Source organism: Nothobranchius furzeri, chromosome 14 (assembly GCF_043380555.1).
Source record: "Nothobranchius furzeri strain GRZ-AD chromosome 14, NfurGRZ-RIMD1, whole genome shotgun sequence".
In the NCBI taxonomy this organism is placed as follows: Eukaryota; Metazoa; Chordata; class Actinopteri; order Cyprinodontiformes; family Nothobranchiidae; genus Nothobranchius; species Nothobranchius furzeri.
This window is the reverse complement of record NC_091754.1, coordinates 52843803-52915891: the sequence shown is the minus strand read 5'-3', so window position 1 is coordinate 52915891 and position 72089 is coordinate 52843803. Positions and strand designations below refer to the sequence as shown.

The following is a 72089-nucleotide window of genomic DNA, read 5'->3' as shown; positions in this document are numbered from 1 at the left end:
ATCGACACATTCGCAGTGGTCTCTAGGAATAAATTCCTTGTACGTTGTACACGGGGGGCACAAAACACCGGTGCACCATTTCCAGGGACTAGAAGTGAGCTACAACAACTTAGGCCTAATCCCAATACTCGCACCGTGCCCTACGCACTTTTTAGAGAAGGTGCGCAGTAGGCTTTGAGTGCATAGTACACAAGTGTGAATACAGGGAGCATTGTGTCAACTGTGATGCATACCGAAATCCGGTCGCTTTTTGTGCTAATTTACCCCCCCCAAAAAAAAAAACAACTAACAAATTTCAAACAATTTTTCGACTAAATTTTAAGTTATTTCTGTCCACAAAAAGAAATAATAATAATAAAAAAAAAATAAACTTGTCTAAAACATTCAGAGAATTAATAAATATCATTAATCATTTTAAAATGTCTCATTTGAAAATACATATTTTCGGAAAAGGCGCTTGAGCCATTGCTCCACCTTCTTCTTTCAATTCCCACACAGCATTGGATTGTGGGTAAAGCCTGATTCATGCTTCTCCATCTGCGTCAGTGCGGAGACACGCAACGTCCTTGCGGGCCTGCTGGAGAGCTCCGCAAGGATGGATGGAGTCGAGCTCTCTTTTCTAAACATCCGTCAGTCGAGATGAACAACGCAAGCTTGTGATTGGTCAGGACGCCACTGTCATCAACACCGCCGCCATTTCGCCCTCAAAAACATAAAGAGAGCCGAGGATAACTAGCGGCAGACACGGAGCAGCTTGAAGAATACCTCGCGAAAAAAACTCTAAAAACATGAACGTTTAATCCCCCCGTGACTGGAGGAGTGAAAAGATGTGCAGCAAGCGTTTTATTTGTGGACGGAAATGACAGGAAACATGGGTTTAGAGGTTGCAAGTGCACGAAGAGGTGGAGGAGAATGAGAGACAAATTTGTCTGTGTTAAAAAGTCTCTTATGTACAAAAAAAAAACACAATATAAGCACACTATCTTGGACCGATACATGACAGGATACCACAGAACAGCGCTACGCCCTCTGTTGTCCTGCTGGGGAATTGCTTTGCAACACTCTCCAGGAGACGGAGAAGTACGAGAGCAAAACGCTTCCATCAATCTGTGCGTGTCCGTCCCTTGCGGAGCTGACAGAGAAGCATGAATCAGGCTTAATACCTTTGCCCAAAATCTCCCTCGATGCAGACTTGGGAGAGGTGCAGATCGAGGGCACGGTGACCTTCCGCACTTAAAAATCGCGACACCCAACACACTAGCACCCCTGGGCAAGAACACGCAATTGAAAGGCGCAAGAGTGAAAGTGTGAGTATTGAGATTGGGTTGAGCTTTAGACGGCGGGTTATGGAGTCTTCTTTACTGAAATTTAGACATTTCGCCTTTGACTGGATAACAGCAATGTGACCCTACTGCTGACTTGCAGTGCTGATTTTTTTTATCTCCACAAATAACACAAGTTTGAAGGGATTCTGCCATTCTATTGGTCAGCTTCTACTAGCTCAGACGTTCTCTGCGGTTTCCTGGACAATAAACCAACAGCAGCTTTCCCAATTATGAGTCGAGATGGGCGAGTTCATGAACGCTAAGAGACAGTGGGATGTAGAAATGTCAGGCTTTGCGAATCCTACATTTTCACCGACTATTTTCTATTGGAAAATAATGCAGGAGATAGGTGTAGGAGACCATTTTCATGTTCCGGCATGAAAAACTCAGAGTGACCAATTATAATCCGAAGTAAGATTTAATGTTTTTTCAGTGTTCCACACCTTTAAGGTAGAGATATGACTGAATTACCATAAACAATGTATAAACTTTGCTTTTTGAGTTCCTGTCTTTTCAAGTCAATTTGTCTTCTGATTGGCGGATTCTCTGTAAGCAACCAGTGTTTGTTGCATTTCACTAACTTGATGAGAACCCCTTAGCAAAGTAAGTTTTTGATTTTATCTCTGGGTTTATGTGCACCCACATGCTTCCAATTATTTACCTTTCAATAACGACATTTAAGCAGCCAACGGATCACGTTTTCTACGCCAGGAAGACCACGATGAAGTGGCTCCTCTTCAAGAATCTATGAAACCCATCGTCCTTCAGTCTTTCTCCCTAACTTCCCTCGCTATCTATTAAAATTTACAATATAATCAATAAAAGATAATGACTTATGTGGGGATGCATTGTAATTCATGAACGAGTAACTGGTTAGCAGTTGATTCAATATGATAAAGGTCATTTGGTGGGAACAGGACAAATCGATGCTATTCATAAAGCACTTTCTGTACTTGTCTCAGATTTATCTCCCATTTAATCCTTCAATTGGTTATAATCTCACACCACCTCCATTTATAATGCAATACACACTATGCTATACCTGATAAAATGCTGCACACTATTAAGGAGTAATTTCCCATTACTGATTTCTATCATCAATCTGGAATGCTAAATACAAATTAAGTGCTGCCGTTTGACTTTTTAGAGCATCCCTTATGTTATTTTCTTCTTTTTTCATGCTATTTGTTGAAATTTAAGCCAGAATCTTAGCTGAAAAATCAAAGACTTCTGTGAGTTGTTTGAAATAAAACACTTGGGATTAATTGTTTTTTCAAGCCTGTGGGTGGTGGAGTAGCGGCTGTTCGTGCAAAGCAAAATGGTGGCCACGAAAAGAGAATGAAACCCGGAAAGTACCCCCATTAAAAGCAGACAACAAAACAGATAACAGAAAAACAATCCATTGTCAGCGAATGGAATCAGAGTTTAGGATTATGGATTTTCCTTTTCATGCCGTTTCTAGCCTCCATACCTGCAGCAACTGCTCGCCAGCTAAAGGATTCAACACAATGACTAAATACTTTTGATGTCCGGATGCAAAACAAAATGCCCAAAATCTGGGTCACCAGCTTTGTGTTTGTACCCATTTCAAACAACTTGATGGATGAAAATGGTGGGAGGGAGGTTCAGAGACCATGGCGTCATAGCAAGCTGCTCCTTTTGGCAGACTGCATCATAAGATCACCCCGAGGGTACGGCTCAGAAACAGACTACAGTTCAGTCGGGAAGTTGTGATGAGCTGAAAGACAAAGTCGCTCCTTGTGATGGTGCTTTGTTCATCATCGGGCTCCTGAGGACTCCGCACAGGGTGCAGACACTTTACGTGTCACTCCGGTTCTTTCAACTGGAGATTAAACTTTGGATGTTTTGAAATTGAAGTAAGAACCTTTATCAAGACTTTCCTCTATTGCCCTAATGAACATTGCCTGTTGATGTGCTGTGATAAGATGTAATATGAAATAAAGGACTAGCACTCTTCTCTTACAAACTTGTCAAAATTTCAACATCAAACCTGCCATACCATCTTATTTGATATAGCACATTTAAACACAGCATGTGAGCTGACCAAAGTGCCACACAGCCAATCATAAAAGGGTCACATGAAATAGTTAATAACAGTCAGTAAATAATGATTAAAAAACAACCTAAAAACTAATTAAAAAGGAAAATGGAGCATTAAAATAAATCCACTGTCCAAAAGCCAAATAATAGAAATAGGTCTTCAATCGTGACAGGTCTTCAATCGTGACTTGAAGACAGCAACGGGTGATGACGAATTGAGATGGGTAGAGCATTCCAGAGGACAGTGGCAGCAAACACAAAGGTCTGCTCCCCCCTTGCTTTATATTTCATAGCTGGACTGTGGAGTAGCAAGCGGTCTGCTGATCTCACCCTGAATGTCACGGGCAACCAATGGAGGTGCACCAGAACTGGGGTGATATAGCGATGTCTGTTGGTTCCTGTTGTTAGGAACTGCGCGGCAGCATAGTTTGCACTAACCACAGCCTGTTGAGGGCCGTAACCGGGGTTCTTAAAATAAGTGAATTTGCATAGGTCACGCGGGAGATGACAAATGCATGAATAACTGATTATTAAATGAGCTTCAGTCGTGTAAAATGGTGTGATTGAAAGAAGCACAATTTCACCACTACATTTATCCGACAGACCAATAAAAATCAAGTATCCAGTTTCACCCTAAGGCAGGCGACACACTGTTTCGGGTTGGAAACTGGTAGGTTTGGTACCGACAATGCGCTGGATAGGTCCCTAAGGTCAAAAAATATCTGTCTTTTGCTCATTGAGTTTTAGATAGCTTGAAGCTAACCACCCCTTCACATCAGCAAGGCAACCCCTCATTTGTACATCTGTGTTTGACCCATTCACCACCAGGCAGATCTGAAGGTCTACCTAAATAAAATGCTGAAGGATCTTTAGATGTACTACATTCCCTATATAAAGCCAGTTTCTAGGACATTTCTTGGAGGGGAAGGTGACAAGGAAAACACAAAAGCAATTTGATAAAACATTAGCTTATCACAACTGTTTCGGCAGTGAGAAAGCAGAAATTGTCAATGGAAGAAAGTTATGATGCACCTTTCTGTTGGTAGTGATGAAGGAAACATTTTCTAATCATCTTTACCTTCCGTTCTGCTTCTCCATTTGGCAACTCTTAAAATGTTACACATCGTGTTCTTGTTCTTCTGTGGATACGTTTAATGGCAGCCCCCGGCCTACAAAGTTGCATCACTGCCTCCTCCCGCTCCAGACGTTGACTAAACCTCGAAATGTTCAAAACCTGATTGTTTGGCAAAGTCTGCTGATGAGTTTCAACCAATCAGCATGAGGCAAACACCAGTCCCGTCTCTAACGGACCTTTTCCGACCACACAACCCAAGGCAAGTACTCCTTTGGCTCTTGAAAAGACCCGAAAACGAGTCATTGCGAGTCAGTTAGGTGAAATGGAGAAAAGCTCATGCTGTGACGATCCGGTAAAAATACCCGGAAGTTCCAATATAACGGATATAATACACAAATTTAAAATATACCTTTAAAATAGAGAAAGAATAAATTACATACTGACATCTACAAAAAGAAATGCAATATATAAACCATGACCATGTTATAATTCATCCCTAAAACCTGCACTTCAGGTTCATCCAACCACAGATAAGGCATAGCAGGAATCTGACCCATCACAGTAAAGATCTCCAACAGAACCAATCCAGCATTATTCTCTTTATACATTTAAATTAAGCATTCTAACCCAAATACAACATTTGCACTTGATTTAAAACCAGATGTAAACAAACATCTGCCACACACATAAAAGAAAACAGCCTCCAGCCAGCAGCAGACTTTAGGACCACAACCAGATATCCACAATAATGCACACTCAAAAATATCCTACCTTGGATGTTTCCTTTTACTTCTTATTCCTTGGTTGTAGTTTGTAGTTCCTAGTTCTCTTGGACCGTCAAAAGCAAATCCAGACTTTCAGCTCCACAAAGTTATGGTTTCAATTTCTCCTCTTCTTTGCTAAAATTATTGAAACAATTTGAGTAGTTTTTCCCCTCACATTTTCCTCAGTGGGCAGAGCTAAATTAATCGTCATGATAAGTTCACCTAATTGATCCCACCTGGGCTAAGTTTGATTGGCATCTACAACAGCCTTTAGGAAATGGGCCTACACAGTGATTGGATATAACTCTGTGAACTTCTGTCAGGCAGCTGAGAACACCAATCCAACCAGGGACAAAGCACGAAAATCACCCTGGGTGTTTCTCAATGTCAAACAGGCTCCTTGCTTACAAGGACACTGTCCTTCCTTGGTCAAAGAAAACGGTTAAATGGAACAGACTTGCATCACATGACCGCGGCTTCCACGGCGGTCACGTAACGTCAAGTGACATGGGAGATAATGTTATATTTTATATGTATAAGTTTCAATATAAATATATAACGAGACTTTTACTTTTTAAATTGTGTATATATTTGTTAAATTAAATATATAAGCGAGTTACTACCCGCTAGCCACCGAAGCTGCAACTACTAAGCAACTAACCAACAATAGATAACTTCTTTGGATCTAAAAAAAACATTTGAAATTAGTTGACTTACTTTTAAACTTGAAAATTGTCCCCGAAGTAGCTGCTGGCTTCTGATCCGCCGTCCTTTTGAAAATACAGTGGTGTATTGTGGGTATTTTTTGGCCAAGGCTAGGCTACAAGACACCTCCCGAGAGTCCTTGCTCAGCTAGCTAAACAGTTAACAAACGGAGAGCACATGCCTCGGTAGAACATATTGGAACCAATTGGAACACTTCTTGGCTCCTGATGACGTATCTCCTAGGCAACCGGGGCGGGGCTAAGACATCAAGGCAAGGTTCCTTGACATTGAGAAACACCCCCTAATCAGCTACAGTGGCCATCTTGAATGGTTCGGTCCCTTATGGGAGATTATTTTACATTTTATTAAAAAAAATAAAATTACCGTCTGATTCAGTGAGGAGTTTAACCAACACATCTGAACAGATCTTACGTGGATGTGCTTTTTCTGTAAAGGATAGCACCTCAATTGATTCGGTAGGCATTAAAAACCAAGAACTGCTGGTTTTACTTGAATTAAGAATGTATTAATTTATTTCCAGGCAAATTTAGCATCATTTTAATAAATCTTCTGATTACCCATGCACCTTTTGTATGGTTTAATGCTAATTTTTCTCCCTTTGTTGTAAATTTATCCAAGTCATTTTGGGTTCAAAATCTGGCTCTATGACATCACATGGGACATTAATTGACTACCACTCCCCTCCAAAAGACCTGTCGAATCTGTCAAATGGAAAAGCACGATCAACACCGTTGCCCAGAAGAGATCTTGTGTTGTGCTCTCAGATATGAATATTTATGACTCTGCAGCTTTGAGGATGCTTCAACAAATTTTATAAATAACAGCTGGGTGAGATGTTACAGATTTTTATGTTTTCCAGGAGATTCATCTTTGAAAACATTTCACTAACAACGCTAATCTATTATCTGCAGTTCAAATGAGACAATAGAGCATTTAGAAAGTACTACTGCAATGATCCACGATTATTTGCTTTTTTGGTCCTAAACAACAAATTGCCAAGTGTGTATATTTACATTTGGGGTTGCAAGAAATTTTTTTTTAAATCTGGCAATTTTGTTTGAGTTCAGGTCTGAGTTGTTTGCGAGTCGAGCTCTTCTGCGCCTGTGTCGAAATGTGTAAACATGACACTTAAAGTCCAACTTTCGTCACCGCTTCCCCATCCAACAACCAGCCTTGTGGTTCTTCCGCAGCGATGCTCCCACATAATTGTGCCACGTATGATTATAGTTATAGAGTGGACGGAGCTGCATTCGAAAAACGGACATTATCACAGGCCCGCTCATACAGAACAAGAGGCACTTAGTCCTAATGTAGCACTATTTTCATCAGTGGTGTGCAAATTTATGCAGCACAGTGAAGCACAACCTCCTCGTTTTGCTTTCCCAGGCTGGAGCTTGTGATTCTGCTACGACTTATCCAAAGTAATATTGGGTTCTCGAAAAAGATGCTGCATCAAATGAAGAACTGGGCTGATATCACGTGAAAACATGGAATGTGACAGAGGATCATGGGGCATTATTTTATTCTGCAGGCTTTGCTGCAGCCCTTGAAACAAAAAGTACAAAAAAAAAAGGACCACATCATCATTCAGAAGTTCGTGCATGGGTGTTTTTCCGACCCTGATGTGACTCTGGCTGCATAAGCACATCACAAATTCACCGGACTGCAAGATTCAGTCTAAGGTGAAGGAATTTTTGGGATATTTGTAAATTTATTTTTGTGTTAAAGTGTGTGTTGTTGAAAAAAAATCCCTTCATTATGGATTGTAGTTAGGTTCCAGCTCCCAATTTGAAAACTGAGGTTTTCTTCCATTAGAAGTCACAAGCTTGTGAAAAGCCGCCCTGTAAAATTTTCACATTTCTGATCAAGGTTCAAATGAGGCTATTTTAAAACAGTTTTAGACTAGATGGTCATTTACGAGAGTAAGCAAAAACGCCTGTTTCGTGAAAATCCAACTGGACAAGCCAATTTAGTAATTCACCAATGATCTGAACGAAATTGTAAATGTTCTATTTAATAAACTTTTAAAAATAAGTTCTCACATATGAAAGAAATAGTCTCACCAGAACATGACTTTTTTTTTTCAACTCTGAATTCATGGCCAATCAATGTCTCTTGAAGGTCACGCAAAAACTATTGGTCCGAAACTGTTTTTATCACCTAAGAAATATCGCCAAACTGCAAAGGTTGATGTCAAAACATGAACTTGAAATGGTTGTGCACACCTTTATCTCCTCCTGTAACACATTTTTCACGTGTTTAAACAAAAACGCACTTGACCGCCTTCAGTTGGTCCAGAACTCTGCAGCGAGGCTCCTAACTGGAGCAAACAGAAGAACACACATCACTCTTATTCTAATGCCTCTGCACTGGTTACCCGTTAACTTTAGAGTTCCTTTTAGAATCCTGACTATAACTTTCAATGCACTACATGGTCAAGCTCCTCCCTATATTATTGAACTGTTTAAGCCTTATGCTCCAACCCAAGCCCCCAGGTCCACACACCAGAACCTTCGAGAAGTTTCAAAGACCAGATATAAAAGTCAAGGTGATCGATTTTTCCAGAATGTTGCAACCTGACTGATCTTCCTTTATTCTAACATAGGAATGGCAGTCTGGACACTTTTAAAAAACAGCTAAAGACCCTTTTATTTAAAGCTCTTGTTTTCTTATTTTAAACTGGAATTTGTAATCTTTTTAAATTTGTCTTACTTTATTTTTTTATGTTAATATATTTCTGTTTTGATTTTATGTTTTGATCTATGTGAAGCACTTTGTGATTCTATGTCTGTAAAGAGTGCTATATAAATAAAATGTACTAAGTTATAAGTTCACTAAATAAAAATGTAATGCCATAAATTTATTGTCTAATAAAAGTTGTATTCTGTTGAGGCTGTATTTCTTCTATACTTACAGGTTACACCAATACCAAACATTGGTTCTGACTGGATGGTCAAATATTCTTTAATAATAATTGTTTTAATTTATTGGTCAAATTTCCCATTTAATGGCTTCATCAGTCGAACTGTTATTCCTAGCCAGCCGAAAATTGGCTTTAAGTTTTAAACCCATTTCTGTTGCCAAAAACATGGAATCAGATATTTGAATGAGTATTAAGAAAATTATAGATTTCCATTTATAAATCTGGATTTGCATAACCTTCTATAATTTTGCTGAGAATTTAGTTGTTTTTACGAAACTTAATAACCGGTCGAGTCCGGTCAGGATAAATTTGTTTCTGCAAATTGAGGTCAAAGAGCTAATTGCAACAAATATGTGATAAAGTGTTCACAACCTTTTTACATGCATATCGAAATATCTAAACTATGACTTTAAAACCACCCCAGTCGCCAAAATGACAGTGACTCATAGAAATGTTGGCATTTGCTTATCAGTCCTGTGAACAGAGGAAATTCTATAAAAACTTAGGTTTCACGATATTTCTTTACCCTTGGTTTGTTCCTGGCAAACAATCCACATTTCATTCTTTACCTTGTTGAGACTTTTTTAGTATTAAACGTAGGCACTATAGCTTGATGATGTGCGTCAGCCTGAAAGTGTACATATTTGTTTGAAGTCACCCCCTAAACACACTTATACGATTGGCTAATGCCTCATCTTTGGCAAGACTCATTTTATTTATAACTCTCACTGGATTGAGCTCCAGAAGATGAATCAGTTCTTCCCTGCTGCATTGTGTGCACTGCCTATTTGCTCAAAATAATGTGTGCATGCAAATATGTGAAGTTACTTTTCCAAGCGGATGGGATTTACTGCTTTTGAATGCCAGATTGTCATCAAACTGAGAGGCTATGAGTGTTCCTGTGGCAGAACTCTTAGATCTGACAGTTATTATACAATAGAATGAAAAGGTATTGACCCCCCTCTTAGGGACTTCTGTTTTGGCATCTCTTTGTAACACTTAAATGTTTAAAATCAGCAAACATAAACACAATGTCAGATAATCGTGTGCAAATTAATTGTTTTCCTAAACTGACTTGGTACTATAATGTGAAAAACGTAACTGGTTTTTCCGTCAGAGCCTTTCTTGGTGACAGCCCCAGTCCCACTACCACATTTGACAGTTGGTATGTTGTATTTTTTTGCTGTTTAAACAGAACAGTTCACACAAAATATTTACCCAAAAGTCTTTGGGATCATCAAGATGTTTAAAAAATCGCCTGTACGGTGCACATTTTCTAGGTCCTTGGGTCTCTATAAAAAACCTTTGGCTATCAAATAAAATGGCCTCAGATGTCTGGTTTCATAAAAATAAGCCATCAGATTTCTAAGTAGCATCTATCTCGATTTTACTGTAGGCCTTTCTTTTATCGAATGTTTTCTAGGTTCACAACTGCCCAAACCAAGTGCTTAACCCTTGGAAATAAACAGGTCTGTTTAAAGCTGCAGTTTTAAATCTGCAAAACAAGTTAGCTTTCACTTATTTGTACATTTGTTCTGTGTTTATCTGTATTATCCATTTTCTTTTTCCACAGTTTAGTAAAATATTGTTTTTTTTTTTTTTACCTGACATGTTTTCAGCTAGTATCTCTAGCCATCATCAGAGATCACCGGTGTTTATTATGGACATCGGAAAATTCCATGATACAAAAAATGTCAGTTATCAGAAAATTATACCACAGAGCAAATATAACAACAAAAGAAGAAGATCTCAAACTAGAGGACGAACACATACAAAGTGCAATAAAAACCTGCGGATACCCAACATTGGCAATACAAAAAAGAAATCTATAAACTATAGGAAAGAAAAATGAACCAACAAGACAAACCAGAAACACAAAAACCAGAACCAAAACCAGTAATAACCCTTCCATATATCAAAAGCATAACAGAAAAAATAAATACAACGATGAAAAAACACAATATAAACACAACAAAACCATGACAGTCAAAAAAAGGTTAGTACACCCAAAGGGCAAGATATCAGCAGATAAAAAATGTGGAATCATTTTAAAAAAAGCATGCAAACTCTGCAATAAAACACACATAGGAGAAACCGGACACCAACTCAACACACGAAAAATAGAACATCAAACAGAGTGCGATAGGGAAACAAGTCGAAGACACAGAAGAACAGCAAAACAAGAAGCAGAAAGTACAGTACAGAAATCAGCTGTGACAGACCACTGCACAAGGGAAAATCAGATAATGGACTGGGACGGTACACGGATAATAAACACAGAACAATGAAAATACAAAAAATGGATCAAGAAAGCGATAGAAATGAGGAGACGTGGACACAAACTCGTGAACAGAGATGATGGCGTAATCACATTGGACCACGCATCGGACAGTGCAATCAGCAAGGAGGACGTGGGCAGTAGAGGGCGACATTGTCCTCTGCTGCCTGCAGATAAAAGGATGTTACGCCACCAACACCGGCGATCTCTGATGATGGCTAGAGATACTAGCTGAAACATATCAGGTAAACAATTTTTTACTAAACTGTAAAAAAAAAAGGACAAGAAAAAGTTAGTTTTTTAACGCAAACACGGTCACGGAACACTCACCCCTCCTGTCAGCGATCATCCCTAGGCCACGTTCGCCTGATATCAGAATGCCCATTTCCACAGTAAACGAGAGAGCGCTAAACACATCTCACCATTTTCTAGGTCTAAATTTCATTTTTTTCCCGTGACTTCTAATTGTGTTTTTCTTTTTAGAATTCTGATAGTTTGTCCTAAAGTCAAAGTGTTAGCACCTTTTTATCACCACAATATAACTGCAACTTTAGAACATTATTGAGACATAAACATGTTTTAAGCTAGCTTGTTTTGCAGATTTGAAAATCTAGCTTTCAGTGAACAAAACGTCTTTTGGTTTTTGCATTTCTTAAGAAAAACTTGTAATGATTTTTGAGATCTTTTAGCCAACTTTAGCAAGTTCTACTGATTGACTTAAAGGTGGAATATAGAACATTTTAATAAAAAGTTATATTTTTAAACAATACCTCCATGGGGCGTAGAGGTATGCAGAATGATTTTACAGTTTTTACTTTAAAAGCCATATTTCAAAAAATAATCCAATTTTAATTTTGTCTGGCACGACACTGGGTTTATGTTTACATCTAACAGCCACTAGAGGACACTGTTGTGCTAAAAAGTCAGCTCCGCAAGGCGAGGCCCATGACTGTGTAAAATGGCGAATTCAACAAGTAAAGCAGCTAATTTTGAGCCCAGATGTTCTAACAGAAAATACTGTTGTAAAATATACTTATTTTTAGTAAAAATTAGTCCTTACTCTGTACGATTTGTCACTGCACATGGTGCTAGCTGGTCACTTAATGTATTAGCAGTGAACCAACCAGTGATGGCTGGGAAATGTTTACTGTTGTTGCAGCTACTACCTCTAAACTCTAGATGTCGCCGGAGTGTCCGTGTTCCATATTCAACCTTTAACGTAATATTAATGTTATTTTTTACATAGGTCTATGTTAGTTTTAACAGTGTTTCCCCCTCGTATTAAATTATCATTGTACTTACTCACTCAGGGTGTCTTCGTCTGATAATGAAAGTTGTTATCCTCTTTCCCAGCACTACAGGAAAATAATGAATTAAAGCGCAGAGATTTTGCCTCAAAAAGCTTGGGCGGAGAAGACCCTGAAGCTACCATTGTGTGATTAAGGACCAAGTTTGGGCCATTAGTGGGGGGGCAAATTATTCACCCCAGCATGAAGGGAACTGAAAAAAATGTTCTATACTTTAGTAACTGTGGAGGACAGAAAACATGGGGTAAGAAAATGTCTGTTTTTGTAGTTTCAAGGTACCTGGTGTGTTAATTAGTGGAGAAGGGGCACGGCACTGAGAAGCAGCAGGTTGAAATTAGTTTCCAAACTCACATCGTATTGCAACTCTTTATTTCCTGTTTCAGTTACAACTTCTGTTTTAGATTCTGTACAGCACTGAAGGCACACAAAACCCAAATATATAATATATACAAACTATACAGAATAAATAATTCACTCTTTTAAGTAGAAAAGCTACAGGGTGTGTGTGTGCTTACATGAACTCTACATGAACGATGTCGGTTTTCAGCCGTCTGATGCTTTTAAAGCAGAGAGGCGTCGTTCGGTTTCAGATGGTAGAAAACCGGAGCTTTTGGGGGGGGGCGGGGATCGTTGGGGTCGTGTTCCTGAATCCGAATTCTGACATAAAAATAACGGACACAAACTTAAACTAAACCATACAGTGGCTCATTCCTTCAAGCAAAAATAAGAACATTTCAGCAGGACTCTGTTGATTGTCATGCACCATCTTATGGCATCTCCGTAGTGCAATGTCGTATATATGCTGCACTCCAAGTGCTCGGCTTTCTGACTGAAACAAAAGAGAAGATACATCTTTCATGTGAATATAAGCAGCTTGTATAAAAATAAAATCCTCTGACTGCAGCTCTGCAATGTGTTGGATCAATCATCCGTCAGGAACCACACTCCCATGTACAGTTTGCTGACTCTACGGCACGACGAGCATCCTGGCTCCGGAGCCGAAGCCGCTCCCGGGGTTGACGGGGGGTGTAATCAGGTCAGGGCCGGAATCAGGATCGACTGATTAAGCACAATTCTGGGTCAAGCTCCGATTGGAATTCACTCAATTCTCTCCGAACATCTGCTTTATCCTGCGAGTGAGTCGGGAGAGGGTGGAGGGGAGGGGTGGATCAATTCGCTTGGTTGCCGTAACACCATGAAAATTTAATCACATGTAAAAAGCTGATTGAGTGGATTTCACAGTGGGTTTCGACCCGATCCTCCTCCACAGACGGCTTCCTTTGACCTGCGTTTGGCTAGAATGATGACACCTTTCACCGGCTACAAGAAAAGTAACATTCTGTGCTACGATTTAAAAGGTGTGCCCATGATAGATCTATTTATATATTTATACAATTCACACTGTGGAAAGTACAAGAGGGGCAACTCAACAAGGCACTTGAACATGATGAATGTCTTTCCTGCTTCAGTTAAATGCAGTTTGGTGTTCCAGAACCTCCAAGTAGTCCGGTTCAGTGTGGAGGTTCGCTTTCAGCTCAAAGTACTCATTCTTAGTTTGCTCTACCATGACCTTGCGAGGTCTTGTGTACATTATTGTCTCCATGAGCTTGAGCTCCTCCTGGTGCCCGGGGACCTGCATGTCCACGGCAGACTGGAGCTGGGGCAGGTTTTTCCTGAAGTACTCTGTAATTCCGAGCTGCTGCTGCAGGTCCTTTTCCCTCTCCAGAATGTTCCGGTACAGGGAGCTGGGCGTCCCAAGAGTGACAAACTCAGCGGAGCAGTCTTCAACTCTGAACTTTGAGCTTCCCGTGAGGGGGGAGGTGTTCTCCTTCTCCATCAGGCTTCGGCAGAGGTGATGCTTGGTGCTGGTGTCCTCCAGGCTGTAATCCAGGTTGGCGTTGTGCCCCTTGTGTTGGGCGCAGTAGGTGGGGTTGCGGCAGATCTGCACGATGGGGCTGTGGGACCTATCGTCGTAGAGGGTGGCGGAGCCGGTTCTCTGCGACACGGTGTGGTGAGTTGTCTTCTGCCCATACATGCTGTAATGGAGGTGGATGGGGGAACTGCTGTTGTTCTCCCGTGGCGGTTCCTCAGCTGCTTTCTTCTTTGCCCTGCGTCGCCGCCGGTGCACCACGAACACCACCAATCCGGCAGAGCAGAATATAATCATGAGCATGATGATGAGGAGGCTCAGTATGAGCACAGAGAGCGGGATCTTTTCAGTGATTAGGGGGAGAATACCACCCCCGCCGGGTTCTCGTGTGGGATCCGCACCAGCCGAAGGCACAGGATGGTAGGTCCCTAAACCGGGACAAAGCGTCTCATGATGAAGACTTCTCAACTCGAGCTGCATCACTTTCTTTGGAGTGTGACACAAAATGCGTCCCAACACTGTATCCTTCCTCAGCTTCTCCACCCATTGTTTGAGGCTGAGCAAATCACAGCTGCAGTCCCAGGGGTTGTCCTCTAAATAAATCTGCTCCAGTGAGTCAAGCTGATCCAGCACGTTGCTCACCGGCAGGTGCATGAGCAGGTTTTTTCCCAGGTTTAATTTGGAGAGGGGCACGTTGCGGAATATCTGAGCTGGGAGAGAGCTCAGCAGGTTGTTATTTAATGACAACAGCTTCAGGTTTGGCAGGGGGTTCAACGTGCCTGGGGAAATTTCTTTGATAATGTTATATTCCAGGTACAGGTATTCTAGGTTGTGAAGTCCCATGAACATGGTGGAGAACAGCTTCTCGATTCGGTTTCCATTCAGATATAGCTTTTTTAAACTGCTCAGGCTCAGGAACGTCTCGTTGTCGATGTAGTCAATTCTGTTGTTGGCCAAGTTGAGCAGCTCCAAGCTGTCGTACGTGACAAAGTCATATTTCAAGAGTTTCTGAATCATATTTCCTGTCATGACCAGTTTAGTGGGACTTTGTTGGAGTATTCCGATATCGGACACCTTCTGGATTCCCCGGTCCTGACAGTGCATCAGAAACCCCGCCACAGGGTGGTTGTGACAGGAACAGTGCTCCGTACAAGGACTGCTGGGGTGGTGAGATGGTGTTGACACCCCTGCGTCACTGTTGGTCAATTTGGGAATTTGAGTAACGACCATGTCCAGGGACTTGTAAGAATCCCCCAGGTTGATTTCTGTATGTGACGGACACAGAACGTCCCGCTTTACTTTGGCCAGAATGGTTCCTTTGAGGTGCTGCGGTGAGCTGCAGACCACATCCCCGATGACAGACTGCGCCCTCATGTTCTCCATCCAAATTTTCAAATGAAGGATTTCACAGTCACACGTCCAGTTGTTGTCCTCCAGGAGAAGCTCCATTATTCGTCCTATGTGCTCCAAAAACCCCACATATCGTAGGCTCTTGAGCTTGTTGCCTCTCAGGTCCAGGTGTGTGAGGGGCACGAAGCGGAAGATGTTGTCGGGTAAAAACTCGATGGAATTGTCGTTGAGGATCAGGACTTTGAGGCGGATCAGTTTGTTGAAGGCCCCAGGCTCGATGACCCGAATGAAATTGGTGTCAGCCTGGAGAAACTCTAAATTCACCAGGCCTTGGAAAGTGTCCTCTTTCAGTGTTACAAGAAAGTTACTATTTATGTGGAGCTTTTTCAATGAACCAAGGGTGCTAAAGACCCCCGGTTCCAGCTCTTGTATGCTATTACCCCCAATGTGCAGCGAAAGGGCGCCCTTAAGCCCCTCCATTTCCTCGGCACGCAGCTCAACCAAGTCGTTCTTGTAAAGGTTCAGATGAAAGGGGACACCTGACGGGATTTCGATTTGGGAGATTTTGCTGATGTTCCTCTGCTCACAGTTGAGATGAAGGATGCCATCTTTCGCCTCGCAGGAGCACAGGGAGTCACAGGACTCGCTGATAGAGGATGATGGCTTTAAGGGATAGATATCTTGGGATCGAGCTGCGGTGAGGAACAAGCCGAGGAAAATGATACAGGGCTGCATTTCAGTCTGAGATATCTGTGAAGACAAAGGGAAAAGAGGGAGGGGGGGAGAAGAGCAAAAAAGAACTTTGAGTATTTCAGAACACGTGAAAAACAAGGGATCACTTGGTGTCAGCGGTCCTTAGTTTAGTTTATTCAAAAGCATTGTAATGAACAATGCAACTGTTGATCTACCGATGATTTTGCAAATCCAGTGTTTGGGCTTTTAAAATAAAGTAATAGAGTAAAGTCATCCCGCACCAACCTAAAATTGAAAATAATGTCCAGTTACAGCTTATCCATGCTGTCGTGCATCACATTAGCTTTGGGTTCACTTCAGAATTTAAAAACATCTGTTAATATGTGTACAACTGTTGCTTTCAGGACCTCTAAATGAAAAAAAATCTGGTCTAAATGACATTTAGTCCTTTCAAGTCTCCTTTAAGTGCTCCCCTTGTGACCCTTTACTGCCGACCTTTAAAATCATTCTACTTTATACATCTGGAAAAAGGCCATTGAGGCATTTTGAATGTTCATTTCGTAAAAGTGCATAAAATCACAGATTATCCTGAATTTCTGTGATTTTCTCAGCTTGTTCATAGCTTATCCAAGGTTTGAAGAAGACTGATAAATGATGGCATTCAGTCACAACAAGCCAAGGATCGCCAGCCTAGAAATCTAGACAAGGAAAAAGAATTTGCTCCACAGGGTGGTCTACCACACACCATTGTAGCCTCAGAAGGGCTCATTTTAGGCTAGGCCGATGATAACATTCTATGTAGAGAGGTTGGCCAATTAGCGCCATTGTGAACAACAAAGATGGTGTCAGCTCCGTACCAGTGCTCGTTTATAATGGATTTGGCATCATCTTTGGAAAATTTAGACTTGAGCTTATCTTTGAGACATAAGACAGAGGTACTTCTAGGTCTTCGTAATGTACGGCGGATTGCCCCACTGCCTGATTCCACGTGCTATGAATAAGTCAGGTTGTTCGACGCTCTGATTTGATCCAAATGAATGCGGAAACCATTTGAAAGACAACCGTAGATAGCCTGTCTTGCCAGGCTAAAAGATTGCTGCAATTCTTAAACATTTTAAGATTTCAGAGTGAGAAGTCATATTGCTACTCAACTTTTGTTCCCAATAATAGACTACGCTGATAGTGTTTATCAAAATGCCATTGCTTCCTGTCTTCAACATCTTGACATTGTTTATAAGAGCATTTGCCGTTTTGTTTTATGTTGTCCATTTAATACACAACATTGTTTCATGCATCAAAGTTGGTCTTGGCTTCCTCTAAAAGCCAAAACGTGGGTTTCACTGGATTTGGTTTATTTTCAAATGTATCTTTTTTGATTTCCTGGGATATTTAAAGATCTATCTTGTTCCTTTAGAATGTCAGTATAGTATCAGATCGAATGATCAACTCACGTTTGTTGTACCTTTAAAAAAAAACAATCAGGAAGAACTGCTTTTTGTGTCAAAGCCCCAGTGGATTGTAATAGACTCCTTTTGGAGACACGATTGATTACTTCTTTTCGACAATTCAAAAATTCTCTCTATTCACATACTGCATCTTCTTGCATCTGTACTTGTTTTTGAGTTTCATTTGATGTCATATGATCATGTTATCAAAGCGAAGTGTTTTTTTTTATTTTTCGTTTAATTTATTAGGTCGTTTGTATTTGTTAGTTTCGGCTTATGCCACTAGTAATCTTGCTATCTCTTATTGTTTCGGTGTTTCAAAGGAGGACTCCCTTGAAAATGAGATGATGCATCTCAAGGGGTTTCATCTTCTAGAAATTTAAGTAAATACATAAATTAGGGCTGCAGCTATCGAATATTTTTGTAATCGAGTACTCTATCGAATCTTTTTTTCGATTAATCGAGTACTCTAATAAATTACCCTTTTGTGTTTGTAAACCTTTATATCATATATTGATGAGCCAAGATGGCGCCGAGTATGGCTGCCTCGTCGCGAGCTCCACCAAGTTCCAACATTACACGCTCCATACTGTACATTAATGCCACTGTTTTGCACATACCAACCTCTGTACATTTTATATCTCTTATCTTATTGTTTACTTTATTCATTTGTATACTTAGATTAGCCATTTTTATATTTTACTTGTTTTTACATTACTGTATTTTTGCACAACTCTATTGCTGTGAAGCTCGCACACAAGAATTTCACTCGCATGTACTGTACCAGTGTACCTGCACATGTGACGTGACAATAAAAGTGATTTGATTTGATATCAAATAGCATGTTATAATTATGAAAAACCTCTTAAAATGAGCAAGCAATTGCCAGTTATTCAAGTTTTATTCAAAATTAGTTTGCATAACTTCAGCACTTCAACTTTACTTCACAGTAAACAAATGCGTGTGCAAAAAATAAGTAAACCTGAGCCGATTTTCCCCTCGTGCGAGAATCTGCTAGCCTGCAAGCCAGACAAAAACTAGGAGGATAACGCTGCGAGCGGCTGCGGCCCAAACAGAACCAGAACCGCTCACGGCGCAAACAGCTCGCCGGCTGTTTCCCTATTAACACACGTCCGTTTTAATTTCCACACTTTTTTTCTCACACTAACAAGGATTGCCAAAAGCATGTTTGCTGTGGTTTTGTCAAATTATACTGATCACAAAACATGTATTTACTTTCTTTCGTTTTCCTCCGCCACTCATAAATACCCGTGTCCTCCTGCAGAAACCCCGAGGGACAACAGACATCAATAACACAATAAAAAGTCTGACGTGTTGTGTAAAAACTGCTATTTTTAGCACATTTTAAGCCCGACGTGTTGCTACCAGATGTACGGTGTGAGCTGAAACTGACTGCTACAAATGAAAAAGTCGCACAGTGTCCGCAGAATATATAGAAAAACAGGCTAAAAAGCATTATCTTGTAGAGGCTCCGAGTCCGCTTGCAGAAGTGACATTTACAGGTGCTGCAGCACGGAGGATGTGGTGTTGTGCTAGGCTAAATCCATTTTTACAGTATTTATACTGGACTACGTTTTCCGCCTAACGACGTGAAAAATGGTTCCACAACTTGACATTTTCTGTCTTTTTCGCACTCCACCGGGGTCCACGTTGTCCGCCATGGCTTAAGAGAAAGTTAAGTTACATTCGCCACTCGCGCGTGCATTCAGTCCAGTGGGCATGTGCGTCACTTATTTCGGTCCGGGTGAAACATGACCCCGGGCGATTGCAAAGCCATGAATTAATTAAATATGAATTAAACGAATCCTCGAGGCAGAGAATTTGACTCGAGGATTTTTTGTACTCGAATTATTCGAGGTACTCGAGGAATCGTTTCAGCTCTAACATAAATAAATACTAGTTCCAGGGTATCTGCAGGTTTAAGGGAGCCAAATTTAAGACTTTTTAAGACCTTTTTAAAGGCCACTTTGACCAAATTTAAGCTATTTTTTTAATTAAATTTAAGCTATAATTTCCAGCTATTGCCTGGAACCGGTGCTAACCACGTCGCAAACGTGGGATTACCCACCCAGTTACCATTAAACCATGGCGCAAGCTCCCACTAGCTTAACCAGCTAATGTGCTCATCTAAAAATAGCCCTCTTTCACAACCAACTGAATGTGTACGGTTCCGCTTACGCCAACATCATACACAAAAAATGCTGAAGACTAACTAGAAATTCTTGTTCATTGGGTTTTTGGTAATTTTAAGACCTTTGGAAACTGTATTTAAGGATTATTTGTCATTTTTAAGGATTTTTAAGGCCTTAAATTTAGAAAAGCAAATTGAAGACTTTTTAAGGACCCGCAGATACCCTGTATTTCATCTTAGTCGAAGGCATTTGTGCCATCCACAATTATAAGAAAATGCATGGAAAATATAGAATAGTGACATGTTTTTAACATACCATACATCCTGTAGAAAGTAATTCTAAAAAAGACCTGATGTTACATCAGTTTGATGTGTCCAAAACGCTTGTTTGTGATTTCCTTCAGGTTGGGAGCTCTTATTTTAAGCTTCTATAGACATTCTGGAGGAGCTTTACTTTCTCGCCATGTGAGAGATGAGTGTGAGACTGTATCTTCCCTCTGACTCACACTTGGATGGTGCTACATTTAAAAAATGACTCTCATTTGACTGATTTCTCTGCCCTTTATATGTGCTGACTCATCTGACTTATGACCTTCTCGGAGTGAGTCACGCAATGTAAAAAGTCACTTCAGCTGATGTCAAAGAAACATTTAAAACAGCTATTTCTTGTGACTGATGAGGGATTTCGGAGGTGACCCACAAACCTGGTCGTGGTCAGTCTGGTTTGTGTAGAACCCACAGAATCCACACACTCTCTGGAGTAGCTGACTGAGTCAGGAAAAATCAAGAGTCATTCTAATGAGACGCACCACAATAAACTAAGTTGACAAACATCCAAATGGATCAATGGCTACATTGCCATTAGGGATTGGTGGAGGTAGGCATCAAGTGTCGTCTGACTCACTGGTAACCAACAGAACTCTTCAAAGGGGTAAAATGTCGAAAGATGACGGCTCGTTGTGTTGACGAATGTGATTAGCTCCTGGATGGTTTGGTTCTAGCAGGACCGGGCAAGCCCGGGTCAGGTGATACAACCTGGGTTTGCCAGAGAAGGAATCCTCTGACTCATGATCAGCCAGTGATCCTCTGTAACTTTCTTTAGAATTGAGTTTAAGAAAAAAAAATCTTCCTCCCAGCTGAAAGTCAAACAGGCGTGGGCGAACTTTGCCTTTGGCCTACACAAGGTAGTGGTAACACATGTTGGGTTGTAGGGTAGAAGGTAAATACAAGCAAACATGCTCACAGATTAGGGCTGAATGTCAACTACTCTGCCAATGTGAAGTGCATTCCTGTGTAAAAGCTATGAATAATTAATATCTTATACAACGCAGAAGGTTTCCTGAATAGCCTCATGGGGGAAATTGCTTTTACATCCTACAGGACTGGTAAGCCAACAACTAAAACTAAAGATTATTTCTACCATTTAATTTTAAAGGTCTAAAAGGTGAATGTTGACAATTCTGATGGACTTGGGGATATTTGTTTGGCCATGTTGTTGTTTTTGTTCTTAAAGCTTCTTTCTGGAGTATTTCTCTTATCCAGTGGCACCACTGACAAGCATATCACAGAAAACCAATGTTCCTCTGTTTTTTAAGATGGCGACTTCACGTTTGTGTTTATAAATGTGCTTCTGTAGCCGACAGAGCTAAAACACGTTGTTTTACGAGTATTACTCTCATGCCATGCTGTGTTTTCATATATTTATATTTTAGAGACTTCCTTGTCCGTGAAAAGTTCATCAACTCTGCATCAGCCGAGGTATTCCTTAAATGTGAAGCGTATAAGCGGTAGTCTAATGCTATTGGTTAGTTATGGTCGGCGCTCAATTTCCTATTGCATGGAGCTCTGCCGGGCAGGGGGCGTGCTTAGCAAAAAAAAAGACGTATTTCTTATATTAGATCAGAGTACATGATATGATAATCACTTTTACGGATTTCTGACAAATCATACATAATTTCTGAAAGAGGAAAACTCCTGAAAGCAGCTTTAAGACATTTGGAGATCGTAAAAATACATTTTAGACTTGGCTACATTTGAAGAGTACCATGGCTCATCATGACAATTGGATGTAAACTAGTTTGTATGTCAAATCAATATTATCTTGTTCTCACACTATCAGTAGACACTAAATCAATTTAGCAAAGAACTGCAATGAAAGAAACTCAAACTACAAGTTTATTATGTATCTGACAAAGAAATGGACTCGTCTCCCTGTTTTGCGATAAATATACCGTATTGTCTCCCTATATTACGATAAATATATGGTATTGTCTTCTTGTATTACGAAAAATATATGATCTCCCTGTATTGTGTTAAATATATCGTATCGTCTCCCTGTACTGTGATAAATATACTGTATCGTCTCCCTGTATTGCAATAAATCAACCGTATCGTCTCCCTTTATTGCGATAAATATATCGCATTGTCTACCTGTTTTGCGATAAATCAACCGTATCGTCTCCCTTTATTGCGATAAATATATCGTATTTTCTACCTGTTTTGCGATAAATCAACCGTATCGTCTCCCTTTATTGCGATGAATATATTGTATGCTCAGTTTCTTGCCTGTACACACTCCCACTAGCTATCCATGTTGTGGATCAGTACTCTCCAACCCTGGTTTTGAGATCTCCTTTCCAGTATGTTTTAGTTGTTTTGAATCAGTTAATTAACCGGCCTTTATAGACAGGGTTTCCCCCAGCGCTTTACAAGCCTGGTGGGCCGCCAGGCTTTGCTTGCCCACCCGCCAGGCTAAGCGTCATGCCCCGCCCCCCTCCACCAACCCTACCGTGTCCGCTGACACAAACGGCGCAACGAAACTGGAGCCCTCCATCAGCTGATACTGGTGAGAAGCAGCAGCAGAACGTGTGCAACCCCCCCCCCCCCCCCCCCACACACACACACACACAGAGGAGTGCTGCGGTAGAAATTGAACCACTGATCATACAAACCACGGATCAGGGAAACAACTAAAAACAGGTGGCTAGGGGCCCTTCAAGACCAGAGTTGGAGACCACTCACTGCCCTGGATACATAGAAATCTTCACCAACTGGGGGTGGGGATTCTAACTACGCTGTCTCACGGGTCAAAGTTTAAACACACAGTGTTTTGAGTTGTAGTGACAGTAATTAATTATAACTTTTACTGACTGAACATGACTAAAGGCTAAATTCCTCTAACTCCTTCCTATTTTTCCTCCCACGTCAGTCTTCCCACCCAACCCCGACTTTATTCTGTAAAGGGAAATGTATCTACATCGTCACTATTAGGTATTCCCACAAACGGCAAGGTCCCACTCAGCATTCCGGCTGCACCTGAAATACAACCACACTCATCCCCGAAGACCAAAGCAGCAGTGCATTTAGTCTGCTGTAGATTATTGTAAATAATATAAACCCCCTCTTCCCATAAAGCCACTTTAACACAAAACCTCTTACTGAAATAAAGCGAATAAATCACCACAAATGTTATTGATTACTTGCCTGCGGTGTATTATATATACAACGTTGGGGCTAACTGAATGTACTAATAATCTCTCCCTCGCTTTTCTCCCTTCTGCTCTACAGGGAATCACCATAACATCAGATAAAACACAACGGAGTAATTAGCTGCGTGTTCCTGCCTCCAGGGACGCATCCTGTGCTCCGAGTTGCCCTGCAAAACTCCACCAGCATGAGGAAGAATCCCTCAGACACAAACTCATTATAAATCATTTACAAAACCAGTACTAGTGTGTAAAAAATACAAAAATAGGAGGTTTCTCAATTGTTAACGGCTTTTAACTACATAAATTGGCTAAATGTGTGCAGCAATATGTGGAGAGGTGATCAACAAAAGCATAAAGAGTAAAAAAAAAAAAGCTGCAAGTCCCAGCAGGCACTCGTCAACACGCAGGAAACTGAGAGATGTGGATGTTTGTCAGCGCTGACTGCTAATGTTTATGGATGAAAAAATGAAATTCTAATTTGTCAAACTCATTAAATATGCCTTGTTTGTTCAGAGTGAAACATGCGGACATTAACTGTGAAACTAGCCTCCAGAGTGGTTCTTTTTATCCATTTCTTCAGGAGTCTGGTTGCTGGTCACGGTGTCCAGAACAAGCCACCGCTGTGACCCGGAGGCTGCCGGGACAATATGAAATGGGAATAATAAAGGACCGATAACAGATGCTATCGGTGTGATAACGCCGCAGCGGAGAGGGAGGCACTCCATCTTCTGGATTTCAAACAGACTTCTTTAACTGATCCATTTTTCAGGCAATCAATGTTGCATGGAGCTCGGTGTGACGGGCAGAGGAGATGAAACGTTTTTTTCTCTATGCCACTCTTCAACTCTCTTCCCTCTGTACAGATTCAAATGTGCGTCTCTTGCTGTTCAGACAATTCAATTAGATACCTGGTGAAGTCCCAAGAGAGCTCTCTTTGTACTGGAGACCAACTCCACACATCAAAAGAAGAACCCAAGGTGGGCAAGAGTGGAAAAATCTGGAGAATATTTATAACGCCGAGCCCGTACACTTAGAAACCAATAAAAGCCCTTTCACACTTCATTTGGGCCAAACGCAGTTATTACACCGCGAACCTCCTCTGTTGTGAGTGTGGTGGCTCTGTTTGAACGATGTTCGGACCTTGAAAATTGTTTAGCGCTCTCTTGTTTACTTTGGCAATGTGGGTTCCCATATGAGGGGGTGTGGCCTAAAGATGCTAGCTAATGGGAGGGGTGACAGTTCTGTGTTTAGTTGTTTTGCAGATTTGCCATTGCAGCTTTAAAATTCAAATTGAATAAATTAAGTCCTATTGAATATTATTAGTTTTACACAGTCACATATTTCATTCCGCACTAACAAGCTGCTCACCACCTGCACGCTGCTTCGGTTTTTGTATTTTTTCACGAGCCAAGAACAGCTTTCGTCCTTTGAATGACTTACACATGTTACGACATCCAGTCTCGCACTCATGCACATTGGCTTACCAGGCATGTTGGGTGTGCTAGTGTAAGCTCTGAAACAAATTCATCTGAATAAAAGTGTGAAATTGTATGTTGACCAAGTTAGGGCTGCTCGATTATGGCAAAAATAATAATCACGATTATGGTGACTGAAATTGAGATCACGATTATTTAGGACGATTTTTCAATTTATGTTGATTTCAATTGTTTTTATTCAGTCATAAAATTGCTCAGGGCACCATCAGGACAAAATTAAATAAGAAACAAGATGATCACTAAAATAACTCCTGTTTCCCAGTATAAAAAGACCAATATACTTATAGCTCATAGTTTATGACCCAAGGGCTATAGACCTTGGTTTAACTCATTTCAGTCTAACCAGTACAGACCCAAATACCAATATCTTGCAAATACAGGAAAAAAAAATTATACAGTGGCATTTATAACAAATAAATGCAAATAAATTGATGTTCACAAAATTTTGCATAACATTTATTGACTCGTGTCAAGGTGCAGTAGGAGCGTGCACTAGCACCGTGTCCTCAGAGAGATTATTTATTATTTATCAGCGTGAGGAACTTATTTCTACCTTATTTATAAACTATTTATTCACAAGTCCATCAGTTAATGTAATAATTGTCCCAACCACAGCTGCACCCCCCACCCCCCAAACCCGGTCTCACAGCAATCAGGGGCAAGCTGCACGCGTGTTTAGCGCGCCGCACGCGCACATTTAGCCGTTTTTAGCGGCTCAGGAATCCGCAGGTACGGTGTGTGTGTCACTCACTCTGGTTAATCCAACAGGGAGCCGGCTCTGAGAGCTGTTTCTTTAGCGACTGACACATTACTACATCATTCCCTTTCCTAATGTCCTGAAGAACGGTCCGGAGCACAGGCGGAGTGTTTAGCTAACCTGCAGGAAACGTCGACGACAGTTATCCAGAAAGTAGCTAAGGGTTACCAGAGATGTTTCTGAGGTGTTCGCTAGGTACTTTTAAGTTAAAAAGTCAAGAAGGTGGTCTGAAAAGCTGCTAGAAATAGCGTGAAAGTCACTAGGTTGGCAACACTGTGGGAGGAGTGCTTCATTTGCAACTCAGGGCAGCGCAAGCGGGAGGAGCAAATAATCGGCTTGTTTTGTTTTTTATAATCGTTCAAAACTCAGATCGTAATCGTGATTAAAATTCGATTAATTGAGCAGCCCTAGACCAAGTCATTCCAGGCACTTTAATTAAACAAACTACAATTATTTTCTGGAATTTGTAATTTATTAACATTCAAGTCATGAACAGGGGCCATCATCTCTTTTGTGTCATTATCAAAGTTCAGTTTCTTAAGCTTGCTGGTGTGAGATGTACCTAGGGCTGGACGATAATTCAATAGTTCAATATATCTATCGACAGACATGTGGTGCGATAGAGAAAAAAAATGGGTCAATGAAATTTTTTTATTATAACCTACAATGGGCTGCACAGTGGCGCAGTGGTTAGAGCTGTTGCCTTGCAGCAAGAAGGTCCTGGGTTCGCTTCCCGGCCTAGGATCTTTCTGCATGGAGGTTGCATGTTCTCCCTGTGCATGTGTGGGTTCTCTCCGGGTGCTCCGGCTTCCTCCCACAGTCCAAAAACACGACTGTTAGGTTGATTGGTCTGTCTAAATTGTCCTTAGGTGTGTGTGTGTGCATGATTGTTTGTCCTGTGTGTCTCTGTGTTGCCCTGCGATGGACTAGCTCTCTGTCCAGGGTGTACCCCGCCTGATTGCCCGTTGGCCGCTGGAGATAGGCACTAGCCCCCCCACCCCCCACCCCCGGCGACCCCGCATGGACAAAACGGGCTCAGAAAATGGATGGATGGATGACCTACAGTTGAATATTTTTCCATGATTATCAATATCAATCAATATAAAAAAACATCGGCATATTTTTCTACATCGTCCAGCTCTAGTTGTACCCACTTAAATGTGTTCATAGCAACCAGCAAATGACAATGATTGGTTTGAACTTTTGCTTCTGTGTCCAAAGGAAGGGTTAGAACATAAGATCAAAGTGCTTTTCAAGGCAAATTTTCAACACAATATTAATTGAAATTGATAATCTGAGACCCTTTCTTTGCCTGGCGAACCACCCTGTATATGTGAATATTTAGTCTGGCCACGACCTATAGACAGAGTTTAGTTGTGGGACAGAATCTACAGTTGTCTTTCAAACAGTGTCCGCGTGCTATTGAAGAACCAACAATGTGACATATTCACCGCTATGGGGCAGTCTGCCATACAAAGAAGACGAAAAAAAATAACTTTTTTCCAAATAAAGGACTTAAGTACCTCTATCTGATCTTGTTGGGGTGACAAGATAACCAGTTTTAAGGGTTACTGTAGACGAGTGGTTTGCAATATTTTCGGTCATGCCCTCCCTTGGGAAGACATTTTGTGAAGGATCTGTGATGGCAGATAACACTGGCCCGATCTGAACGCCTCAGCTTTACATGCTCTGGATGCATCGTGCGTAAAAACGTGGACCCGAACCGTTAATTTAGCAGAGCAATGCAAGACTAGACTTCTGGCCCAGTGGAAACACCCTAGCCGACTATAACGGTGGCTATTATTTTTGCACTACACTTCGCGGATGTGACGCATCGATTATGCATCTGGTGGAAAGCTGCAGTTTGAGAGACCAAATCTCTGGTGCGACGGAATTTGGGTTGGACCAGTATATCTGGCCAATATTTTTCTCTTTGAGATCGCCATTGGCTGATATACCGCCTTAGCAGAGACAGTTTAGTCAGGCTGACTCTATTTTAAATTCTAATATTGTTGAGAGGACAGAGTGGGCACTCACTTGATAGAACTGCAAAAATAAAAGGCTATTTGACTTACAGTCTGTGGCTGACAAGCATATCACACAAATAATCTCTAGAATCCTTTTTTTAAGATTGCGATTTCACGTTTCTAGCTATAAATGTGCTTCTGTAGCTGACTAACAGAGCTAAAACATGTTGTTTTACGAGTATTATTCTCGTGTAATCTACTTTAATGAGTCCAACTGTTGTCTTTATTATCACAACAACTTCCTTTAAAAATATTTCACAATAAAAGTCACTAGCAAAAGAACATCCACATGAACTGAGAGCAGACGCATCTGTCAGACAATCAAAAGCTTACTTTATCTTTTTTAGACGCACGTTCACTGTCGAACTGGAACTCTGTTTTTAAATGGTAATCCTAACCGTAAGAAATAAAAAACCTATTTACACCAGTAACCGCCTCATCCCTAGTTTTCAAGTCATTGAAAAACACTTCACGCCTAAAGTGTGGTGCATCGTGTTCTTCTCCAGTAGACTATAATCAGCAGATTATATATTGTTCATTAATTTAACAGCAAGGCCTGGATTCCTTCTTAAAAGTTTCCCTACAGAAAAAAAAGGCACGAAATATGTGTTTGAGGAAAATAAAGAAGAATAAATACTTCTATTAGTAATAAGAACAGAGATGACTATAATCAGCAGATTATATATATGGTCATTAATTTAACAGCAGGGCCTGGATTCCTTCAAGTTTCCCTACAGAAAAAAAAGGCATGAAATATGTGTTTGAGGAAAATAAAGAAGAATAAATACTTCTATTAGTAATAAGAACAGAGATGTGCCAAGATTAAGGCTTTATTTTGAAATCACCCAAATTTCACTATGATCATCGACTCACAAAATTAAAAAAACAGATTTGTTCTCGTCTTTGAACACACCATTGTCAATCAGCAATAAACAATAAAAAGCATTTTCACGGTCTGCTAAATTTCAAACAAGTATTTGTGTTAATAACAGATTTTCCACATGGAAGTTTTCACCTAGAGAATCGTCATTTTCAGCACATTCAGAAACGATAAGAATCCTGTCTGTTAATCATTATTCTCCGGTTAACGATGAACATCGATCGAACAAAATCGGACTTCAAATCCAGAATAAATACATCTTTGTTGTTTCTATTGTCCATGCAGTAAATTCAGGTTGTGAGACTTATTTTTTTTTGTTGTTGCAAATTTTCACAAGTGGAGCAGCAAAAAAAATGTCTTGGGCACCTCCAGAAAGATCCAGAAAGAAGACGCTGATAATGTCAGGGTCAAATTCAAAGGCAGATCTTGAGTTTACCAAGACAGTCGAGGTATCTGGCTGGTTTTCTCCGTGAATCTTCAACCCACTCAAACAGAAACTCTGTGTGTGCCTTTCCACTTCGCATTACAAACCAGAGCCCCTCTGGACGAGTCCCAACGTCTGATTCGGACTCAGCGACAGTCTGAGGAGCTGCTGAATAAAGGTTACATTCAGTGGCTATAACAATGGATTCAATGCCCTTGCTTCTCATTGATTTGGCACGCTTCGTGCAAGTGATGGTCAAAGCCCTGCAGCTGTAAGACACATTTTTATCATCTGAACATTTAGCGTTTAGCAGTGAGCTGTATACTGCTTAAGGATGACGACATGGAGCTAAAAATGGTTCCGAATAATGGGCATGTGGGCCATGCTGGGGTCATTAAAGGTCCATGAAGCAGACCTATGAAGAATGCATCAATAGTCGTATTTGACAGATAAGATGCTTTGTACAACTTGTTCATATTGATGATTTTGCTGAATATGCTTGCTTTTCTCATTCATATCAGTTAATTTTGATTCCTTCAAGTACTGCTAAGTATTTTGTTTTTAAGACTCCAAAGCCCTGATTACACTACTTCAAGTATAATTTAAAAACTGAGATATTGTGCTACATTACTAGCAAGAAAAACCACTTGAAAAATGGAGGGTTATTTAAAAACTGTTATAATAGAACAGGAGATTTAGATCTTTAATATACGTAATCACAGCGGTGCATTTCAATCTTTTTTTTGTCTTCAAAAACAAACAAAAACCCACAGTCTAGCTGTGTTTACTGATTTTTCTGTTTGTATTGAAATATGTAATTTCAGACACTATTGATGCACCGATATGAAAATTTGGGCCGATATCGAGATGAAATTAAAACTATTACTGTCGATAACAAATATTTTCTGATAAAACATACACTGCAGTAGCTGAAGCAAAATGATTTTGCTCTGCATGTTGGTCTAGCCACGCTCCATTGGAACCTCCACAGCCCTGGACAGGCTGGTGCCTGTCCAATGACAGCGCTCTGTTCGGTGAGCCAATCACAGAGCTCAATTTGTTTTGGTGGGCGGGATGTTAGTGCACCTGAGTAAAACTAAGATGGCAGCGGCTCTGACTGACATCTTTTGGGGTCCAATAACAGCGCTCAATCTTTTTGATGGACAGGATGATGCGACTGAGCAAAACTAAGATGGGGACGGTTTGTTTGAAGCAGCTTTGGCATCAACTTTGGACTATTTAGACTTGGGCTTCTCTTTGAATCAAAAGCAGATAGAGGTACTTAAATTTATTTAGATAAATTATTTGTTTATTCTTCAACAATGTATGGTGGACCGGCCTGTCGACTCACATTTATAGCGTGAGCATGTCACATTGTTCGTTGTCCAATTGCATGTGGAGACAGTTTGAAAGACAACCGCAGATCCCGACCCCGTAGATCCCGACCCACGACCGAGAGCCACCAATGGGCTGTGGCCAGACTATTTATTCACACATATAGGATGGCTTGCCAGGCTAATCCTTCATCACTTTTATAACTAAAACTATAACCATCGGCCAATAAATGGCGCATCCTACCAGATAAATATCTCTGCATATGACCCATCCCAGTAGGGAGAGGGGATCTTCAGCAATGGCTGCATTTGAGAACTATGTGTTGGTTTAACCCCCCCAATCCGACCCTTTATAGTTGAGTGTCAAGCAGGGAGGCATTGATTCATTTTTAAAGTCTTTGGTATGGCCTGGCCGGGATTTGAACCCCAATCTCCCAGTCCCAGGGTGGTCACTCATACCACTAGGCCACTGAGAAGGTCAATACACACCTTATACAGAGTTTAGATGATACTATTGGGTAGGGCTGTCGCGGTAACCGCAAAAATGAAATATTGCAATATGAAGAAGCCCACCGCGCTGCATCATGGGCCACCGCGATTACTGAACTTGGTTCAACTCAATGATGCATGTTGAGAAGGATGGCTGCACTGGTATCAAAACGAAACGTTACTTCGCTCCTTTGGGAGCACTTTGGTTTTCAGTACGTCAGCTGCTGCGCAGCCAGAGTCCTTGGCCGAGACGGAGCTGCCACCAGCGGCAAAAATAATAATAAACGCTCGGAGACCTGCTGAAGTCCCGGACAAGCACTGCTTCTGCAACCGTCCCGAAGAGAGTTTGAGCTGAGCTGGAGCCCACTCGCTACCTGCAGGAGGAATGCATCCACCCTAAAGAAACCCCCGACATGGTGGAGCAACAACCGGGAGAGATTCCCTTTGCTCGCCAGAGTCGCACGCAAGTACGTGTGCGTTAGTGCAACGAGCGCACCATCCGAGAAGGTTTTCAGTGTTGCTGCAAATGTTGCCACCCTTCTCAGATCCTCTCTCAAACCGTATATAGTTATCATGCTGGTTTTCCTTGTGGGTAACAAGGACGTGACCGAGCTATAAATCACCGTCATTCGTGTGTGAAAGTGAAATGATAGTGCGCCCCCCCACCCCCCCACCCCCCCCCCGGCGCGCGCGCGCCCGGTACATGTAATTTTTTATGCTTGATTTTAAACAACTAAACAAAATGGGCACTTGTTTCTTATTTGTTAGATGCTGCAGCCAAATTTGCGTTTAAAAGTTTAACCTTCTCCTGAATTTTGTTGTTTTTAAGTTCAGTCGGACTCCGACTGTCGGACAAACAAACGTTACTGCGATCTGTGTTGTTACTGCCCTTTGATCTGCATTCAGTAAAGTGTTATAAAAGAAGGCACGGCAATTTTTAACCTTTTTTAAATGTGCAAACATTATGTTTAGATAGTACTGCAATAAAAAAAGGACTGCAATAATATCGCACACTGCAATATTAAGCCACCCTGAATCACCGCAGGGGGAATTCCTCAACCGCGACAGCCCTACTATTGGGTGTATTATGGAGATTTTATGAATGTTATTTTCACACATTAAATCTTGTTAACTTCATAACCTCAGCACAGACTAAATTGTGGGGACCCCCTTGGTGGGTCACGGACCCCACGATGGGAACTACTGCCCTAGACATTTCAGAAAGAGTTCTATCTGACAATAATCTAACTCTAGGGCTGCTTTGCTGCTTCAGGATCTGGACCACTTGCTGTAACTGATGGAACCATGAATTCCGCTCCCTAGCAGGAATGTTGAAAGGTATTTGTTGCACCCATGGGTGTTTCATCCCGTTTAACAATAAGAAACATGTAAGCAGGCAAAGCTTTTAGATATGTTTAAATAAACTACGTAGAATAGTGTAAAGGGGCCTCAAGAAACCAGGATTATTCTGACCTTTTAGAGCCAATCCAACACCAAATTGTTAGGAGCTCCACAGACCGTCCACTAACGACTATCAAACCGAGACAATAATCCCATTGGTTGGGCTGTAATCACAGATTTAATTAATGATCAAGGAAGTGAGATTCATGATACCACATGTTCTGGCTGCTGCTACACTAAGAAGCACCTTCAGTGACTCGTTTAATAAAAACGTTATCAGCTGTGCACTTTATGTCATCTAGTTCTGGCAGCTGTGAATATAAAACCGGCACAATAACAGTTTCACTGTTATGTACCGCAGACTTTCTGTTCATTGTTGTTGGGCTTTAATTTCTAACAGAGAACATATGCATGCTACTACTAATAATAGAAGCACAAGGTTTGCAGAGGGGGGAAGGGGGTGTCTTGACTCCCCTGGCAAGTGTGATTTAGCAGGCTTGCATTTCAAATGGTCTGTTTAACTAATGCGCAGTAATTAGTTCTCCTGAAATGAGCAGGCAGATTTCACCAGCGCACAGCAGCATCAAGGTGCGTTTTGTAAGAAGACCCATCTGCGACCCAACAGATGTGTGTGTACCGTGTCGTCTACATCGCTGTCCCTTTAAAAAGCAACACTTTTCTACTCTGGAGTGAGTCACCAACCGGACTGGAAAACTGGAGGTGAATTTCTTCAGAATGCTTGGTGAAAAAGGCGGCTGTATCAGCAAGCCCGGGCAAAGAAGGGATAAAAATAAGACGACCCAAAACTTAAAGCTGATTTCTAGCTATGCGTGTGAAATAGCATCACAGATTTAAATGGGATAGGTTAGCATGCACTGGCATGCAATATTATATGGTTAGTGCTCAATTGTACAACCTCAGTCCTTGTACAGGACTGAATCAGTAATCTGCATCACCTCACTTCCTGACTACCAACAATTTAGCCTGTAGTAGTACATTGAATGTGGTGTTTTTATCAGCTTTACCTACAACCTCAAAATTTATTTTGCTGTTGTAACTTGAGATTACGAGTCTTTAGCCGCATCAATTTCAGTGGTCGCATCCTTCTGAGGACTTGTCCTACCTAGTCCATGTAGGCTGGGTCCTTCCTGGGGTTTAGTGAATCACAGAACAGCTGGCGTACTTAAGGCTGCTGGACGGAACATTGGGCCATAATTAGGGATTATCGGTAAAAGTTAATCGATACCAGGAACCGATACCAATGCAGATGCTTTGAAGTAGCTTCACTGTAACTTGTCATTTGTGTTCACCTAATATTTTAGTTTTGTGATCATTTCTATTCATAGATTTTACTTTTTATCTACCTCACAGTCTTTTCCTGTTGAAAGCAGAAAATAAAATAAAACCTGTAATACAATTCAGAGCATTTGTGTGTGTGTGTGTGTGTGTGTGTGTGTGTGTGTGTGTGTGTGTGTGTGTGTGTGTGTGTGTGTGTGTGTGTGTGTGTGTGTGTGTGTGTGTTAGAAGTATCGGCATCGGCGAGCACTCAGATCCAAGTATCGATATCGTATCGGTTTGGAAAAAAGTGGTATTGTTGTATCCCTAGCCATGACGGTGCAGGGCCACTTTACCAGAATGTGATTTTTGAGCAGTCCTAGTGAAGCACAAATTTTTGTCAATTTGTCAGCATTTCTTTCCTTCAGGTGGCCCAAATATGGCCAATAATTTTTTTAATATTTCGTGATCAATCGACCTATTGGTTAGCCACGAGCTAGCCTATGGGGGCCATTCATTTAAGAACACACTTAAGACAGTGGTGTTTGGTGTAAGCAGAACAGAACGCTGTATTTGCAAATATTTGGAATGAACTTTATACTTGAAGGATGTAGGGTTGTCACGGTAACCGGTGTAGCGGTAAACCCCGGTAAAAAAAGTTGACAATAATAATAACAGTCTTGTTTTAAAAAAAAACTACATTATCTCGGTGGATTACCGTGGCTGCGGTGTAGGCGCGGTGACCCTTACCAGCCACCGTATCATCTGCTGAAGTTGCCGGCGGCACATGCACGCTTTGTTGTTTACAACCAAAACTTTCTTGAAGCTAAAGCTGAAATAATGGCCAAAGGAGGAGACGGCAGCGCTCAGGAGGACATTTTTTATCCCTCAAAGAAGACAAAGTCGGAAGTACGGGCATTTTTTGGATATTTGAAGAATGCCGAGGGACAGCTGATAGAAGACGGTTATCCTGTTTGCAGCACGTGCAGAAAAAGTGTCTGTGAAAGGCAGCAACGCTTCAAATCTCATGACAAATCTGCATGACCATCACCCACAACTCTACAGACAACGCAAGACAAGCTAGCATTAGTGTTTTAGCTAAAATGCGTGATCCGATGATTTGGGTTGAGGGAGAATGCAACGAGTCGCTATATAAAGCAGCCGCAGCGCCGCTACCTGCATATAAACCGAGTCACGGACACCCCCATGTTGAAATGACCCTATGCATTACGGGGCTCCCAGGGGCAGATAAGAGTTGGTCTCTCTCCGAGAATAATTATGAATTTAACAATGATTACTGCCTGATGACATTTTCCCACATCTGCAAAGCTCACTGGAACACAAACCGAGGAAAATATTTTCCTGATATAGGGTTTATTACTCAAGTATAGGGATGCACCGATGGATCGGCATTTGATCGTAATCGGCCGATAGCGCCCCTATCGGTTTTGATCGGAATTTTCAAAATAGATCAAAGCAAACCGATCAGGTAGGGTTGTCACGGTAACCGGTGTAGCGCTAAACCCCGGTAAAAAAAAAAAGTTGACAATAATAACCGTCTTGTTTTTAAAAAACTACATTATCTTGGTGGGTTTACCGTGGCTGCGGTGTAGGCGCGGTGACCCTTACCAGCCACCGTATCATCTGCTGAAGTTGCCGGCGGCACATGCGCGCTTTGTTTACAACAAAACTTTCTTGAAGCTAAAGCTGAAATAATGGTCAAAGGAGGAGACGGCAGCGCTCAGGAGGACATTTTTTATCCCTCAAAGAAGACAAAGTCGGAAGTACGGGCATATTTTAGATATTTGAAGAATGCAGAGGGACAGTTTATAGAAGACGGTTATCCTGTTTGCAGCACGAGCAGAAAAAGTGTCTGTGAAAGGCAGCAACGCTTCTTATCTCATGACACATCTGCGTGACCATCACCCACAACTCTACAGTCAACGCAAGGCAAGTTAACGTTAGCGTTTTAGCTAAAATGCGTGATCCGAGGATTTGGGTTGAGGGAGAATGCAATGAGTCGCTATATAAAGCAGCCGCAGCACCGCTACCTGCATATAAACCGTGTCGCGGACACCGCCATGTTGAAATGACGCTATGCATTACGGGGCTCCCAGGGGCAGATAAGAGTTGGTCTCTCTCCGAGAATAATTATGAATTTAACAATGATTACTGCCTGATGACATTTTCCCACATCTGCAAAGCTCACTGGAAGGACACAAACCGAGGACAATATTTTCCTGATATAGGGTTTATTACTCAAGTAAGGGTAAAAAAGTATCTGATTAGAAGGCTACTTGAGTACTGAGTATCATCTGATCTAATATTTTTAAAATGATGACATCAAACAGACATAAAATAAGAAGTTATGGGCAAATATTGGTATTTTAAAGACTAAAGGGAAAAAATGTAAACAAATAAACAACATAATTACAAAATAACACATTTAAGGCAAAATTTAGACACAAACTGAGGACAATATTTCCTGACATACAGGGTTTATTTAATTGTGTGAAAATGTAGCACGTTTAAAAAAATACCACGATAATACAGAAAACTGTGGTAATTTTGGTCACAATAACCGTGAGGTTAAATTTTCACACCGAGACAACCCTAGAAGGATGTGAATGTTTTAGCGGCAGGTTTCCCTGTCAGGTATTTTCTTAATACCGTCTTTAAATCAGAAGGTGCTAATTGTACCACGGTGTTTGCCCCCAGCTCTTTAACAGAATCCTGCTGAGTTTACTAATTGGACAAACTTCTATGACTAGTGGCTGGACTAAGAACAGACTACTTCATAGTCATTAAGCACATGCTTGTGCCTAAAGAAAGAAGCTCCAGCGTACTTGCAAGTAAGAGTTCAGCTTTTGCTTAGGAATAAGAATTAACTGAACGTGTTATAAAACAAGAAGGGTAAGAGGTCAACAGATGAGGATCATGTTGCCGACTGCCAGTTATTGTTTGAGATTTGTGTTCTAGCAAGTTCTGTCTGGGACTTAAGATTTCTCCTTGGATCACGGAGAGCTCTGATTTGGATTCTTTCACCACTCTGCCCTCTTATTTATTCGCCAGACGTTGGCACATTTCATTCCCATGTCACTCTGGGATCAGTGCAGGTTGCTTAATGATGCAGAGCCAGTGAGAGTAAAACTCCACCCTTGTGCCACTCAGAGAGGACCAATTTCCAAACCGAACGGAATCCAGTCTGTCAGCCAGACTGACCGGAACAGCTGGTCTGAGGCACAGCAGACAAACAAGTGAAAAACTTTTTTTATGTGTTCAGACCAGAAACCTTTTTTTTTTCCAGCTAATCGTAGACAATAGGAAACAAGAGCTAAATCACAATTATTGCAGGTCCGGGGTTTCCCCCAGAAAATGAGTTAAGCCCGGCGGCTTCTGCCGTCGGGAAGGGGGGGGGGGGGGGGGGGTTGCACACGTTCCACTGCTGTGTCTCACCACTATCAGCTGATGGAGGGCTCCAGTTTCATTGCGCCGTTCGTGTCAGCGGACACGGTAGGGTCGAGGAGGGGGGCGGGGCATGACGCTTAACCTGGCAGGTGGCCAAGCAAAGCCTGGCGGCCGGCCAGGCTTATAAAGCGCTGGGGGAAACCCTGAGGTCGGTCTGGCCATGCTTCAATCCAGCCTCAACAGGTCTACCATTGGCCTGAACAGTAAAGAGAGCTGTTGGGCGGTCTTAGCATCCGAGCTGCATTGGAGAAAACCAACTAAGATGGCATCTGCTCAGGAACAGCGCTTGTTTGAAGCAGCTTTGGCATCAACTTTGGACGATTAAGACTTTTCTTTAGCCCTTTTTAGAAGACACACTATGCCGGCAAATCAGCATAATACTGGCACCACTGTGTGTCTTATGAACGTGTCGTGGTGGCATGGTGTTAGGGAAATTTAGCGGCATTCGTGCTGCCACGCTTGGTAGTAATATTACCCCAAAGTCGGACTTGTGAATGCATTTTACACCTTGGCGCAACAGACGGAGGTGTTATGATCACATGGGGCGTTACTGCCAAGCTCCGGCCGGCAGCTATAGTAAAAATAAAAGTAAACATGGGCGGTGAGTTCCGCTTTTGTAATGACAGTCAGCTGAGGCAGCAGAATGGAGCTACGCAGTGCCCCAGGAGCTTTTCTCCGTTAGAGCTGGAGCTCAAATCACCAGAAGCTGCAGGGGGAGTGTGGAGCACAGACACTATTAGATGCGGCTTGTTAAAAACACGTAATGAGTGTGGCTTCGATCGCAATAAAAAGCAAGTTGTGTCCAAGACAACCGGAAGTTCACAGCAGCACAGAGACTGCCCCCATTCCTCCTTCATGCTGCCATTGCGTAATCTTTTGCAAAAAGGACACAATTTTGCCACATTACCCCCACGGTCCGACCACTTAAACGACCTGAGGCTCCATGATACCGGCTCGGCGTTGCAGCAAACTGGCAGCGCTGTTTTCTAAAAGAGGCTTTTGAGACATGAGCAGATAGAGGTACTCAAGCCCTTTATTTAGAAAAATGATGCATTTCCTTCTTCTTGTTCAATGATGCACGGTGGACTGCTCCATTGACTGATTTACGCAACAATGAAAAAATCCCGTGCAGGGACAGTTTGAAAGACTTCTGTGGATTCTGTCCCATGAATGATCTTGGTCTATGGGTCGTGGCCAGTCTATACATTTAAAATGGCCTGCATTTGATATAATGCCTTCTAGGATTCTACAACTCCCCAAGGCGCTTTACAAAACAGCAGTTTTTCACCCACACACACACATTCACACACTGGTGGTGATAAGCTACAATGTAGCCACAGCTATCCCGGGGCGCACTGACAGAAGCGAGGCTGCCGAGCATTGGCGCCACTGGTCCCCCTGATCACCACCAGCAGCTCACATGGGTCAACGACTGCAACAGATGGGGCTCGAACCTGCAACACTCCAGTACCAGGAGTGGGTACTTCTGGCACCGTTGCCCCTACATATGTTTAGCCATCCGATATATGTACATATATTGGATGGCTTGCCAGGTTAACAACAAATAAGCCTAACACTCCCAGCCCTTGATCAGAACTTTTGGTTTTGAATGAGGATCTACACTAATCTAATTTATATATATATATATATATATATATATATATATATATATATATATATATATATATATATATATATATATATATGTGTGTGTGTGTCCACATTTTTAAGGCAGGTTTTTTGCCTTCGGAAGGGGTGAAAGTGCTTGCAAAGTGTAAGGCGACTAAACAAGATGAATTATTGTTTGTTGATGATGTTACGTTTTATGATTACTTGGAGCTTACATTAAAAATGGAATATTTGCACAGCCCTACTTTAAGCTTACATTTTAAAGCGTTGTGAGTCGCTGCATCTGCCTCTATGGTGTTGAAAGCTCAAGCACCGTGGCTAACATAATTGAGCGCCTGAAGACTCGACAAGAACTGAGGCTCGAGTCTGACCCAAACTGTCCGTTTGAACAAGACCTTTAAAGACCAATTAAGTAGGAAGGCCACAGAGGGCAATTAAATGGGCTGGACGGCATTCAAACCCTGTTCATCCTCCTCAAGGACGGTACAAAGAAAATAAAAAACCTTGACATTACATGCTAGTAGACTGTTTGTAGTGGACATACAATAGAGCTTCAGGTATCAGAACGGCAGCTGAAGATTTGCCGTGTTTACAGAAAACACGAGCTAGGTACTAAATGCTTTCCTGCCACATGTGATGACGACCGCGTCACACATTTCGAACAGAAGCAATCGGGTGTTTATTGTCCTAAATAACCTGCTCACTGAGCATTTTCAGAAGCCCACCAAGCTGCATGAACTACTTTCTATTCCAGTAGATTGTAAAAAAAAAAAAAAAGAAAAACACACACACACCCTTCAGTGTTCCACATCACACACAGAAAGCCAGCATGTGATGAATGTGGGCTTCTGTCTGGAAAAGCATCGATTTCCTCCGATTTAAAAACCATCACCAAGGTGTTGTGTTAATTTTCAGTGGAGTGAGGCACTAAGCAGCATCAGCGCCCCAAGTGGAAACCCCGTAATGAGGAGCCCTGTGAGGAGTCTATTGACTCGCCAGACTCCAATAAAAGACGACTGGCCTGGAGCTCTAGCCTCCGATATTCCTCTTAAAGGAGAGGTTTATAGCAGGAGGTGCTGCTGGTGAAAGGGGCCATTTTCTACCAGGTGTTTGGTATAACACTCCTGAACAACAGCTACACGACAGCTGAGTGACCAAGCACAAGCAGCAAATGTTATGATGTAGTGTGTGCTAGCTCACGGCTACAGATGCTTTTAGGATTTACATATAGAACAGCAAGAGGTAAAAATTAGAGATCAGTGTCTAGTATTTATGTGACAGCATGTGGTTCGCTTATGGTGTTAGAACGTCATTAAAGGAGCAATTTGTAAGAATTCTAGAGTGAAATATAATCGTTAAAGGAGCAATTTGAAAGAATTCTAGAGTGAAATATAGTCGTTAAAGGAGCAATTTGTAAGAATTCTAGAGTGAAATATAGTCGTTAAAGGAGCAATTTGTAAGAATTCTAGAGTGAAATATAATCGTTAAAGGAGCAATTTGTAAGAATTCTAGAGTGAAATATAGTCGTTAAAGGAGCAATTTGTAAGAATTCTAGAGTGAAATATAATCGTTAAAGGAGCAATTTGTAAGAATTCTAGAGTGAAATATAGTCATTAAAGGAGCAATTTGTAAGAATTCTAGAGTGAAATATAATCGTTAAAGGAGCAATTTGAAAGAATTCTAGAGTGAAATATAGTCGTTAAAGGAGCAATTTGTAAGAATTCTAGAGTGAAATATAGTCGTTAAAGGAGCAATTTGTAAGAATTCTAGAGTGAAATATAATCGTTAAAGGAGCAATTTGTAAGAATTCTAGAGTGAAATATAGTCATTAAAGGAGCAATTTGTAAGAATTCTAGAGTGAAATAAAGTCGTTGAAGGAGCAATTTGTAAGAATTCTAGAGTGAAATATAGTCATTAAAGGAGCAATTTGTAAGAATTTTAGAGTGAAATAAAGTCATTGAAGGAGCAATTTGTAAGAATTCTAGAGTGAAATATAGTCATTAAAGGAGCAATTTGTAAGAATTTTAGAGTGAAATAAAGTCATTGAAGGAGCAATTTGTAAGAATTCTAGAGTGAAATAAAGTCATTGAAGGAGCAATTTGTAAGAATTCTAGAGTGAAATATAGTCATTAAAGGAGCAATTTGTAAGAATTCTAGAGTGAAATATAGTCATTAAAGGAGCAATTTGTAAGAATTCTAGAGTGAAATATAGTCATTAAAGGAGCAATTTGTAAGAATTCTAGAGTGAAATATAGTCATTAAAGGAGCAATTTGTAAGAATTCTAGAGTGAAATAAAGTCGTTGAAGGAGCAATTTGTAAGAATTCTAGAGTGAAATATAGTCATTAAAGGAGCAATTTGTAAGAATTCTAGAGTGAAATATAGTCATTAAAGGAGCAATTTGTAAGAATTCTAGAGTGAAATATAGTCATTAAAGGAGCAATTTGTAAGAATTCTAGAGTGAAATAAAGTCGTTGAAGGAGCAATTTGTAAGAATTCTAGAGTGAAATAAAGTCGTTGAAGGAGCAATTTGTAAGAATTCTAGAGTGAAATAAAGTCGTTGAAGGAGCAATTTGTAAGAATTCTAGAGTGAAATATAGTCATTAAAGGAGCAATTTGTAAGAATTCTAGAGTGAAATAGTCGTTGAAGGAGCAATTTGTAAGAATTCTAGAGTGAAATATAGTCATTAAAGGAGCAATTTGTAAGAATTCTAGAGTGAAATATAGTCGTTAAAGGAGCAATTTGTAAGAATTCTAGAGTGAAATATAGTCGTTAAAGGAGCAATTTGAAAGAATTCTAGAGTGAAATATAGTCATTAAAGGAGCAATTTGTAAGAATTCTAGAGTGAAATATAGTCATTAAAGGAGCAATTTGTAAGAATTCTAGAGTGAAATATAGTCATTAAAGGAGCAATTTGTAAGAATTCTAGAGTGAAAAATAGTCATTAAAGGAGCAATTTGTAAGAATTCTAGAGTGAAATATAGTCATTAAAGGAGCAATTTGTAAGAATTCTAGAGTGAAATATAGGCATTGAAGCAAAAAAATCATCTCTAAAAATACCTCAAGCTACATTTTCAATCACAAACAACTCAATGTTACAGTGAAATGTGTGCGTTAAATGAATAATTAGTCAATCGAGGCATTTAACTTCCTCACAGCAAGACGGCAACAACCACACTTCCTCTAATGCCAATGAGAAAAACTACCGTAATAAGTGTGGTAAATGCTCCCTACCGTAAAACACTCAAGAGTGCTAACACCAGATATGACAATGCATTTATCTACTTATCTACACCCCACAACATATCTCTTTACATTATACTTTTATGTACATTTTCTGTACATACAGATTCTGCAGTGTTTCCCTTACATAGGCGTAGCCGTGGCGGCCCGCCACGGCTGAAATCCCACTGCCACGCCTACAAGATCTCAAGTTTTATTGATGCTTTTTTTTTTGCGCCGTTTCCCGAAGAAGCAGCGGGAACTACTGTGTTGTTGCTTGTGATCACAGCCGGCAGGTAGCAAGGAGGAGGAGGCAGGGCAGGGTGGTTACAGCTATGAGCGTACGGATAAAGCATTTTTGACGAATACGAGCATGAAACGAGTGTAAAACTCGTAAATATCTGTAATCGTGCTGAATGAAATCCTCATTGGGTAACTGACTGTCTTCACGCTCTGTGACTGGCCAGTCAGAGCGCCCGCCCCTCCCTACACACAAAAATGCAGCCGGGAGCTCCGTCAGCTCGGCCCAGGCATCAACGCACACACACAGACAGTAAAGCCGGGCGGACACTGTGCGACTTTTTCACTTTTTTGAGCCGATTTTCCACTCGTGCGAGAATCCACAAGATCGGGGCGAGTTTTGCGCCGAGCGTCGTGTAGTGTACAGGGGCTACGAGAGGCGATTAACACCACGTGACCAGCTACCGATCAGCAATCGTGAGCTCGCACGGACTTCTGGAGTGTTTGATATTAATCTCGTTCCTCATGAGGGTTGAAGCGGTGCTGCGAGCAGCTGTGACCCAAAAAGTATCAGAACCGCTCACGGCGCATTCGCAATCCTGCATCAACTCCGCTCGCCCGCTGTTTCCCTAATAAAACACGCTGTTCGTTTTTATTTCTACACGTTTTTTACTCACAAAGATTGTCAAGAAAGCGTGTTTGTCGTGTTCATGTCAAATTAAACTGATCACAAAACACAGATTTACTTTCTTTATTTCGTTTCCTCATCCAACCCCCATAAATCCCTGTGTGTCCTCCTGCAGCACTCCCAAAGGACAACAGGCAAGACAAGACAAAAAAGTCTGACGTGTTGTGTAAAAACTGCTATTTTTAGCATATTTTAGGTCCGACGTGTTGCTACCAGACTACAGTGAGCACACGACTCGTGAGATCTACCCTGCCCTGAAGTCGTACAGTTTGAGCTGAAGCTGAGTGCTACGAGTGAAAAAGTCGCACAGTGTCCGCCCGGCTTATTACAATGTTCACTGTAATGCATCTTGATGTTCTTAACAAATAAATTAAATCAAAAATATTGGTCAATAATGCCAAATATGTAAATTTGTGTTTCAGTCATTTTTATACTGACTTAAAAATACTTCATTAAGTCTACTAAGCAGGGGTGTAGAACGTGTTTAACAGGGCCAGCCCAGGAATGATCTTGGAACAAAATAAAGGGGGCAGAAAGTCAAATAAAGGGGGGCAGAAGGAGATGTTTTTCCAGATGCCAAGAAAAATTAAATGCCAAATCCACCCTGCAAAGTGTGTCACTGAGAGTTTAAAACAGAAATTATTCTTGTGCAAATATTGGTGTACTCACCTTTAATACTAGTTATTACAATGCAGCAGTCGCTGGATTGGTGCAGTTCAAAGTGGAGTGCATCAAATAAAACAATATTAACATAAAGGTGAAACGTGTCATAACCCCCCCCCCCCCCCCCCCCCCACACACACACACACACACACTTGGAAAAATTCCTAGGGGAAACACTGTTCTGTTATGTATATAGGGCTATTTTGTGTCTTCATCTACATTTATTTTGCCCTCCAACACTGTCTAACACAGATGGGGAATTGTGGCATGAACAAGTCATCTCCATGCCGTGTTTTTTCTTTAGTTCAGCAACTAAACCAGATCATTTCAATCAGCACAGTGAATGAACTTTGTTCAGTTGCTGAGCAGAACAACATCACGGCACGGAGATGACTTGTTGAAGCCACAATTCCCATATCTGCTGTCTAACACTTACATTTCTCATTCAAGGGATAATAAAGGTTTATCTTATTCAATTCCATCAATATGCTGTGTAGGAATTGTGTTCACTTGTCATCGAGACTATTGTGGTGCTGATCCACAACTAGCAACAGCCATGAAATTCACGTAACAGGAATGAGAAAGTAATATTTTTGCTTATTTTAATGTTTTATTATTCTTGCTAAAGGAAAGCACATTGAATTGTCTCTGTGTATGAAATGTGCTAAATAAATAATACTGCCTTGCCTTACGGACTGCAGTAACCACATTTGACCACAGGAAGTCAGTTTTACATATTGCACCTTTAATTAGAATGAAAATATGTCAAAATTTCTATGGTTTACAGGCATAAATTTAGTAGATTAAAATTTCTAAGAGCCAGAAAAGTATTATTTTTTTCTCATTAAGTTAATGTAATTTTTTAACTTATTCAGAGAATCTTTGCCTTTTTGTAATGTCTTGGCTCTGCCCCGGTTGTTTAGGAGACACGTCATCAGGAACCGCCAAGGAGTGTTCCAGTGTTCGTGTGCTAGGGAGGCATCTGTGCTCCGTATGTCTGCCGGTTTAACTGACCAAGGACACATGGAAGGTGCCTTGCTGCCTTCCGTCTGTCAAAACATTCCCAGAACACAGCACGATCAGTAGCCGGCAGCAGCTACTTCAGGGGTAAATTACTAGTTTAAATGTAAGTTATCTAATTGTAGATGTAAGGCTGATATCTCAAATGTTTTCTAGATCCAAATAGGGCTGCAACTAATGACTAATGACTATTTTAATAGTTGACTAGTCACCGGCTATTGAAGACTAATCTGATAATTCTTAAAATTTTCGTAAATTGAGTATGAGATTGCTTTAATTGTGTGAAACATGATAATAAACACAAAAAAGATGGGTACTTCGATGGAAAACGCACGTTTTATTGAACTTTGGTGCTGATAGGCCAATTCATACTAACAGTAAATAAAAATGCCGTCTAACAACAATTAGGCACAGTGCTCAGTCAGTATAGACATAAATGCATAAATAAAGAAACCTCTATTCGTTTTAAATTACGTAACGTTGAAAATACGTTTAAAAATGCACAATGTACCTCCAAAACAAAACGTATTGGCTTTTGTGTTATTTAAATCTTACAGAGGTGAGTCAGACTCTGTTTGGTTCAACTGTCCGACGGGCTTTCTCTTTAAGTGTCCATGCATCACCGAGGTGCTGCCGTGATACGAGAGGACTGCTTTGCAAATAATGCAGGTAATGTTTTTATTCACCAAATCCAGGCTAGAATGCTCCCAAACGTTAGATGTTTTGGTACGTGTAGCTGCTGTGTCGGACGCCGCCATGTCTGTTAGTTGGCGCTCAGCAGAGAAGCTATTGCGCATGTGCGACTCTCGGCAGAGATTGTAATGAAGTGAGATGCCTCACTCGGTCGGAAAAAACACGTCTGGCGACAACGTCAATGAAATTCATTGCCGACTATTGCTATTGTCGATATTTGTCGACAGCCTCGACGAATCGTTGCAGCCCTACTGGACGATAAAGGAAAAAGTATATTGATAAAAACTGTTTTTATGTTGATCGATAGATAATTATTAAAACATATTTTAAAAATTGTAGAAAAAATATTTCACATGCAGCCCTGGCCATTTTACTTTTGGTATTTTTTGTTATTCTCTGCCTCTTCTCGCTGCGACATCTCGCTGCCTCATGCTCCGTTTTGGCTTGAGAAGGGGAAGGCCTGGTGACGCAGCGTGCCCGAGCCTGTGGTTTGGATTGGTTAGGAGTAAGTAGTGAGTCTAGTATGCTGCTACCTGATAGGTTATAATGAAAAAAGGACACTACCATTATTTTTTCTATCACACCACATGTCTATTGATAGATGTATCGTACAGCCCTAGGTCCAAAGCAGTTAGCTATGGTTGGCTAGTTGCTTAGTAGCTGGGCTGCATGGTGGCGCAGTGGTTAGCACTGTTGCCTCGCAACACGAAGGTCGCAGGGTCGAAACTCGACTGCGGCCTTTCTGCGTGGAGTTGCGTGTTCTCCCCATGCATGCGTGGGTTTCCTCCGGGTACTCCGGTTACCCCCACAGATCACAACATGCCCCATAGGTTAAAAAAAAATTGTAAGTCGCTTTGGGTAAAAGCGTCTGCTAAGCACATAAACATAAACATAGTAGCTGCAGCTTCAGTGGCTAGCGGGTACTAACTCAATTACATATTTAATTCAAAAAATATATACACACTTAAAAAGTAAAAGGCTCATTATATATCTAAATTGAAACTTATATGTATAAAATATAACTTTACTTCATGTGTCATGTGACGTGGATCCAAAAATTTCTGACCAATTTCTGTATTAATCATTGAATTATTTTTACCAACTGAAAATGTCCCAAAAAAATAAATTTCTAAATCCTATTTTGCCTTTTCCTTGAAAAATTCATACGACTGTTACAAATTTATGAGTAACACTGAGTGGGAATCCGAGTTTTCCCCAGAGAAACTTAACACTTTGGGTATTTTTTTCTTGCCGTATACATATATTTGGAAGTATTTAAAAGTTTTACTGCTGTAAAAGTATACCGTGAGTTTTTTCCTCAAACAAATTACGACTTTTGAACACGAAGGAACATCAACATCTTCCCCACATAAATAAATAAATGACCTTGAAATAAAAATAATTTTTTTTTAAGAATTTACCCCCCCCCCCCCAATCAATTCTATGGTGTCCCTGTTGTACGCAACTACTTGCAACACATATCAGATATCCTGCTTGTACTTTACATTTTCCTTCCTATAAAAAAAAACAACCCTAAGGCATCTCGTGTTTTCCTTTTACACTAAGCTCTACCTCCCGTGACCTTGACTCTACGCTGATATATTAGGTGATTCAAGGCAGAAAGACCAATCTTCAGTTTTAAAGTCAGATTGACTCCGAGGTCACCACACTCTCTGAAGTCAGCCAGCTTTTGTTCAGAAGCTGAAGCCGGATGAAAAAGACACAAGGAGAGTGTGAGATGGTGAGACGTTGCGCCCGGCGAAAGGGCTTGTTTCATTTCAGTGCGACATGGGATCGCAGATCAGAGTGTGTGTTTTTGTGCGGCGCCACGCGCATTCTCAGCCTCACGTGTGACCGTCTCACTGAGGTTCCCGGGCACCAATTACCGCGGGACTTGTCGCTTTTTTCCCTCTGAATTGGAAGTGATGTGGCTTGCCCTACAAAGTCAACACCACCACTACACACCCACGGAGCTGCAGAGATCCCGCCAGCGGCCCTCCGCTGCAGTCCAGGAGAAACGATAATTATGACATCCTGCCCCCTCAAGAGGCGAGAGAAAGTTCAGCTCCGTGGGTCCGCAGTGCAGCCGCCCCATTTCAATTTATTTTGGTGAATGATTCAACATTTAAGGGGCTCTCGCTGCTTACTTTTATTGTTTTGACAAGCAGACGCAGCATGATAGGCTTGCAGGGTTTCTGTGCCTGAACATGTGTGATAAACTTCCTCTGGCCTGGAGCTCTGCCCGTGAGCTCCGATCCTCTGGCTACTTCACACGTTTCAACACCTGGTCAAACACAGCCCCGCATTTACCTTCACTGCCAGCGGTTTATCATCACCACAACGCATGAGTTCCTCTAGCGGGGTGATTGGTTTCACCAAATATCTACCTGCAGACCTCTAAAGAGCACAAATCTGGCCTAACCTGCCCACGCTGTTCTGTAATATTCAAGCACACCTATTCATTCACACTGGGATGATATCTCTATGCAGATGACACTGTACTTTACTCTGCTAACCCTGTTGGTTTATGGCTAGAAATTAGTGCTCGTTGGGAATAAAACCAGATTAGTGTGGATTTTCAGAACTCGATGGTGGGTTTCAGATTATTTTAGTGTTTCTACATTAAATGAAAACTTTGCTAAAAGAGTAAGAAATTATTTTAAAATCGATCAAAGAATCAACAGCAATAGTGCTTTCATCACTTTCTCCTCCTTAAATATTGTTATCCGAACAGTGATAGAATGTATTTACTGTACTTAAGTACAATTTTTTTGTATCTGCACTTTACTTAAAGGGACTTTACGGACTTTTGAATTTTTACGCTCGCGATTGCCCCCTCAGGCCAAAAGCGTAACGGCAGCTTCAATAGTAGGCACGTGCACGAGGCGCGCATGCTGTACGTGCACACTCCTTAATGAAAATAACAGCTGAGACAGTCCCGTGTGTGTGTGTGTGTGTGTGTGTGTGTGGCCCAGAGGACAGAGAACAGGAGAACGTGCAGCTAATTAATTAAATAATTTGGTTCTGTACCTTTCTCTTCAGCACAGCCAACAAAGCTTTATGATGGGTCAGTCCTCCTGCATGCTCAGATCATTCCCTTCCCTTGCTTGAAAAATTGTTCCAAAATGAAAGTTGAACCCACATCTTTTTTATCTGTGAAGTCAATGACGTTCTGTGAGTCTCAAATAAAAATTTGGGCGTCTTACTGTAAAAAAATATACCATTAATGTAAAAAAGAAACTCTACATGAACTAAGTTCACATCCAGAATCCAACTCAGGTCTTCAGCATGGGAGTCAGACATCTTACAAGGTGAGCTACACACTAGTAACATTCACAGTATCTGTAACTTTTATATGCTTGATGACAGCTGAAACAACGTCAAACCAAAGAACGGTTCGAAGTGAAAATGGCTATTTTGTTGGTAATTTGCAGGAAATATCTAGAAGAAAGTTCTACAGAAAGTAGCTAAGGGTCCTCAGAAAACTAGCTAGCTTTGTCACTAGGCGTTAGGAACAGCGACAAAGTGGCACTGCCTCACTCTCTGCTGCTAAAGCTACGGATAGCAAATGCTACGGGCTATGCCTGAGCGTGAACGCGCATGAGGCAGCCTGCTCGACCCGAGCATCTCTTTTTCTTTGATTTTACAGAAAAACAGGCAATCACAGTAAAAATGCCAGGGCTCATTCTACAGGACCAGGGCATTGCAGGAGAATGTATGAAGAAGACATTTATTATTTCTATACATGTTTTGGCTGTCAAACTTCCATAATGCCCCTTTAAAGAACTTTAATTATCCTTACTTTTTTAGTCCACTAATACATTTTCTAAAATGTACTTTAATGTGCGTCTAGACCCCCCATCCCACCCCAATGTGACAGCATACTTCTACATACACTGAGCATATCTAAATGTTAGGTAAATACTTTTACTTGAAATACTTTTATTTTTAAGTACACTTTAAAATGCATTAATGCATACTTTAATACTTTTACTTAAATAATCTTTTTAGGATCTTTTACCTAAGTAATTTTTAGTGTTGTATCGATACTTTTACTTTAGTAATAAATAAATAAATAAACTAAAAGACAAAGGCTTAGTGGAAATAAAGATGGCAGAAAGAAGGCAAAACACACTGGCGGCATGACTTGTATGATGTAAAATTACACTGTTATTTTAATAGATTCTGTATTTTTTGATTATTTTTAAATTCTTGAACAATTCTACACAGATTTATTTCAGAAAACTAAGACTACTAAAAAACATTTTTCTCAGTTTTTGTGGCTTAATGTTATGATTACCCATGTTATGATTGTCGATATTAAATAATAATCTGTTGGTTTTGCAATTTACAGATCTGACAAACAAAAAATAAACAGATTTTTAAGTTTCACACCAACTGATTCCATTAACTAGTCGCTCTGTTGATCTCTACATGATCTCCAGCTCCGTGTCCAACAACAACTCTCCATACAATTTTTTGTCCTAGCATTTTTGCTACTGGAAAAAAATAAATAAAACACTTTTGGCATTTTTCGTGCATGGACATCTGTGTTCCCAAGGCAGCTCTTCTCTCCTTTTATAGCAACAGCCTCTTTCCGTATCAGTCTATGTGACTGATCAAATGAAAACTTTCATTTAATTTTACCATGTCTACATGTATCTTAAATCTGACTCTAATCCTAACTTTGCCAAACATTAAGCATCAGTGTAGTTGTCTATATTGAATATAGTGTGATGGAAATAATACTAATCACACTTAAAAAGCACAACTCTGCCACCTAATGATGTAAATTGATAACTGCAGTCTCCTTAAGATGTGAACTCTGGATTTTTTAAAGTCCATCTTTCTTTAGTTAAACTACACTGGGGTGATTAATTATGCTACATAATCACAATAACAGTTACGAGAAAAAAAATGTTCTTTCAGTTGAGTCAAGGGAAGTTACCGCGATGGGATAAGCAGTATTTTATTATGTGAATCCGTCTTGGGATAATCTCGTCACGTGAATGCTTTTGGGTCTTCGGGAGAGTTCAATGCTCCTCTGAAGTCTTAGAATAACCGAAGAAAGCAGAAATCTGATTTGCATTGTTTGTTTTAACTCATTTGTAAGTATTTTCCATATCAAATTTAGCTAATTTGTAGCCCGCAAAAAAAAGCAAACTTTAGGTCTCAAGGGACTTTCTGGGTATATAAATAAATAAAAGATTCATAATACACATCTAAGCTATTAACCATCGACTCATCCAAGCAAAAAATTGGGGTCCGGATTCAATTATGCCATCCTGAACCTAATTAGACAGCGCCTTGCTCATTAACTTTCATTTAAATTGAGCAATAACCACTTCTAATAATTCAAGACCAGAAAAAATAACAATGCACCCCTGGTAGAAAGTGCAGCTGATTAAATGTTACTGGTTTATTTAATTAGCTGTGATTCATGGTGACAAACGGCAAATTAATTACAGCATCTGACTGGCCAACACGACCTATGATGTAGAGTGACTTAATTAGCCCATTTCTATTAACGCTTCTACTGCGGTTGTGTTGGTGCCGACACAAAACAGCTTCCATACTTTTAACTACCGTAACTCTTCAACCGTTTACGCAATCAATGTAATTCCAATGGATTCTGAAAGCTGAGCCTCTACGACTTCCATGGGTATACAACACATTACGGTAATGTTACGCAAGTCCCTGCCCAAGAACCAGGAAACGATCACACGTCCTCGAGGGGCGGAGGAATTGTTTTCGACGCATATTTTCAACTTCTGTCCCTTCTACTGATATAAATAATCCACCATCACCAGCAACAGGCAATGTCAGAGACAAGATCTTGCTGGAGATGCTCCACATCTTCTGGACTTATCCCCAGAAGAACCCCTGGCTATCAATTCAATTCAATTTTATTTATATAGCGCCGAATCACGACAAGAGTCGTCTCAAGGTACGTCACATAATAAACATACCAATTCAGGTCAGTTCAGTAAGCCAATCAGAAATAATGTTTCCTATATAAGGAACCCAGAAAATTGCATCAAGTCACTGACTAGTGTCAGTGTCAGTGACTATATAGCAATCCTCATACAAAGCTAGCATAAAGCGACAGTGGAGAGGAAAACTCCCTTTTAACAGGAAGAAACCTCCAGAGGATCCCGGCTCAGTGTAAGCAGCCATCCTCCACGACTTAAGCATCAGTGTAGTTGTCTATATTGAATATAGTGTGATGAAAATAATACTAATCACACTTAAAAAGCTTCCCCTCATGGATGAAACAGGTACACTCAGTGCAAAAATACACTCCCTGGATGTGCAAAGAGTGCAAGAAAGGGTGAAGACCAGAGCAGCTAAAAATGCCTGAACATTGACAGACAACATCACCTGAAACTCAGACACTGAAAGTTGTACATGTAAAAAAAATCAATAAAAGGTTGTAATCCATGTTGAGTTACATTTATGCTATTTCAGATGTTTTATTCATGTACATTTGTATTTTCTATCCATACATTTCTGAAGAAAACTCTAATCCGTTTTTTGGCTTTTCTGTTATTACATTATTGTTTTGGATCATTTCAAACAAAATAACTGCAAAATATTTACAGATATAGAAAGCTAAGCTGGTCCTGATAAGGAGGTAAATGCTTTTGTTCAGATAGGACCTTTTTTGATAGATTCATTCAAAGATAAACATGGCCAGGCGGACTTGAACAATGGCAGTACTACACTGAAAAAAAGGTAATTGGCAGGTCTTTGAATATGCTAAATCATATTTTGTAGGTGTTACACAATTTATACATGTTTCTTCTGTATACATGATTTATTGAAGTAAACTGGAGTTATTTTTCCACAATGTTAAATGTACACAATTTTCTTGCATTGACTAAAAGTGATTACATTGCCTAATTTAAATCAATATAATCATGTTCAACTAAAACCGGAAATGACACTGTTCAAAAAAGGCGCCGTAAAATATTATTGGACGATTGAAAGCGTTTTCAGCCAATTGTGATCACCCAACAAGATTGGAGGAGACGGGTGTAACCACCTGCAGCAGAAGCCTGCGGCTTTTTCCCTCGCATGGAGCTAATGTGGAGTCTGAGTGAGCACATGGATACTGAGTGAGAAAGTAAGTAAAATTACTTTAAGATTAAGCATGAGCCATGTCTAGATTGTTTTTGTCGAGTTATGTATTCAGAGCACTATGCTAGCTTGCTTTCAATGCTGTTAAGTTGATAACGCTGTGTGGACTGTCAAACATTCAGTGTTCATGTTCGGTGGAAAGTAGCCTTTTTTTATATGTCCGTGTATGTAGCAATTTTGTCGGTCAGCAAGCTAATTAAACCACTGAAAGAGCAGTATAAAATGGATGCCGTGTTTGGTACATTGAGTTCTCAGAATTATTAACATGCAGCGCAGGACTGCACCAAATTAAACCTTAAAAACAGTGGCTAGGCTTCAGCTGCGAACAAACTTGGGTTGCCAGCCTTTCAATGCGGCGGGTGCACGCGTTCCGTCGGGGATTGAGGATCGCGTGGACCGTTTGTACTCCGAACGGTGGGGGTGGGGTGGGGTGGGTGGTGCGCGTGGACCGTTTGTACTCCGAACGGTGGGGGTGGGGTGGGGTGGGGTGGGGGGTGCGCGTGGACCGTTTGTTCTCCGAACGGTGGGGGTGGGGTGGGGTGGGGGGTGCGCGTGGACCGTTTGTTCTCCGAACGGTGGGGGTGGGGTGGGGTGGGGGGTGCGCGCGGGCCGTTTGTGCACCGTTCGTTTGGGCGGCAGGATAGAACCATTGTAGCGTGACGTCACGTGCTCAGATGGCCGGTGTCGATACCAGATCTGCTCGGTGTCCTTGTCTCACAGCTAGCTAGCTATTTCAAATTCATTTGGAAGTCTAAAGTGGTGATATCTAAAAATCCCTAGGTTTTATTTTGAAAGTCTTAAATCGCAGAGATATAGCTGTGGGTAATGGCTGGAGACGGGTTTTTTTTTCCCTCCAGCAAGTGTGGATGTGCGCAGTTACCCGGACTTAATAACATGCATGCCTGAGCTCCACAAGGAGCATCCGTGAATAAAGATATATCTGTATGAAATGCACAAGACAGCCGCTTCCCCTCCCAATGAAATCAGAGACTGTGAAGCAAATCCTGTTATATTTATTTACAGTGTGGTGTTGGTAATAAAATGAATATCATTACATTTGTTTTATGCTACTGGAAATTTAATAATTTCTAAATTCAAGATTATTGTCATCTTGCCATATTCTAAGCTATAGTTAAACACCAGTAACTATTATTTAATATTATTAAACATGTTTATAATGCTTTTAGAATTGTGTATTGTATGTTGTTTTCGTATCTTAATTGCAAGCTGGTATTTTAATAATGTGGCTCATGATTAATTTGATTGTGTCTTACAGGTTTAGGTGTTACTGGGAATGTGGAGATGTAAGGGGTGCACAGAAACTGTGTCAAGTAGGTCTAAGCTTTTGCATCACTACAAATTAAAGCATCCACATTTTGGACATAGTTCTCACTTTCCATGCACATACCAGAATTGTCCGTGTACCTTTAAGACATGGAATGCCCTTATTGTCCATCAAAGTAAAATTCACTGCACAGAAGTCTCTTGTAAAGTGAAAGCAATTTTCAGCTGCCACTTGTGTAGTTGCAATGATTTGTCATCAGAAAGGGATTATTTTGCTCACATATATTCCCATCTTAAAAGAAATGAGACTGTCATTTGTATGTTTTTAGGGTGTGAGTTCAAAACAAACATTTACAGCACATTTAAAACACACAGAAATCGCAAACATAGCCATCACAGACTAGCTGATTTTAAACAGGGAGTAGTTGTAAAAAGCAAAACTGAAAATGATTTAGAGCAAAATGATCAGGAGTTAGCAGAACAGTCTGATGCTGTCATTCTTTCACGTGGTCAGTGTCGTACTGAGAATGTGCATGAAGTAATAGAGCAAAGATTTGCTGCTGCTTTGCTGAAGTTGGAGCATTTGGTTCTTGTACCCAGTTCAGCCATTGATGTATTTTTAGAGGAACTCCATCATTTAATTTGTTCTGCATCCATCCCATTATCTTATGACACATTGAGTAACATCTTTCATCAGAGAAACCTCCTTGTTGATGAAGTTATAGTTGCAGAAACAGTTGATGCTATTTGCTCTGGTAATCCTGTGCAAAGATCCATTCAAAAGGGTGGCCCTTTAAGTACAGCTTATCTTCGTAAGCTATATTACAAGGAGAAGTTCAGTGTCGTAGAGCCAGTTGAATACATACTTAATGTTAAAAACAAACACAGTTTCCAATATGTCCCCTTACTGAAGTCTTTACAACAGCTGTTGAGTAGAAGGGATATTGTTGAGCAGTTTGTTGAAAGTTATCAAAAGCAAGAGGAGACAGATTGTGGAAACTCGGATCTGTACCGTTCTTCAAAAGATGGTTCTCTATTTAATGGAAATTGTTTTCTTGCTGGTGAAAAATTGAGGATCATCCTAAATTTTTATGTGGATGACTTTGAAACCTGCAACCCTCTTGGCACATCAAGGAAGAAACATAAGCTTTGTGCTGTTTATTGGGTGTTGGCTAACTTGCCCCAGGGGTCTAATTCCTCATTATCATCCATCTACTTATCAGTCTTGTGTAAAACCAACGATGTTAAAAGTTATGGTTATGATAAAATCTTGGAACCTCTTCTACAGGATTTGAAAATACTTGAGGAACATGGTGTTTATGTACCGCTGTTAGGAGAGTCAGTTAAAGGTACACTATTCAGTGTAGTTGCTGACAACCTGGGAGCACACAGTGTTGCAGGATTTTTGCAGAGTTTTTCTGTGGAGTACTACTGTAGATTTTGCATAGGAAAGAACAAGGACATTCAACTATACTCTGTTGCATCTGGTGCTTTTCCTCAAAGAACCAAGGAGCTTCATCAGGTTCATGTCCAACAAGCCCAAGAAACAGGCACAGGTTGTTTTGGAGTAAAAAGGGAATGCATCTTCACCAAAAATCTAACTCACTTTCATGTCATCTTTGGTTATCCCCCCGATCTTGCTCATGATGTTTTTGAGGGCATAATACCAGTAGAGTTGGCTCATTGCTTATCAGTGCTTATATCCAAAAAGTTTTTCACATTGGCCCATTTGAATAGTGCTATTCTGAAGTTTCCCTACAAATTTGGTGACAAGGCAAATAAACCGCATGTGGTGTCACAAAGTTTCTCCAGCACAAAAACAGTTGGAGGCAATGCACATGAGAACTGGAGCTTACTCAGGTTTTTATCTTTTTTAGTTGGATCACTTGTGCCTGAAAATGAGCCTGCTTGGCTTGTTCTCATGGATCTGAAGGACATCACAGAGCTTGTAGTCGCTCCTGTACATAGTGATGACTCTTTGGCCTTTTTAGAAAGTAAGATCTTAGAACACAGGCAAAGATACCAAGCGTTGTTCCCAGACATCAAACTGCTCCCAAAACACCATTATTTGGAGCACTATCCTCAGATGATTAAGCTGTTTGGTCCAGTTGTCGGTCAGTGGACAATGCGTTTTGAGGCAAAGCATAGCTTTTTTAAGAAGATTGTCAGACACACAAGCTGCTACAAAAATATTCCTCTCTCGCTGGCCTTGAGGCATCAGATGATGATAGCTTACCATCTAAGCTCTCCAAGTTTTAGCACTTCTGAACTTGAAGTTTCAGCTGTGTCAACTCTACCTGTTGACTTGCTCAAAGACGAGATAGCTCAAACAATCAGAGATAGATTCCCTGACACACCAGAGGTTCACCTTACACAGAGTGTGACAGTAAATGGCATAACTTATAAGAAGGGAATGGTACTGGTTCACAGGGCAACAGGTGGGTTGCCCGAATTTTGTGAAATTGACCAAATCTGCATTTTGCATCAAAGTGTATTCTACATAGTAAGAGAGCTTGGTGGCTGGTACAGAGAACACTATAGAGCCTTTGAACTCAACTCAGTATCCACAAGATCATTGATTCTTGTAGCACTCAGTGAACTCCTTGATGCTTATCCTCTTGTTGACTACAAGATTGGATCTGTTCGGATGGTGACCTTGAAAAGACATATAGAAATAAAAGGTGATGAAAAGCTTTTGTTTTCTATATTACATGTGGTTGTTTTCTAACACAATTTGTTGCATTTACAGGTGCACCTGGGTTTTAGCAGTTTTTAAAATTTATTTATTTTCTCCAGTGATTAAAAATGGCTCTCCTGCGGTTCCAATGGGCCTGTATCTTTTGTTGTCATCTTTAGTTTGCACAAATGACCTCATCAGTGTTTGCCGGCTTTCCTTTTAAAGGAAGTTTCACACTGGAAGCATCAGTGGCGCAAAAAGGCAGCGGAAGCCTTACTGAGATGCTATTGTTTTCGATCATTTTTTTCACTCTATTTTAGGGCTGCTCAATTAATCGAATTTTAATCACGATTACGATCTGAGTTTTGAACGATTATAAAAAACAAAACAAGCCGATTATTTGCTCCTCCCGCTTGCGCTGCCCTGAGTAGCAAATGAAGCGCTCCTTACAGTGTTGCCAACTTAGCGACTTTGACGCTATTTCTAGCAGCTTCTCAGACCCCCTTCTTGGCTTTTTAAATCTTAAAAGTACCTAGCGAACACCTCAGAAACATCTCTGGTAACCCTTAGCTACTTTCTGGATAACTGTCGTCGACATTTCCTGCAGGTTAGCTAAACACGCCGCCTGCGCTCCGGACCGTTCTTCAGGACATTATAGGAAAGGGAATGATGTAGTGATGTGTCAGTTGCTAAAGACAGCTCTCGGAGCCGGCTCCCTGTTGGATTAACCAGAGTGAGTGACACACACCGCACCTGCGGACTCCTGAGTCACTAAAAACGGCTAAATGTGCGCGTGCTAAACACACGTGCAGCTTGCCCCGTTTGCTGTGAGAGCAGGTTGGGGGTGGGGGTGCAGCTGTGGTTGGGACAATTATTACATTAACTGATGGACTTGTAAATAAATAATTTATAAATAAGGTAGAAATAAGTTCCTCACACTGATAAATAATAACTAATCTCTCTGAGGACACGGTGCTAGTGCACTCTCCTACAGCACCTTGACACGACTCAATAAATGTTATGCAAAATTTTGTGAACATCAATTTATTTGTTATAAATGCCACTGTATAATTCTTGCTGTCAGTATTAGCAAGATATTGGTATTTGGGTCTGTACTGGTTAGACTTAAATGAGCTAAACCAAGGTCTATAGCCCTTGGGTCATAGACTATGGGCTAAAAGTATATTGGTCTTTTTATACTGGGAATCAGGAGTTCTTTTAGTGATCATCTTGTTTCTTATTTATTTTTGTCCTGATTGTGCCCTGAGCAATTTTATGACTGAATAAAAACAAATAAAATCAACATAAATAGAAAAATCGTCCTAAATAATCGTGATCTCAATTTCAGTCACCATAATCGTGATTATTATTTTTGCCATAATCGAGCAGCCCTACTCTATTTACTGTTCTTTTCTGTGCTTTTAAGCTTGAACATTTGCTGTTGTAAGTAACTGGAAGGAAAATTGACTTGAATGACTTGGAACATTTTTTGATTATTTACATGTAAATTTTCTGTTTGCAGAGTAAGTGTTGAAAATGGGAACTGCTATGATCCTAAAGATCATCTTGGCTGATGGTACCTCTCAGAGACTGACACTCTCCAGTGGACCCCCAGCATCTATTGATGATCTAACTGATGAAGTGAGGAAGCAGTGCGGACTTCATGGAGATTTCAAACTTCAGTTTATGGATGCCTTGTTTGGAAATGAATTCCTGAACCTCACTTCAATTTCCGAAGTTGAAAACAAAGGGACTCTTAAAGTCATTGACGTGTCAAAGACTGCTACTGTCCAGCACATGGATGAGGACTCTACTTTTAATCTTGTCTCAGAATCACAAGTATTCACGCCTTCCTCTGTTGGTGACTCCTCATACCTGTCAGGGGTATCTGAGGACACGGATGTGATGTCATCGAGTGAATTGGTTGGCTCACGATCATTGTGGCCTGCTGTGTTTCATGTTCCTACGTTTTCTTTTGATTCAGAGTTGAAACTTCAGCATGCAAATTTGGCTTACATTCAGAATGGGACTACACTTATTCCAGATCCGAAGTTGAAATCGGCAATCCTTGAGAGTTTGGTGCAGGAAATTGTGAAATATAAAGTCTATGCCAACGATAAAGAAATGCACGAGGTTGCCCAGAGTCTCATCAAAAAGCATCCTTGTTTGACAGAGAAAGGGTCCAGCACTGGATGTGGTGGGTGGAAGACCAGTTTAAAATATAAACTGTCTAACTACCGCACACAGCTGAGAAAACTTGGATACCCAGAGGTGACTGTAAACTCTTTAAAAAACAAACCTGTTGGAAGGCAAAGTGCAGCCTTTGGTGTTAAAAAGGCAAAGAGAGCAGAAGTGAATTTTTGTCCACCATACCCAGCAGCAGAAACCGAGGACACACTGGAGACTATGCAGAAATCTCTACTTTTGGATGTAAAGCAGAGAAACAACAGAAAGCTTGTAAAACACAAGATGGAAAAGACCTTTGCATTAAGACGACATGAAGTTGTTCGGGATGCACCAATGGTGGAATCTTTCATGGCGAAATGGCCTGCCCTGTTTGATGTCAGTGAGGTAAGATTTGCACCATGCATGGTTGTTTATCAAAGTAAAGGGCTTATTTTTTTAATAGAAAAACAAAACCTGGCAACAGCTGTTGTGGCTGATTAGAGCCCTGCACCGGAGCCCTAGGCCCAGGGGTCGGCCCACCCCGAGGGCCGGGCTTCGGGCCAATGACTGTGTAATTAACTCGGACACGGGCCGGGCGCCTATATTTTTAATCGAAATCATTAAAAAAATACTTAAAAACTTGAACGCAGCAGCACCTGCCTGCTTCTCACGCACCGGCACCGTTAGCTCAGTTAAGGTGTGTGTGGTTTATAAATGCACCTATATAAACAAATTCTCAAACTGCTGATTGAAACATGTGCCCCTATTCTAACATGCCATTTTATGTCCACTTTGATGTCAGAAACCATTCATTTATTCTCATGAAAATGGCAGCATTCTATTTTTCTGTGAATAAATTTGCTCTGCAGTAAAAAAAAATACAGCATTCATTGCTGGGTTTTTTCTAACTGGAGAGCGCATTTTCAGAACGGCTGATTAAATTTACAAACGCTGTATTAATTCGGGGGTGTTTATTTAATCTGCCGCACTGAAAATGCGCTCTGCAGTTAGAAAATTAGAATGCTGCTTTTTTTTTTTCTAATTGCACAAGAGCGCATTTTCAGAGCAGATTAATTTAGAAATGCATCCAATTAATATAGTGTTCATAAATTTCATCTGCCGCTCGAAAAATACGCTCTGTTAGAAAAAAAAGCTGCATTGATGCTGTTTTTCTTTCTCTTCTTTTTTTTTTTTTTTTTTTTTACTGCAGAACGCTTCTCACAGATAATTAGAATGCCGAGCAATCTATCCCGCTAAAACATTATGAAAGGTTAAAAAAAAGTCTGGCTCGGGTTGGGCCAGAGAATCCTGAAAACCTTTTTGGACTGGGTCGAGCTGGTGCTCCTCGGGCCGGGCCGGACACGGGCTCAGATTTTAGGCCCGTGCAGGGCTCTATGGCTGATTATGTTACTTGTCTGTGACACTTCTGTTGAGTGACTTGCCTTCAATGTGTAACATGTTATGTCATTTGTGCTCTGTTTTTCAGATCAATGCTGAATTTGAGAGGATAACCACAGTTCCACTACAGTCAAAGTTCCTGTCTCAGCTGGATCTCCACTCTGACACCCTTATAAAGTTGTTCCAAAAAAGAGGAGGGCAGCTAGGAAGAAGGCTCAAAACGATTGTTGCACAAATACCTGATGTAAGTAAAGTGTGTGTGCTTGTTTATTTATTTGACAGGCACTTTTATCCAAAGCGACGTAAAATTGTTAACCTATGGGGCATGTTGTGATCTGTGGGGGAAACCAGAGTACCTGAAGGAAACCCACGCATGCCTGGGAGAACATGCAACACCACTCAGAAAGACTAGGGGTCTCAAACCATGTTTCTCAAGGGGCCCCATTCAGCCCCTGATCACCTGTTCAGCAGGTCATCATGGTTGTACACCACAGCTTTGGAGTTTTTAATTATGTGGAGAGTATGTAAGTTTTGGAAACTGCTATCAACTTTCTCAGAATATTTTTTCTACTTTTTTATTCAAATTGTAAATTTTGTTTATATTTGTCAGCTTCATGCCTTTTCTTTCCAAAGTGCATGCTATTATAGAACCTGTTATATTCTCAGAGAATTGAATACATAAATTTGTGTTAAGACAGTAGACTTTAGACTAGGGGTGGGCAATCCTGCTCCTCAAGGGCTGCTATCCAGCAGGCGTTAGTTGTTTCTCTGCTTAAACACACCAGGTTTGAATCTGCTGGTGATTGACAGGCTGTTGCAGAGCCTGATGAGCTGCTGAACAGGTGATTCATCCAGGAATCAGGTATGTTGGAGCAGGTAAACAGCTAAAACCTGCTGGATAGCGGCCCTCAAGGACCAGGATCACCCACCCCTGGTCTAAAGTCTACTGTCTTAACACAAAATTATGTAAATGATAAATGAGCCGCACTTGTATAGCGCCTCACAGAGTAAGGACTCCAAAGCACTTTACACTAGAGTGTATCATTCATCCATTCACACACACATTCACACACTGATTGTGATGAGCTACGATGTAGCCACAGCTGCCCTGGGGAATACTGACAGAGGCGAGGATGTGTACACACACACACACACACACATCACTGCACACATATATACTCAGACATACATCTACACACACACACACACACACACATCCACACTCACACAAATATATCTACACACACACAAACACACCCATCAAGACACATATCTACACACACATCTAGAAACACATATTTACACACATACATTTTGAATAAAATCCATTCTAGGACCCCTTTAATTTCATGAAAATCTTGATGATTTTGTCTTCAGTGTGACGAGCCAGACGCTGGACGCGAGTGTATCATCAAAGGACTCTGTGTCTACATGGGGGAAGATCCAGAGAACCTTGTGCAGGAATATGTGGTATGTACATACTTATCCCTAGTATTCCAAATACATTTTCTGGCCAAACTTAGGTTCAAACACGCTTAGCAAATGGTAAATGACCTGTATTTGTATGGCGCCTCCTAGAGTTTTACAACCACCCAAGGTGCTTCATAACAAAATCAGTCATTTATCCAAGCACACACACACTCACAACCTGATGGTGAGGAGCTAAATTGTAGCCGCCACAGCTGGGGCTCACTGACAGGAGACAGAAACTGACCGATATCTTGTGAGAAGCTGATATTTATCTCACACACAAACGCAACCGTAGGGAGGGATCTTCCAAGACTCGAGACACTCTCCACCTGTGGTTGAGAACATTCTGCTAGAAAGGCAGTGAATAATACATCTGAGAGTTTAATTCCTGTAGTCTGCTTGACCCAGCAATGGGTGCTTTACTATGAGCAATATATGTGCATTTATTCAGTAGGGTTGTGCCATTTCATAATTTTTACATATATCCAATAAGTATGTGTAGTTACAGGAGAGTCTGTGTGAGTGATAATCTGATTATCTGTGATAATGTCTAATACACCCATGTGTGTTTTTCTGTAAAGGGTCTTTATAATGAGCTTTGTATTTTTATATTAATTTATATATTGTCTCTCTACAGGACATGGATGAAAATGCCATCAAAGAGGTCATTCAAGACACCACCATTGGAATATATGTCATAAAACGATCTACTTCTGCGGAACCAGAGGACATTGGGATTATCCTTGAAGGAATCAGCGTGTTGCAGGATTTGGAAAATGTAGCATTAGCAGTTGCTATGCTATTTGGACTCATGTATGCACTAAACCTCAACTACCCGGTTGACCTCCGTTACACCTTTGAGGTAATCCAGAAGGTTTTCATGGGACTGGATGGCAGTAAACCTTCCAACAAAACACTTGCTCTCAAAAACCAGCTGTTTCAGTGAGTGATTCAATGACTACAGTTTGTGTTGCCTTTTGTATTGACCCATTTTGGCCTATTGTTGTCTCTTTACTCCACTGGAAGTTGGTGGTGTTTTATTATTCATTGTTGAGTAATATTGAATAGTTTATAATAACTATGTTCCAAGTCATTACAGGCGGGTCCTTAAATAGTTCCAGTATTTGAATATTTCAGCAGCTTTGCACTTATCGATTTTATTCTGATTAATATGAAAGTTCGATTTTATCATAAAATGTTTTATATGTGGGGAGCTCATTCAGAGCAGGTTTTCTGTGTCTGGATATTTTAGCAGATTTGCACTCATCATTGTTATTAATGTGAAAGCCTTGTTCATGAAATGTTTTAGATGGGGGAAGCTCATTAAGAGTAGCAAGATTTCAGTTTTGCTGGAAAGGTTCATTTGAAACTAAATTTAAAATTCATTGATGTGAAATACAATATTTAGGACAGAGAAGTTTTAATTAAACTGACTGATATGCAGTTTTGCTCTTTTTCTATTGCTGTAAAGACAATTCCACGGGTTCTTTTGTTTCCCTCAAGTCAGTACAAAAATATCTTGTTAAGAGTCAATGATAATGGAAGTTTATTGCTTTGTCATTTTCTGCCCTTAAAATGTTAATAAACTGAGTTTTACTACAACTTTTCAGTTCTCTGGCTTTTTGTCAATGCAGTTCATATTTTCCATGTTCTAATTTGCACAGACATGGGACCAATGAAAACATTACATTTGGAAACGGGCAACTTAAAAGAAAAAAGTAGGATAAACAAACTTACTTTGCATTACGTTTACACAATATTTTTGAGCAATTCTAACATGAAAAAATCAAGTTGATATTATAGTTAAATATTGTACATTGAACCTAAGAAAAGTATTTTGGCATTATTTAAAAAAATTAAATTACATTTGTTCAGAAAAATCATGTTGAGGCAACATGATTTTTTAAAGCAGTTTCACGTAAAGAAAATACATTGATTGGGAGAGAGTTTATTAGTAAAAGGAAAGAGACATGTTCTATTGGTTAAACTCATTGTAATCATGTGGAACCGATGTACACAATAAAATCACGTAAATCCAAAGAGTTATTTTTTTCAGTGTACATGGGTTAATGCATTTGGCTTAAATATTGGCCAAAAATTTAAAGTAATGCAAGTTTTATATGCTTGAGGTTAGTTGATGAAATAATGGTATAAAGCAGCAACCTAAAGGGAACTTTTATGATTTTTTAAGTGTTTAATGGGTAGCAGCAGTCCGGGTTGCCATAAGGCAGAGCTGCACGGTGGGATGCAGTAAGTGTGTGTGGCAGACAGCCAGGTGCGCTGGAGGTATGGAGCCTCTCTTTCTGACAGAGGACACACCGGTTTTGTCAGATTCAGCACCGACGAGTAAAATACTCGTTTAAACACAGAAAAAAAGGCCAAATTAGAATAATAAACTATCTGAACTTGCTGTAAATGGTCACCTGGATTCTTTAATTACCTGCGATCGCTGCAAAATCCCACAAAAACCAATTAAAGTAATTTAAATCATTATTGTTGACTTGTTTCGTGACTTACCGACAAAACCCGATTAAAACCGAATCAAGGTAGTCCAAATGTCAGCATACTCGGTCCATTATTTGAAGGAGCCGATCGCCTTGGAGAAAGGACGGACAGAGTCTTCGACGAAAAAAAATGAATAAATCAGCGAAATAAAAACTTCACAAGGTCTTTCGGGTCCTCGCGGGACTTCTCGAGGTGAGGGAGAACAGTTATTCCGTCCGCTGGAGGTGGCTTAAGTCCGGACCCGGGATGAGCGGAGCACCGCCACCACACAACGACACTTTAATTGAGGTTTAAGTTGAAGGTCCGAGGCAAAAAGGGTTGAAAACAACGACCAGACCGAGACAATTCGTTCATGTTTAGCTGTGAAAACATCCGCTGTCAGCACGGTTGCTGTCCTCACGCGCCGCTCCGCGCGCACCGTCCACTTAACCAATCTGAGATGGGTTGGAGCTGCTCAGTCATTTGCATGCAGTAGAGGTGGCTGTCCTCTGTCACTTCCGCCGAACCACACTGTGTTGTTTCCGGTAAGGCCTTTCAAAATAAAAGCATCAGAAACTCGTTCGATTTGAAGATAAAAGAACAAGCTGGCTTTCCCGGCTATCTCTGATATAAGATTCAAAAATATTTTTTTAGAATATATTTAAAATATGCATTCACCAACATCACGTGTTTTTCTTCTGCTAATATTTAAAAATGTGTTTTATTTTAGAAAAATATTCATCGAAGTTCCGGTTTCTCCTGCGAATGTCCGGAGTTTGGTTAAACAGCTGGATAAGTAATTTAGAGCTCCTCCTCTAAGAGGTTCTAGTCAAATGAAGTAAAAAATAATCTAACATTGATAAGCTTCAATTAACCCACTGCTCTAAGCTCTAACCCACAATGCCATACAGCTGGCATAAACAGATAGTGCATCAAAAATAGATTAACAGCCCAACACCAACCAAAGTCCATTATTGATGTGCATCCTTTGAAACACAGTTCACAATAATTTGAGTCTTTCTATCTCAATAAATAAAGGCTGTGTTTATGTAAAATTTATTTCACGCAGAAAAAGTGTGAACCGAGCGGGTTGTGTCCTTGAAAACGACTCTGGTGATGCCAGTTCCAACGGAGTTGTTGCTCAGCCTGACGTCTAACCCCCCTGACGCAGACACTCACAAACCATCATCATGGTTCCAACTGCTGCGCGACAACTTAAAAAAAGCCAAACTGTTTATTTGATTAAGCCTTTGGGAAAACTAACCGATTAATCTGCATGGATTAAACCCACCCCCCACTGGCTGTAATTCTCTACAGCTTGCAGGCTGATCACTTTCAGATAGGTCAAAAACCTAATGTTGCACATGTCTGCTGTTTAAAGCTAAAGAGGGCTTTGTCTGAATATTAGTGTAAATGTCCTCCCATCTGGAACATCAGAGTGGTGCTTGACACTTCCTGGTGACCCCAACCTAGATAGTGTCTCCACAGAGGTGGTCGAAGAAACGGTGAGGAAGGCATGAAGGGGGGAAAAATTCAAACAACCTTGAGATCAGGAACTGATCTAAAATGTTTAATATGGAGGTAAAAGAGGTGCAAAAGTTCTAAAAAGAGTGGCAAGTATGTGAAAATGCCCTGTCTGTAAATGGGGTCAACAAAATATCTACAAACACTTTAAAACTATTTATTTTGCTATTATTTCTTCAATGAAAAGAAACTCAAAATTTAGAAATACGCAAGAAAACTAATCTTCCCCAAAATGATAAATGGCCCTTATTTTAAATAACACCTTCTAGAATTCTAGATGACCACCCCCATCCTCCCAAAGCGCTTTACAACACAATCAGTCATTCACTCATGCAGGCACACATTCACACACTGGTTTTGATGACAGCTGCCTTGGGGTGCACTGACAGAAGCTAGGCTGCCATATCCTGGCAAGCCAGACTAAATAAATATATTATTTAGTCTGGCAATGCTCCATTGGCAGCTCTCAGTCATGGGGCGGGTTCTACTGTTGTCTTTCAAACCATCTCCACATGCTATTGGAAAATGAAACAACGTGACGTACTCACCGCAACAGATGTCGGCAAACTAGGCAGTCCGCAGTTGAAAAAGGTGAAATTACACAATTTTTTCTTTAAAAAAAAAAAGAACCTAAATACATCTATCTGCTCCTTATTCTAATAAAGCCCAAGTCCAAATAGTCCAAAATTGATGTAAAAGCTATTTCAAACGAGCTGTCGCCATCTTGTTTCACTCTGTTGCATCATCCCGCCCACCAGACGAATAGAGGGCCCTGATTGGCCCACAAAGCGGATAAAGCACTGTGATTGGTTCACAAAGCAGATAGACCACTACGAATGGCCATTATGGACCAGTCACAGCCAGGGGCAGCGTTAGACCCGGCTACTTGGGCTGAAGCCCCGGATGTTTTATGAAAAGCCCCGGATCTAAATCGCGGAAGTAACTTGCAGTACCAAAGTCCAACAGAGAGGGAGCAGCTGGCAGTAGTTTGTATACAGCCTGCCTGAGCCTCCACCACCGAAGAAGAAGCCCTTCAGCAGCCGGCTTCTTCTACACTCTCTGCCTGAAACGCATGAGTGAAGATGGACATAAGGACATTTTTTAGACAAAAAGTACCACGACAGAACCCCAGCTTTGATGAGACTGGTGTTGACTCAGGTTTGTGAGTCTTATTTTGAAAATGTTTGTTGTGCTGCTGGTTTGCCTAAAGTTAGCTTATCAGGTAAAGTTGTTGGAGAAAGAAAGGGAATATTTTCTATCATCTCACACTAAACACTAACAGGAACAATACTCTGCCCTGAAAATGCTTAATATGTAGCTTCAGATTAAAAATTATGTGGTACAATATATATGATGTTGACTAGTGCGTGTCACGTGTGTGTGTGTGTGTGTGTGTGTGCGCGTGTGTGTGTTAAGCCCCGGATCTTCTTTAGTCCTAAATCCGCCCCTGGTCACAGTTCTCTATGTGTTTGAAATCCCTCTAGAGAGCGGTGAATGGCCAGCCAGAATGCTGCCGAGGTTGCAATGGAGCATTCCTAGACCAAACATTAGAAAGCAATAATTTGGTCTTGTTCATTAGGCTAGGGCTACCAGTGCTCTGCAATTTCCTGGCCGCAAAATGAATACAGCTTTTCGTGGGCAGTCACAAGCCACGTATACTACTTTTCTATATTCCAAGAAGCATTGGAGTTTCAAGGGGTGGAGCCCCTGCTGAAATGTTACTGGTCCCCTGAAGAGTCCTTTTCTTGTCAATTATGTGTCCATTTTGCAATAATTAAATGAAAGGTGGATGTGATTCCAAGTCTAAACACTAGTGGGGCCAATGAGAAAAATCGAAAGTATTTCTGTAAAAGTCTTTGTGATATATTGTATACGTAGTTAGCCTTCCAATCAAAAGGCATATTTCATCGTTTCGAGGTTAAGAGTTTATGGAGATTGGTACACAATGCTCCAATGGTCTGCTTTAACAAGAAAGGCATCACTGGCACAACTAATGGGGCATTCCAGTAGAAGCTGTTGCTTTTGTGCCAGGGTTACATACAAAGGGGCAAATTAAAGAGGTACATGAGTTGAGGGTAAATTTGAGCATATGAAAGGCAAGGTACAGTTCATGTTCAATAGGACAATGAAGGACCCTTGCGTGGTAACTTCACAAGAGAATCCCAGGAATCCCCTTCCAACTGCCTCATGGGTGCCCTGACTTACAGAATGTAAGTGAATGGGGCTGCAAAGGCGTTTTTCTGGTCCACTTTGCCTTACACACATATTCTGTACTTTAATTTAAATGATAATAATTATGTTTGTTTAAATTTTTTCTGTCATCTAATTTGGGATTTATTAGTGTGTAAAAAGTCGTAATTAAAGTGATTCAAATCAGATGACACCGCAGAATCTCTTCTCCTCCAGCGTAGCTGCTACTTACCACATGACCAGATTTAAGAAGATTTTCTCCATGTTTCATGCAAAGCTCACTAAACAGCCATTCTTCTACTTGTCCTCCTTGTCTGGTTTGATTATGTAAATTCGGTGAGACGAGCAGTTGTAGTCTTATACGTCTTTTCACACAAACTCTAAAGTGACCTTTGCAGCCTGTCCAAAACAAGCTCTTCTTTGGCATAATAATGTGTTTTTAAACTTCATAGACATCATGTTATATCCTTGGCACACATCAAACAGGATCAGAACAGGACTTTCATTGGACCATTGACTACCATTCTTTTTATGGCAAAAATTTTATTCATTCGTGAACGTCACATCATTACCCCCTATAACTGTTCTGTCTTAGCCTGGCAAGCCAGACTAAATAAATATATTATTTAGTCTGGCCACGCTCCATTGACGGCTCTCGGTTGTGGGGCGGGTTCTACCGTTGTCTTTCAAATGATCTCCACATTCCACTGGACAATGAATGTGACATACTCTTGTTTCACTCTGTTGCATCATCCCACCCACCAGGCAAATGGAGTGCCCTGATTGGCCCACAAAGCGGATAAAGCTCTGTGATTTGTTCACTAAGCAGATAGAGCACTATGATTGGCCCACCATTATGGACCAATCACAGCTCTTTATGTGTTTGAAACCCCTCTAGAGTTGTGACTGGCTAGCCAGAGTCCTGGTAGGAGCTATGGAGGTTCCAATGGAGCATGCCTAGACCAAACTTTGCAAAGCAAGAATTTGGTCTAGTTCACTAGGCTAGTTCTGTCTCGCAGAGGAGCTAAATTGTGTGCATCTGTGAGAAACATTCATAGGCTAAAAAATAAAACGACAGAAAGAACGTCTCCCTCCCAGCCATAGCTCGACTCCCATTGTTCATGTTTATGAGCCGTTCATAAGAATTGGTTCGTTCGCGAACGTCACAACTAGAATGGGTGTGACTTAGACTCCCCATAAGAGCATCATCTGCTCTCTCCCCAAGCCCTTCAATGGCTCATTTACTATCTCGCAAGCTCTGGTGACCTTTTTCACCTCCCATCATTCAACCCATAGATCCAAACAATCCAATGATTGGTCCAAACACTTCATTTCAAGTAAGAAATTGAATCACTTTAACCAAATCAAGACCACTCCCTTTTTTCTAGATCCGGGGCATTCAATTCCAGTCCTGGAGGGCTGGTATCCAGCATGTTTTTAAGGGTTTGTGCTCCATCACACTTGACTCAATGGTTGAATCAACTGTGCAGCAGCTCATCAGGCTCTGCCTGTTAATTCCCTGCCGATTCAAATTTAGGTGTGTTGAAACAGGGTTAAAACTAGATTGTGCTGGATACCGGCCCTCCAGGCCTGGAATTGAATACCCATGTTCGAGATTATACACTTAACTTTTATTAGGGTTAGGGTTACCCAGCCATTGAGCTTATGAAGTTTGATGTCACCATACTTTATTGTTAGTAATACTATTACTTTCACATCAAATTATGAGTCTCATTACACCAAATGAACAAAAAATGCAAAAACCATAATTCCTCGTTGTTGTTTGTTTTGATGAGGACAATAAGTGGTATTTTTCCAGTTAATCGAAGACAAAAAAGAAACATTTACCATGTTTGCAAGTAAGCTTTGTTGATCCATCGGTACTAAAAATAGAACAGAAGATAAGATGTGTATCTGTATTGTTGGCGTGCGGTTTAAAAGTCAAAAGCAGATTGTTGATCTTTTTCAGGGGACATTTAATTATCCCTGTCATGTTGTTTTTCGTCTGCCTTTTGTTTGATAAGAAAATGAGATGCTTCTTGATCGTAAGCAAATATTAATGTGAGCTGCACTGATGTGCCGATGGGCCCCATCGGCATGAAACGCGATCAACTGATTACCAAGCGTGTGTCAGGAAGCTACAGTGAATTCCATGAAACAAGACGTGGCTAGAGAACACAGCGTGGACACTGAAGCTGCAAAAATAATGTCCACATGAATAACCTGATTCAAATTTGTATTCAAACTTTTACGCAAACATCATCTCATGCTGAAGCAGTACATCTTAGTCTGCAGCTCAAACAGTCAGTAGATTATTATTATTTTTTTAAATAATTTTCTTCTGCAAATCTGAAATATGTAACAGTTCATTTTTTTTCATTCACTCTAAAAATGTCCTGTTGTAGATCCAAGCTTTGTAGATCGACTAGATCTGGTGACGCAGGGTCCAGTGAAAACATTATGAGCTATTGAGAAGGGCTTAATCTAATTTTAATTACCGTAATTTCCGGACTATAGAGCGCACCTCAATATCATCCACACCGGCAAAAAAAGGTTTTCTACACACACACGCCACACTCAAATACAAGCCGCTGCGCAGCAGCCACATGCAGGTCTCTGGCGCACAGCGCATGTACGGCCATGACATAAGATAATTAGACAGAAAGACGCAACACGGAAGTTTTTCGTTGTTGTTTTAATTCAACAAAACAAATTTTAAACATGGGTGAACATGCCTTCAAGTTTAGAAAAGAAAACAGCACTGATAGCTTTCATATTTCTGGATGGTTATGAAATAAAAACAGCGCTCACACGTTATTACCGGTAATTTGCATGTTTAGAAGAAAAGAACAGCGCTGACACAGCATTAATAAGCCCTGGATGATTAGAAAACAAAAACTGCACACAAAACATGCCTGGTTAGTAATGATCTGCACAGTGGAAACACCTCGGCCGTCTGCTCTTTGTGTGTTCACCCAGTCTTCAAGAATGTTTTCCAATTCCGGCCATCTTGTTTTATTTCCTCTGAAAGCTTTTGTCATTTTTTTTACATTGACTGAGTTCTTCCCGCTGCCGCCTTCAACGTCGCACCCATGGACGTAGTTTTCAGTTTAAAAGTGGGGGGGACATGGGGGGGGGGGGGGGGATCTTTACAGTATGTTCTAATGGGAAACAGGCTTCAACACAAACGGTTGTTTTCCGCTTGGTCCTAGAGCTCAACCAGTGTCAATTTAATATAGTGTAATATTGTTTTTGGATGGTAAAAAGTGCAGGGGTCAAAACTCGACTTTGGGAAAAAGTGGGGGGGACATGTCCCCCCGTCCCCCCTCAAAATTACGTCCATGGTCGCACCATTGATTCATTTATGCCAAGCTCCCGTGCAGTGGCTCTGTTTCCTTGTTTGATGGCCAGATTGATCGTTTTTAACTTGAAAGCTGCAGCATATGCATTCCTCCGCGTGTTTTCCATGACGAGGGAGTGTCTGATGTGTAAACGTGCCGCTTTAAATCAAAGCGTCTTCTTCTGCGCATAGCGTTTTGCTGTGCTTGTCTCACTTTACTGCTGGAGAGTGCCTCTAGTGGTTGTTGGCCAACAAAATCTACACATGAGCCGCACCATGATATTGGCCGCAGGCTTCAAAGCACAAGGAAATAATAGAGGCTTGTAGGCCGGAAATTACGGTACAATTACGATCTGGGCTTTGAATGAATTTAAAAACTTGTGGTTTACTCCCTCGTTACTCCAAGTTGCAAATCAAGCGCACCTCCCACACAGCGTTTTCAGAGTGGCCTCTCCTCAGTGTGAGACACATGAAAGCCCACATGGAGTTTGCTAACAGACACTCGAAGGACCCCGAGATGGTGAGAAATAAGATTCTCTGGCCTGAGGAAACTAACCCCCAAATTCCACTACCTCCACTCCGCTCCGACACGAACGCCGGAGCAAAATCGGTCCCGTTGTAGTCAATCAGAGCAATTCCACTATTGCCGCCGTGCTCCGGCAGTGCGGCGCCGTGCGCCGCCCTCTGTTCCGGCGTCCGGCAAAAATAGAATCGATCCTATTTTCGCCGGACGCCGGAGCACCTCCGCAGTAAATGGACAGAAATCACAAACGCCCAACAGGAAAAGGAGCGGGCACAACTTCCGTTTTTCACAATACATCGATAAACAAAAGGCGCTTTTTGTTTCATATGCACAGGTTTAACAACTTTTAACAACTATCAGTGGCGGCTGAAGTTTAAATGCACAAAAGTAAGCCATAAATACAGTTTCCACTATCAAAGTAGTCACACTTTGTTTATCCAAACACTGCTGATCTCTCAACACAAATGATGGGCAGATTAAACAGTTCATGCCGATGCTTCTCCCACACAACGGGTGTTTGGATCTAACTTCCGCGTTTATTGCTCGGACTGTATCGCAAGATCTCGAAAATCCCGCGCATGCTTATTTGCCCATCTCAGGTCTCCGCACCGGAGCGGAGCCGTTGTAGAGCGGGTAGCAGTAAAAATTGAGTTTGGAAGCGAGCGGCTGCGGAGGGCGGGGGCGGAGCGGAGCGGAGCAGAGCGGAGGTAGTGGAATTTGGGGGTAAGAC

The 72089-nt window shown here is 41.0% G+C and overlaps 2 protein-coding genes across 3 annotated transcripts; one reads left to right on the top strand and one right to left on the bottom strand.

The window, feature by feature from the left end:
- Nucleotides 1-13774: 13774 nt before the first annotated feature.
- On the bottom strand, nucleotides 13775-63966 carry slitrk6 (SLIT and NTRK-like family, member 6). The gene is made up of 2 exons (XM_015952548.3): nucleotides 63816-63966; nucleotides 13775-16429 (listed from the first exon to the last, which is right to left on the bottom strand). Exon 2 carries the CDS (start codon nucleotides 16412-16414, stop codon nucleotides 13925-13927), a length of 2490 nt encoding a protein of 829 aa, XP_015808034.3. The 5' UTR covers nucleotides 16415-16429; nucleotides 63816-63966; the 3' UTR covers nucleotides 13775-13924.
- Nucleotides 52175-62900, top strand: LOC107373152 (uncharacterized). Of its 2 annotated transcripts, XM_070544189.1 has the most exons (6): nucleotides 52175-52289; nucleotides 53580-53634; nucleotides 57787-58835; nucleotides 59917-60072; nucleotides 61206-61298; nucleotides 61936-62900. In XM_070544189.1, exons 3-6 carry the CDS (start codon nucleotides 57801-57803, stop codon nucleotides 62242-62244), a joined length of 1593 nt encoding a protein of 530 aa, XP_070400290.1. In that variant the 5' UTR covers nucleotides 52175-52289; nucleotides 53580-53634; nucleotides 57787-57800; the 3' UTR covers nucleotides 62245-62900. The 2 variants fall into 2 exon arrangements, with proteins under 2 accessions (XP_070400290.1, XP_054593887.2); XM_054737912.2 differs by lacking the exons at nucleotides 52175-52289; nucleotides 53580-53634 and adding an exon at nucleotides 56133-56268.
- Nucleotides 63967-72089: the final 8123 nt, after the last annotated feature.

What these genes read in the sequence shown, in the direction of transcription:
- slitrk6 (XM_015952548.3), bottom strand. Translation starts at nt 16,414, where the DNA reads ATGCAGCCCTGTATCATTTTCCTCGGCTTGTTCCTCACCGCAGCTCGA.
- LOC107373152 (XM_070544189.1), top strand. Translation starts at nt 57,801, where the DNA reads ATGGGAACTGCTATGATCCTAAAGATCATCTTGGCTGATGGTACCTCT. An exon ending in TTGTTGCACAAATACCTGAT is followed by an intron (nt 60,073 to 61,205) that starts GTAAGTAAAGTG and finishes TTTTGTCTTCAG; the next exon opens with TGTGACGAGCCAGACGCTGG. An exon ending in ACCTTGTGCAGGAATATGTG is followed by an intron (nt 61,299 to 61,935) that starts GTATGTACATAC and finishes GTCTCTCTACAG; the next exon opens with GACATGGATGAAAATGCCAT.